This window comes from Rosa chinensis, unplaced genomic scaffold (genome assembly GCF_002994745.2).
Source record: "Rosa chinensis cultivar Old Blush unplaced genomic scaffold, RchiOBHm-V2 RchiOBHmChr0c23, whole genome shotgun sequence".
NCBI classification, from domain to species: Eukaryota; Viridiplantae; Streptophyta; class Magnoliopsida; order Rosales; family Rosaceae; genus Rosa; species Rosa chinensis.
Window position 1 is genome coordinate 129,724 of NW_020126836.1, and position 62,772 is coordinate 192,495.

At 38.1% G+C, this 62,772-nt stretch overlaps 4 long non-coding RNA genes across 14 annotated transcripts; 3 read left to right on the forward strand and 1 right to left on the reverse strand.

Moving 5' to 3' along the window:
* Nucleotides 1-1,793: 1,793 nt before the first annotated feature.
* Nucleotides 1,794-4,387, forward strand: LOC112181317. Its single transcript, XR_002928772.2, has 3 exons — nucleotides 1,794-1,852; nucleotides 2,047-2,090; nucleotides 4,310-4,387. It is a non-coding gene; the product is annotated as an uncharacterized LOC112181317 (long non-coding RNA).
* A 1,280-nt stretch (nucleotides 4,388-5,667) lies between these two features.
* LOC121050890 lies at nucleotides 5,668-6,787 on the forward strand. 2 transcript variants are annotated; one of them, XR_005804294.1, is made up of 3 exons: nucleotides 5,668-5,878; nucleotides 6,044-6,233; nucleotides 6,588-6,787. It is a non-coding gene; the product is annotated as an uncharacterized LOC121050890 (long non-coding RNA). The 2 variants fall into 2 exon arrangements; XR_005804295.1 differs by having other exon boundaries at nucleotides 6,044-6,109.
* Nucleotides 6,788-12,746: 5,959 nt separating this feature from the next.
* On the reverse strand, nucleotides 12,747-32,005 carry LOC112181318. 10 transcript variants are annotated; one of them, XR_002928784.2, is made up of 13 exons: nucleotides 31,618-32,005; nucleotides 30,794-30,859; nucleotides 30,369-30,454; nucleotides 29,640-29,716; nucleotides 29,142-29,184; nucleotides 24,524-24,644; nucleotides 24,161-24,333; nucleotides 23,576-24,073; nucleotides 21,556-21,668; nucleotides 18,800-18,920; nucleotides 18,439-18,609; nucleotides 17,854-18,351; nucleotides 12,747-13,401 (listed from the first exon to the last, which is right to left on the reverse strand). It is a non-coding gene; the product is annotated as an uncharacterized LOC112181318 (long non-coding RNA). The 10 variants fall into 10 exon arrangements; XR_005804293.1 differs by lacking the exon at nucleotides 21,556-21,668 and having other exon boundaries at nucleotides 23,576-23,846; nucleotides 23,948-24,073; nucleotides 24,223-24,333; nucleotides 31,618-32,004; XR_002928783.2 differs by lacking the exon at nucleotides 21,556-21,668 and having other exon boundaries at nucleotides 23,576-23,846; nucleotides 23,948-24,073; nucleotides 31,618-32,003.
* On the forward strand, nucleotides 15,178-15,695 carry LOC112181319. Its single transcript, XR_002928789.2, has 3 exons — nucleotides 15,178-15,294; nucleotides 15,389-15,466; nucleotides 15,568-15,695. It is a non-coding gene; the product is annotated as an uncharacterized LOC112181319 (long non-coding RNA).
* Nucleotides 32,006-62,772: the final 30,767 nt, after the last annotated feature.

Below are 62,772 nucleotides of genomic sequence, written 5' to 3' on the forward strand. Positions count from 1 at the left end.
TAGCAAAAAATTGACTTTTTGCTTCGGCAAAATCACGCCGTCGTAAAACTTGCGACTGAGTTGCTATGCCGTGGCGATGGGGTGGGGTAGCCAAACTTTAATATTTATCTTCGGCGAACGTTTGCAGTCGCAAACTTCCAATACTTGGCGACTGCGTCTAAAATGCTGTCGCACTAGTTAACAACTATGAGCCCAATTCTCTTATTAAATCTATTTTCTCATCAAAGAACCCTAGCCTATTTCTCTCAATCCCTGTTCTAAATCGCATCCCTCTCTCTCTCTCTCTCTCTCTCTCTCTCTCTCTCTCTCTCTCTATGTTCTCGATCTAACTGAACAAATTGAGCATCGCAGAACTTGGTGGCCACTGTGCTAATCTAGATCCAGGGCTTACTCGTTTTGGGTATTTCATTCATTTTGGCTTACTCTTCACTCGTTCCTCTCCTCTCTCGTTGTATCTAATTCGACTCAGATGCTTCCAATTCAATGGCGGGGTCATTCATGCGAGTTTCTTTCTGTCCGAGTGAAATTCGTACAGAATTTCGATTCAACTCAGATGGTCTCTCTTCTCTGTTCTTTGAAAGCTCGCGTCTTGGGTCAGTTCTCAACTCTCTTTTCGCTTGGTTTCTGTTTTGGGCTTCTTGTTTTTTACTGGTAGATTCAATTTTATGTTGAGATTTTCAGTTATAATCTACTAGAAATTATCTGTGATTTAATTCATTGTGGACTGAAAGCTTTAGTCATTGCTTGTGTGAATTTGCTTCTTTCCAACATTTGGAAATTGATGAAGTTTCAGTTGGGTTTTCGAAACAGAAAGAGGAAGAAGTTGATAGAAATGGGAAATTGGAGAGAGCAATTGATGGGGTTTCAAAAGAGGAAAAGATAATAATTTTGAAAAGCTTTGAACATAGAAATGGCAAATTGGAGGGACAGATTGATGGAATTTCAGTTGGTGTTTCAAAAAAGGAGGGGATGGTGATTTCAAAAGGCTTAATTGGGGCTGCTGTGGATGAAATTCTATCTGGGGAGAGTGAAAATGATGAAAATGTGGAACCTTTTGTGTCTTCTGGTCGTGATTCTCAAGCTTCTACTCGGTTGCCTTGGGAGAGAGAAGGTGAATTGGGTAATGGGGAAGGTGGTAAGACAATAAAGAAGTGGAGTAATACGCTTTCAACTGAGGCATCCCTTCCAGAGCATGAGTTGAAGAGGCTAAGGAATGTTTATTTGAGGATGTTGGAAAGGACTAAAGTCGGAGCTGCCGGTATCACACAGGGTTTGGTGGATGCCATATATGAGAGTTGGAAGGTGGATGAAGTGGTCAAGTTGAAGTTTGAGGAGCCACTCTCACTTAACATGAAAAGAACTCATGGCATTTTAGAGGTTGGTGTCTGTACATTGTTATATATCTTGCTCTCTTTCATCTATATCAATTGAATCGTTCTGATTATTTTAGTCTCAGCTGACTAGTATTGTCTGTATTCTTTTGAATTGGAGATGCAATAATGATGTTGATAATAGCTATGTTGTATATTGTTAATAAGTTGTTCAAGAATTGAGTGTCCTGGTAACTTATTTAGGGTTGTCTTCTATTCTGTGCCAGAGTAAAACTGGAGGTTTGGTTATATGGAGATCAGGCAGTTCAGTAGTGTTATACAGGGGAATATCATACAATCTTCCGTGTGTAAACTCATATACCAAACATTTGGAGACTGTTGACCTATCTTTCCACTGGTTTGATTCATTTTTTCTTTTGAAGCTATAATTTCTGTTCAAGGAGCTCCAAAGATCTCCTTAGTCCCGACTGCAATCGCACCGAGTATTTTCTCAGTGCAATTATCAATTACCATCTTTATAGGTAATATTATTTTCTCTAATTCTTCTTCTTCTTCTTCTTCTTCTTCTTCTGTGGGAACTATGGTTTTTCCTCTTTTTAGTTTTAGGGGTAAATGAACACGTTGATAGATGAGAAACTTGATGTTAACTTTATATTTTTCATTATCAGAGAAACAAAAGTAAATCTACTCACCGAACTTATGAATCCATTAACAGATATTGAGGAGCGGCACGAATTGTTGCAGGGCTAGGTTTCCCAGGTATATCTGATACGCCCAAAATAGACGCTCAACTTAACCCTGCAAGATGTAGTCGTTAGCAATATAGAGTAAGCAGGGATCGTTCAAGCCGGGGATTGAGGGTAACTTTATAATTCACACAAAAGAAAACAAAACAAAACTAACTAAAGCACAAAACAAATAACAAAACTAAGAAAAAGAAGAACGTCAAAGAGGGAAAAAGATGGCAGGACAAGATGGGGATAGAAGGGTGCGTTGCAATCCTAAGTTGAAACAGATTTGGGGTTTTTGGTTTTTTTAACGAAAATAAAAGATAAAACAAAAGGAAAACGAATTTGATTTTAGGTTTTGAGAAAATAAGATGGAGAACATGTTAGAGACTCGGAAATCCACCACCAATTACTTTCAACCAATGTTAAGTTAACTTAGATTCAATTACTGAGGTATGAATAGAAACCAACCAAGAAACAAGTCGGAGCAGATCATGTCCCTTATTAATGTTTCCCTAATTACTTAGTCTACGTGGACGCACAATAGCTAAGCCTATCAAACATGCAATCAAGGTATAGAACGCTATCCTATCAACAACACATATAGTGTCAACACATTTGAAGCATTAAGATCTCATGGAAACGATTGATTATAGAGTTGCAGTCTAGTGTGGAACGCCTACCTAGCATGCTCTTCTAGTTGTTTAAAACATCAACTTTTGTTCAAAGCCTTGCATACTTGTGGATTAGAAAACAAGACGATTAGGTGAATTACTTTCTAAACCTAACTCCAATTACATGCATAAATCCTATGTTGGCCACCATAAAACAAACACATGTAAAAGTTTTCAATCAATCAGAGATAAACAACCAATCAACACCAAAGATCATGAAACTAAATTTAAACAAACATATGTTCTACATAATTGGGGCTTCAAACCTCGCCCCTAACAAAAGGTAACTAGCCACACATCGTTTTAAATTCAACAAATAAAAGCATGAGTATTAGATTACAAGATGATAAAAACCGTAAAAGGGAGAGTATGAGAGCCACGAATTCACTTTTAGGCAGCCTTAGATGCAGGCAATCCTTCAAGATGGGGCACGGCTGGAGCTTGATGGAAGTGGATGGTGAATTGCACGGTTTTCCTTCTTGAAGACTTGGGAATTTTTGAGACTTTGTGTGCTAGGGTTTGGGGGCAGAAGATGGCGCTGTAGGATGGTTCCTTTCAACGTGTTCAGAGCCTCTATATATGTAGAACGCACAGCCTAAGTTTCCTTTTCCAATTCTGCTTTGAAAGCCTCCCCTAGTTGCTTGAGGATTACCCTACTTGGTGCATAATTAAATGATTTTCAAGCCTCAATAATCTTCCAAAAATCTTGATGAATCATTCTAGGACTCTCCTTCATATTTGCAGCAGCAATAACCTTCCAAAAATTCCCTGGAAATCCGTCCAAAGAAGAATTCTGCAAAACCGTCCTGTTTTGACTAGGATTCAATTTCTGACTCTGAAGCTTCCTTCTTGGACAAGGAACGACTTCGTCTTGACAAGTTTCTGGATGGTTCTTGACTCCCACGTGCTCTATGACATCATATCATCTAGAATGATCAATAACCTTCTGGAAAAACTCCAAGAAAATCGCCGGAAAAGATCTCCCAAAAAGCTTCGTGAAAAGCTGACAGTTTCTGCCTTATCGGGAAGCATACTTCGACTTTGATTTCCTACTGCCTTGTTGATGCTTCTGACCAGTTCTTTGGCTGTGGTTGAAGTATAAAATCATGTATTTAAGGGTCGCTGGTCCTTTCTTCAAATTTGCAGATGGAATGATGCAAGAATTGCTCCTCAAAACCGTTCCCAGAAAGCTGATTCTGAAACTGCAGTTTTCTGCTTTGCAGCAACTGTTTTGTACAATGAATTCCGTGGACTTCCCTTGTAATTTCTGGCCAAATGGTTAATCAAACTTGGTCCTCTGCATCAGTACTTCATTATCCATGGCTCCATTGCTCCCTTTCAGCTCTTATTTCTCTTGAATCACTCCACGAACTACCTAAAAAGAAAACAAAGTTAAAACTGACTTTTTAAAGGAAATAGCTAAGAAAAGTGTAAGGGATTTCACACGTTATTCGTCTCATTTATGCTCCTATCAATATCATATATATCTCGTAATAAACTAAAGGGATCACTATATTCCAGTTACAGATTCCATTTATTGTTTGGTGTCTGAAGCTTGGTAATTGTATTTTACCAGGAGAAGAGATTTGTAGATGCAAAATGAGTTCAACGTAATGGTGGTCAGAAGTTGGAGCTGCACGATTTTGTACGATGGTGGGTTGTTTCTTTTTCTGCAATCAGTATCTAGAATTGTAATAATATTGGGCATGTGCACTTGTTTGAGATATTAAAAATGCCTGATCTGTTTGTTTGTGTTTGTTTTTAATAAGTGTAAGCAAGAGTCCTGCTCTTTTCAATTACTTCAGTTCCAAGCTGTGACTTTTTATTTTGACTTTTATATTATTATCATTATTTTTTTTTTCTCTTGTCCTTGCAACATCTCACCAAAAGTAATAAGAGGTTTATTGGGATGTTAATCACCATTGGATTCAATTGTTTTAACTGCTACCAACAAAACCTTCTTTCATATTGCATAAACAAATAGCAAAGATGATACTCCAAGTGCCAAATTACTCATCTCGATGTATCATTTGTAGTCACTTTCTGTTCCTTTTGTTTGCCGAAATTTGAACAAAATGTTATTTGCCCTTCCTTTAGAATGAGTTGGTTTGGTCTTCCAATGGAGTCATCATTAGATACTTTATATCAATTGCTAGTTACAACTATATTGATTCTGTTATACCTTTTAATGTGATATGCCGTGAAGGGTTTATTGATCAAGACCCTTTGCAGATTAGCAAATGATCATGAACTGACATTACCTTATAACAGGGTTTATTGATTAAACTTATCACATGCTAACCCTTATAACATGGTTTTTGATCAGGCTCAGTTCATTGATCAAGACCCTTTGCAACAGCAAGTGTAATTTTCATTGATCAAGACCCTTTGCAGCAGCAAGTGCAATTTTCATTCATCCATCAAATTTGCAGCACCAAGTGCAATTTTCAGTTTGGGCTCAGTTCACAGAGTATAGGGCTTTTCAATTAAGAATAGGTATATTAATTTTAATTTGTTTTTTTTAATATGAAATTGTGCAGTCACCATTGCTAGAAGAGATGATTAATTTCTTTTTTTCCAGGTAAATTTCCCTCTCCATTTTCTTCTCCTTTTCCATCAATTTGTGTTTACCAATTGCACAATTATATTTTCCTTTTCATGTCATCGCAATTATGATTTCCACTGGTTTGATTCATTTTTTCTTTCAAAGCTATAATTTTTGTTCAAGGAGCTCGAAAGAAATTTAGTTTTGACACTCATCTGATCTTTGCTTGGAACATTTTACCATAATTGAAATCTATATTTTTGTTTTTGCAATTTTTTTTTCCTTCTAAGAATTGGTTGGGTTGGTTTTATTCTAAGAATGACAATTAGGATCACAATAGTGGTGTAACTTTGAATAATATCAAGTTATGAACAGATATAAAATGGAACATAAGTAGAGCAAATGAACTGTAAAGACATTTTGGTTGAGTTTTTACTTTATACTGTTTGGTACTTTGGTTTAATATGCAGCTGATTTGCTATAAATGGGAGAAAATGATGGATTAATTTCATGATTTTGTTCTTCTGCATTTGCAGGGGTCCATTCAGATGCAATTGTCATGATCGAAACAGAAAGAGGAAGACTCTGAGAAATACAAAGGTAAGGCATGCTTATGCAGATTTCCAATTAAAGTTTGAGTCCTTGAATTGAAGATTTAGTATTTTTTTTTAATTTTCAGGTCTGGAAGATTTGGAATTTATATAAGGGGTTCAAACCAAGTGAGTCTTCTCTAACCTGTATCTTTGGTTTAATTTGGTTTGTTAGATAAGTTGCCAGATTGATGCAGAGACAATGAGTTTGGGTACAAGTACAATGGCCAGCAGTGACTAAGTGAGTTCTTATCTTTGATATTTCTCTCCTTCATGATTGATATAACTTTTAGTTATCTTTTGAACTTCTCGGAGAAGAAGAAGAAGAGAGAGATGGAAGGAAACAAGAGGCAGAGAAGAGAGAGGTAGAATTTTTACATTGAAGTTGCTCAGATCCCAACATTTGTTTACATATAATTATGTGACCTTTTTTCTTTAGGTGCCACATATTGTGTGCAAGTGATTGGGGGTGTTCAGAGTTTGGTTTTTCATTTAATTAGTTGCTGTCTTCTTTTCTTCTTTGTTTTGGAAAAAATGATGTGGCTTTGCTGAATGCTCATGGTGGAATGCTTATTTACTGTTAGTATTCTTAATAATCCATGCTCATGGTGCAATCTGCGATATTAATTATTGGAATTGGGTTATGGTGTAACATTGAAAAAGGGTGATATGCAAAGCCATACAAGATATATCAAATTTTTTTTTTTTTGATGTCTTAGGTTCCGGATGCAACTAGTGACCATGAAATTCGGAGGGAGTCTGTAGGAGAAGAAGGGAATCCAGATTCAAGCAGTGATAGAGCAATAGACTGAGTTTCAATATGTTATTGCATATTTTTGTTAAGTGTTACTCTTGGTTGTCTTCATTAGGTACTTGGTTTTGGGCATAACTTAATTTGTACTTCTTCTAATTACCTATACTGATAACTTAATTACATTGCAATGAAATAGATGAGTTAATGAACAATATATGTGTTGTGTATTGATATTTTTATCCCATTTTTCGGATATTGCAAAAATACAGGTTTTGTTAAAAAAAAAAAAAAAAAAAAAACAGGTTGGCTACTAGCATCGGTGAATTGCCATAGCCAAGAATATATTTCTATATAACACCACACCAAAGCTACGGCAATGAGACCGTAGCAAAATTTACTATTGAAAAATTGGCGGGAAGCAAATTAGTTTGGCAGCAAAAGAAAATTGGCGGGAAGCAAATTAGTTTGGCAGCAAAAGAAAATTGGCGGGAAACAAATTTGATAGGAAACAAATTTTGGCGGGAAGTAATATAATTATCTTAATATTAATTATGCTGCGACGGAAATTTAATATTAATTATGTTGCGAAGGAAATTTGCCGTAGTATATTTTGTAATGGCGACGACATTAGGTAGCATGAAACCGTCGCAGAGTAAGTGTCGCAAAGCTATTTGCCGTCGCAAAAGTGATCTGTGACGGCATTTTGCCATGGCTAAAGATATTGGCGACGCCACCAATGGCGTCAGAAGCTTTGTCGTCGCAGAGCCGTCGCAAATGCTTTTTTGCGACGGCAAAATAGCTTTTAGCTACGATAGGGCGCCGTGGCGATTGCAATTTTTTTTTGTAGTGAGCTACAAGTCTCAAACCACAACCGCACTTACAATTGAATTAAGTAAAATCAGTAATCCCTGCATAGAAACTTAGTTCAGGAGATCACATTAAAAACAAATGATAGAAATCATATAAATCCCTGCATAGAGTTTAGTTCAGGAATTTACATTAAAACAAACAATTCAAAAAGCGGTGATCCCTGCATATAACTTAGTTCAGGAGATTACATTAAAACAAACAATTCAAAAGACAGTAATCCCTGCATATGACTTAGTTTAGGAGATTACATTTAAAATCAAACAATTAGAATGACACGGAAAATAGATAAAGAAGTCAAACAACTCACACTAGAGTCGATGATCACCCATCAACTCCAAATAAATCATCTCACAACATGACTCGTTTTCAAAACTCGACATCCTTACCCCTTAAGGTAACATACATCACAAAAGTGATAAAAAATCAGAACATTCATTCTTCTCTTTTTGTTCTTTCTTCTTTTCTTCTCTTTTCATATTTAGACAAGGATCCCACTGTTAAGAACTTCTATCCTCCAGCTCTGTTGTTGTTGTTGTTGTTTTTTGTTTGTTAATTTTTTTTTTTTTTTGGTTGGGTACTACAAATGCTTAGATAGCAGCACATTTAATTGGATCTCCTCTTTCAATTTGCAATGATACCACTGATTCATTCTTTTTTGTTTAATTCACAAAATACTTTCAATTTATTTCTGTTCGTAAAAGGCAGTATACCCCAATTGTATTACGATGTACCAAAGGTTGTAGCTGACCGGCCTCTTTTCTGCAGGTTTAAAACGGAATAGCAGCTAAACTGTCAAAACTCTAGAGTTTAAAATCAAGAGTGAGGCATTTTGTTTTATATTTCTTGCTTACGCCTTTTGTTTTGTTTGTGTTGGCTAAACAGAGAAATAGAGGTTGGTTGTGATTGTTTGCTTTCCTTTGCACAAAGACATAGAGAGAGAGAGATAGTTGATATTCAGAAAAGGAGATTCTGAACTCATCATCTCAGTACAAGGTTAGTTGTCTCTGAGCCAATTTGCTTTTTAATTTGTGAGTTGTGAGTTCTTTCTTTTTTTAATTTCTATATCTGAATTTGTGATTAATTTATGTTTCTGTTTTTAACTCATCTTATTTCTGTTTTGGTTGGTCAATTAATGTGGGGAATTAATTTATGTTTCTCTTTTTAATTGCATTGAAACAAAGAGTATAGTTGTTTCAAATATTATAGAGTATAGTTATTTCTTTTGTTTTGTTTGTGTTGGTGCTTTAGAAAGAGAAACTGGAGATTGGGACAAGCTTTAGCTATATGATTTTGGGGCTACCAGTATATGGTTGTCCATTTTCCTATTGTCTTTCCAGTGGATGTAATTGTTTGACGTTTAATTTGAAGTGAAGGCAATAATGATATTGAGAGCTTAGATACTGACTGAATTCTTATGCATTTAGCTTAATTGTACATCGATCGTACGTCTTACATCATAAAAAATAAAAATTCTGTTATCTAGCTTCATGTTTCAACTTCCACTAAGCTGTGCTGTCTTTGGTTATATTTTCAGGTATTTTGATCCATTTAAATTCGATCACTTATCAAGAACCATCCACACAGAAATAGAGAGATTGGCTGTGATTGTTTGCCTTGCTTTGCACAAAGACATAGAGAGAGAGATAGCTGATATTCACAAAAGGAGATTGTCACCTCATCATCTGAGTACGAGGTTAGTTGTCTCTGAGCCAATTTGCTTTTTTAATTTGTGAGTTGTGAGTTCTTTCTTACTTAAATTTCTATTTCTGAATTTGTGATTAATTTATGTTTATGTTTTTAATTGCATTGAAACACAGAGTATAGTTGTTTCAAATATTATAAAAAAATATGGATTTGATAGATTTTATGTTTAGCTGTTTCAAAATCTTTTGGGTTTGGCACTTTCGGATTAGTTTGTATAGATTTGATCTATTTACTTACGAAACAGAAAAATAGATACAAGATCCAACATTTTGTCTGTACATGTCAGAAATGGAAACATAAGAAAATATGGTTATCATTCAATGAGGTTGTCGTCCCAGGTCCAAATAGAATAAAAATAAAGATTTTGATTCTAAGACTAACCCTTGCATCTTTGAACGAATGATGCTTCAAATATGGGAAGACCAAGTCTTTATTCTTCTAATCTCCTATCTTTCTTTGATTTTCTTTTGTCATTTTTTATGGTTTTTTATTCTTCTAAACAAACCTACCCCTAAATTTACAAGTGATAGCGGTAGACAATATACCACTATCTAAGGTTTCTATAATAGGCATTCTGCATTTATCATTATTCGAAAAGAATCTGTCAGTATATTTTGTATTCAATACATCATCTGAATGCCAACAGTTTCGGGAATATTGTAGGGCAGGAAATGGAGAGTGGTACGTAATCACATAGATACGTATCTTCCAGTATAAAGAATCACAGCTGTGGCTTCATATATATTTCAAAGGAAACGTTAGCTAAATGCTTTCAGATTCATTATCAGCTTCTCCTCTATTTTTTATTTATTTTTATGTTAGGAGGTTATTGTATGGAACAGCACACCAGAGGATCACAGGATGATTGTTACTAATATTCGAATTAGAACAAATCTCCTGAACATAAAATGAACCAAGTATGATGGTAGAGTTCGTATATGTTCAAATTCTTTTTTTTTTTTTGGTCAATAAGAAGATTCATTGAAAGAGAAACAAAGTACAAACAGAGTCAAATGACAGAGGAAGAGAAAACTGAGAACAGAAAGACTTAAAGCAATAAGAGACTAAAAACAAGTAAACTAAGAAAACAAGCTGCAGCTGTCGGACTAGAAATCAGTCTGGAGGTCGTGGTTGAGCATCATGCCGAAGAGCCGACAACAAAGAGGCTGGGGGATAGTTCATCCACTCTTGGGATAAAAGCCTCTGCTTTGCTGGCTTGGCCGCAGCATCCGCTGAACGGTTAGCTTCACGGGGAGTCCAAATGCAAGTGAAGTGACTGAAGTGGGACTTGAACCTGAGAAGGTCTTCCACAAAGGGATTCAGTTTCCAACTCTCTCCACAGGCTTGGTTGTTTACAAACTCCACCAAATCCTTACAGTCACACTCACAAATGACCTTTTGCTTGTTCAGTCTTGCTGCCAAGAAACCACCTTGGATTAAAGCCATAGCCTCGGACTCAATGGCTGAGTTGTAGGTACTGAAATAGCTTCCTCCAACAAGAAAGCGTCCACGATGATCTCTCAAGATAGTACTTGTACCTCCATTTTTTGTCATGGAATCCCAAGCTCCATCAAAGTTTATCTTGATAAGTCCTCAGGAGGGGGTTTCCAAGAAGTGATACTGTTACTCGATTCTGGAGAAGATATTGCAGACACATTTACCAACCTGGCATTTGTCCATTCAAGGGAACTGAAGTTGGCGTTTGAGATAACTATATCTGGGTTTACCAAACCATTTTTGTAGATAGCTGCACATCTCATTTTCCAGATTTCAAAGAGAATGAAACCCACCATCTCCAGAAATTTTGAGGGATCATCTACCAGTTTTGTACTCTCTTCCACAATACTTAGAAGCCAACAATCTAGCGAGGAGATTTTCTCAAACCTTGGACGATATCCGAGAGGGCAGCCAAACCAAACCCGTTTAGTCCAAGGGCATAGAAGGAGGCAATGCTCAATTGTTTCCGGGAATTGACCACAGAGACTACAAAGGGGAGAAGGAATGATTTTCTTTTTGAACAGGTTCCAGAAACATGGGAGAGCATTTGAAATAGCTCTCCAAAGGAAATTGGATATCTTTGGGATGAGTCCAGAGTTCCAAATCACTTTCCAGACTTTAGCATTAATAAGATGGGACGAAGAGGCCTTACTGACCTCAGGAGCAGCAATCGTAGAGTATAAACAGTGGTAACCAGACTTGACCTTATAATTGCCAGCTTTCTCTCTTGGCCAGATAAGAGTGTCTTCTTTGTTGGGGTTGCCCAAAGGGATTGACTTGATTGCTTTTGTGTCCCCAACCGAAAGGAAGGGTACAATATGGTCAATCCTCCAACAATGATTAATTGGGTCAATGAGCTCCTGAACCGCAAGGGGGTGAATCGATTCCGAGTATCAGTTGGTTTGATCAAACCCCCATTGGAGTTGGGAACCCATCGATCAGTCCAGACATCAACTGACCTTCCATTGTTGATTTGCCTTACAATATGATTAGAGATAGTGTCCCTCCCAGCAATTAGGCTATTCCAACCCCATGAAGGACGCCGACCATTTTTGGCAGTCAAGAAAGACGAGTTTGGAAAATACCTCCCTTTTAACACCTTAACCCACAACGCGTTGGGGTTCTTCAGGATACGCCAGCGTTGTTTGGCAAGAAGGGCCTTATCACTACTAAAAATTTTCTCATATACATCGGCTAGAAACCGATGTAAAAAAAAATTGTACACATGTGTTAGTGGGTGATGTAAAAGATCGCCAAAAAATAGACATCGGTTAAAAACCGATGTCCCATACAACAATAAACATCGGATTAGATTCCAGACTCGATGTTAAATTACTATTATGATCACAAATTGGTGTTTTTAGATATTATTAAACCTTCATATTTATGCATTTAATGCTTAACGAAATATAATTCCAATAGCACTAGTATTCATTTTAACATCGTTACTCATTCTAGAAATGATGTGTAATATATTTTTAGACATCAGAGTTTTTGAAATTTGCCGGCTGTTTATAAACTTTACTGGTACTTGCTATATATCACACTATTTAAGATTGAATCTACATTCTTTTGTATTACTTTACCGATGTTCATTATTCTGTTAAACATCGTTTCCTTTTACAAAGTGATGTCCATTTTTCTATTAAACAACAGTTTTTGAAGTTGACACCGATGTTCATACTTATACTAGACATCGTTTTTCATTTAATAAATCGATGTCCATTGATTTGTTTTACATCGTTTCTTACTTAAAAAGTAAATGTCCATTGCGTTGTTTTACATCTTTTCTTACTTCATAAGTCGATGTCCATTGAATTGTGTTATATCGTTTCTTACTTAATAAGTCGATGTGCACTGAATAAAGAGAAATCAATTTTTGTTTCCAATCTGATGTATCATCTCTTTAATGACATCGTTTTTGTAGTTTAATACTGATTTGAAATAAACGTATATACATCATGTCCTTTACATGAGCATGATGTCCACTAACTTTGTAATTGCTGCTACAATGCATCTATCTAATCCACATTTGACAACATGAAATCTCAAATAATTTGAATATGGGGCATTGCATTAATTTGTATCCAACATGAAAAATGTTAATAGTTCAAAAAATAGGCAAAAAGAACCTAACCTACTTCAAGGGTAGCCTAAAACATATCATTGTAATAAGTGTACATGTAGTTTTGTTCACAGTTGCTGCAACAGTACAACTACTTCCAAATGGTTCACAAAAAATCTAGCTAGCCTTACTCAAAATCACTTTGCTAGTCAGCATCTATAGCAAAGTCTGAAAAGAGTCGGTCACCTCAATGCGCACCTCGTCAAGTTGGAATGTCCAATTCTAAAGAAAACAAAGCTCAGCTGGAATGTCAAGTTGGAGAAAGTCTTGGGATGTCCAATTCTAAAGAAAACAAAGCTCAGCTGAAATCAATATTGAAGGATGAATCAAAATAGTAACAAAAATTATGCTAAGATATAATTAAGAGATTTGAAAAGCCAATATGGTGTCTCTATGCAACACTTTAACATTCTGAACAGATGATAGGCAATGATATAAATTAACTCAGTCAAACTGAAATCATGAATTTAGTAACAAAAAGAAGTATTGCCTGGAAGTTGAGTTGAGAAACTAGATTGGCACCCCTGTCCTAATGCCACATGATCCCCGCGCATATACATTTTTGCATCTTTAGGAGAGCAAGCTGCAAGAAATGATTGTAGAAAACATGATTAAGCAGAGCAAAGAAAACACGAGTACTCGATGGTCCTCCCACATCACAAATGTTTTCTTCTGATTCACAAAATAACACCACCATCAAAGTATTTGAAAAAATCAGAAACCCCCAAAAAGTTTCCACAACAAGGATGTCCCTTTCATCATAACAAATTTATAGTTATAAGACCAACTGATATGCAATAGCTAGTGGTTCTACCGCCAAGACGAGATAAACCTAAGCGCTAGTTAGTCAAGAACGTTATAAACATTATAGAAACTCAGCTTTGAGAGTGAGTGAGTAAATGGCATGCCACCTTCCACGTGTTCTTTCTCACAAAGATACTACACAACATTTGGTACACAATGATAAACAATATGAAGTGAGAGAGAGAGAGAGAGAGAGAGAGGAAAGCTACAGAATCATTAATCTTCTTCTTCATCCTATGCATTGCCTATATACTTCATTCATATTCAGCATAAAGTATTCAGGATTCATCGGGGCACTGACTTGCTCCAGCTTGAAAAAAAAAAAAAAAAAAAGCCAATTCAACCTACCATTAAGTAAAACCAAGATACATCAGACCAGCCCCTTTCTTCAATTTTGTTATAGTCCCCCCAATCTTTTCGAGTATACAAGTTCTTTCATATAGACCACACCAAACCAGTGAAAGAAACCTCCATTTCTAATTGTTCCTCCTCTATTGGTGGACGATGTTCCTAGCTTTGCACGGTTATCCACCCATTTAAAAATACTTTAATCTAAGATTTTTACAAAAGCTATTCAAATATCAACACACATTACTACAAAAACTGCATCACACAACACCCATCAGACAAGAGATTAAAAGTTTACTGTCGTCTGATAACGTGAACTTAATTGTACAACGGTGTTAATCAAGTTCTGTTGTAGGAATGGTACCAAATTGATGACTTTTTCTTCAGAGTTCTATCACACAACACAATTATGCATGTTCTGTTGTCTAAATGACACAAAATTTAGCGGCAGATATCTCGCCATCACTGAACTCAAAATCCCCTCCCAAGACAAGTTCACCAATTTAATCACACAACATAATTTTGTTTCATCTGTTGTAAGAATTCTGCATGCTACAACGGTGTAGTTGTTTCTGTTGTAGGACTAGAACGGGGTGCCAAATTCTGCGCCAAATTTTGAGTGGGCGGCAATGTTGTAAAAATTTGACACCTTCTACTAGGTATATGAAGTGTGTGATATAAAAAATGGCACAACAGATTGTGGGCATTCTGTTGTGTGAAGGCTCAAATCTATTTGAATTGCTTCCCCCAAACCTAGCAAGGCAGCCAAATTTCCCTCCCTACTTTGACATTGTATACTCTCCTACGACAGTTGTTTAATTATCTGTTGTATGACGAACTTAACTCTTCTTTGACAATTTATTGAAGTACTCAAGTCTTACCAAACCTAGACAAATATTCTCGCCAAACCTAGCTATCTGTCGAGAGAAAGAAAAGAAAAGAACCCAGAAACCTTCTTTCCCTCTCGATCACTATCAGAACTCTAAATCATTATCAAAACTTTCTAGCCTGAGTCAAAACACTCTCAATCACTCTCAATCTCTCTCAAAACCTAGATATCGGGTTCTTGCCTTTTTTTTCTAGACTGAAGCCAATTTATCCCAATTCCCAAATAGAAGAATCGAAGACAGAACCCTATCATGAACGAAGTCGCCGTTTTCATGTTTTGAACCAAAATTGGAGTCGCCCTCTCTCAATCTCTTTCTCTCAAAGACTCAGAGTCTCAGTCTCTCCCTCTCTCTGCGGTCCGGCTGCATGATTCTCAGGCTCTCAGCGGCTCAACCTCTCTCCGACTGTCGGAGTCCCCGGTGACAACGAATTTCTGGTAAGTTGAATTTCTGGGTTTTGAATGATTCAATCGAATTCGGAATCATGATTCTCACAATCTCATGAACTCATTCTGGGTTTTCACTTTCCAGTCATCACTCATTCACTCTTGGTTTGCTTCTTCGACTCCTCCTCAAGCTGTCAAGCCACTCCTCAAGCAGCAAACTTTGGTTCGATTTATGGGTTTTTGTCTTTCAATTTTTCAAACTTTCAATCGAATTTCTGGGTCTCATTGTTTCAATTTCACAATTTCTGGGTTCACACTTTTCAGGGCTTTCTGGGTTCGATTTCTGGGTTCAAGGCTTCAAGGAGTTCAAGCTCGGTGATTCTGCAATACATTGTGAGTCTTGTTAAGTTGCTGGAATGCTGGGCATTGAGTCATTGTCTCAAAGTATCAAACTGTGAATGTTTTGTACTTGTGTATCTCGTTCTCAAGTTTTGGATTTTGGTGTTTCTGATTCATGATTGTTGGAGGCTTGGAGCTGTGTTGGACTTTGCTTACTAAGTTACTGTATTGTTTTGAGATAATGATATTTGGCCTCTGTTTTGGGAATTGAATGTTTTGATTAATTGAATTGCAGCTGGTTTTGGCCTCTGTGAATGACTAAATGGGAATTGAATGCTTTGATTAATTGAATTGCAGCTTGTTTTAGCCTCTGTGAATGACTGAATGGGAATTGAATGTTTTGATTAATTGAATTGCAGCTTGACTGGCTTACTGCCTATGCTATGTTTTGTTTACTGGGTTTGTTGATTATAGGGAAATCTCAAAGCTTTACATACAGAAGAGAGATTGTTGAAGAAAAAGCTTTACATACTTCAATTGGCTTTTGTGGAGCAGAAAAAGGCGGATGAGAGTGTCTTGAGGCTGGTTGAAGAGCAAAAGGTATCGACTGCAGGCTGACCAGAAATTGTAGAAATTACTTAAGAATTATGGTATGCTTGGTTTTCACTGACTAGGACTCTTTTATTTTCAGAGGGGAAAAGAGGATGCCTTGCATAAAATACTTCAGTTAGAAAAGAAATTGAATGACAAACAGAAGGTAGAAATGGAAATTGAAGAATTAAATGGTAAATTAGAGGTGATGAAGCATCTTGGGGATGAAGATGATGAAGGCGTTAAAAAGAAGATTGAAGACATGAATCAAGAATTGGGGGAAAAAGTTAAAGAGCTTGAGCATTTGGAAATACTGAATCAAACTCTGATCACCAAAGAGCGCCAGAGCAATGATGAGTTACAAGAAGCTAGTAAAGTGTTAATAGCAGTATGCATTTCTTTTTCCTGTGAACTTGGACTTTGTTAATTTAGAGACACACACACACTCATATAGTTGTATATATAATATGTACATATTGTAGATGCAGAAGTACACAAGAAAAGATTTATATGCAGGAATTCCCATCTGGGTTCTTTGGCCATCAAACTTTAATTCCTTGTTTTTTCTTCTTAAGTTTGGTCCCGGTTTAGTACTTGAAGCTTTATCCCTAATTAGAGGGCAGAGCTGTGAACCTCAAGTCTTGCATTAGAAATTACTGAAGTTAAACAAGAGCCACTAGTTAATGCTCAGCGTTTATTATGGTAGAAATAATGAGGTGTTTTAATTATCATTGGGGGAGTTGAGTGAGAGGTTGGTCAAGTTGAGGATGATGAAAGAGAATGAGTCTGAGTCTCGGGTTGGGGGAGTGTATGAGGACTTCAGGCACAGCTTGGAGATCATCAAGATATCTCAAGAAGAGGAGAAGCATAGGAAAACTTTGAGTGAGTAAGCCATTTTTTGCTGTTTTGATTGGGGTTGATGTTAAGTTTAATAGTTTGTTTTTACACAAGTAGACTGGTTTATTTTGTAAGGCTTAGAAAGAATTGTTTATCAGCAGAAACATAATCGTTCCCATACCCAATTCAGTTAATATTGACAATATATTCTAGGTGTCTAAAGAAACTTGCCCCAGTTCTAAGTTCTAGATCATGGCCGTTGAGACCGAAAATTTCACAAACCCAAAATAAAAATTTTTGGTTCGATGCAAAAGTGAGAGTCCAGTATTTTTAGCTTAATTATCTCCAAAGCAGATAATTGTACAAGTTTGCTATGGCCAAAGAAGGTAGAGTCCTAGTTGTCTTCAAAGTTCAAATAAAACAAGAAAAGGAAGATCATGCATGCATCACGTGGATTGTATTCAAGACCAAGTCAAGAATATTCAAATCATCCATCCAATGAGGATAACAAAAGTCACGACTTGATATCATTTGAAGTGGTAGCAATCAGATGACTCATTTTGTATCAAGTTTTCAAATTCAAATCCCATACTGGAAGTTGTGGATAATTCCCACGGTTGCAAGTTTGAATGTGGGAGTGGTTATCATCATCTGAAGATCATTTCGAATTTAAAATTAGGGTTAACCTGCATGATCTCTTATTCTTCTACGTGCCTATTTAAAGAGCTCTTTACATGCAACAAAGGGGGAGACGGAGAGAAATAGAGAAAAGAGTGAGTCAAGTTTTGTGCATCAAAGGAAGGCAGCGTTCAAGAGGAAGAGAGAGTAAAGAGTTCTAGTTACCTGGAGACGACAACCCGACGACAGGAGAGCTTCATATTCAGGTATCCTGCTGGTCGTTTCTTCAAGGTCTTCCTTGCTCGTTGCTAATATCTCCATGAGTGCAGAAAGACTTGCCTCTGCCTATTTCCATGTGGGCTCTGTAATCCTTCTTAAACAGCTCCGAAAACAAACCACTCCGGCCAAATATGCCAACAACACCATCACAACTCACAAAGCCTCAAATCCCTCATTGTTGCCCACCAAAATCAGAAAACAAAACACCTCCATTTGCCTTTGTGTTAACAAACAGTGCAGGTTTAAAGAGACCAAGAAAAAAAGCACGTTCACAGAGATGGAGGAGGAAAAGATATTTCGGCAAGGGAAGAGGCTCACCCGTGTATTCTCGACCTTCTTTCGATGCCTATATTGCGGTGCGACCTGCGTATAGGTGGCGAAAGCAAGGTCCAACTCAAGGGGGTTTCACTGCACTTGTTTTTGATGCCTGTATCGCGGTGCGTCCTGCATATGGGTGGCAAAGATGAGTGTCAAGTGAAACCTGGGGCTGCCGGTTCACGCCAAGTACAAATTAATCATGCTTCGACTCACAAAGCAAAGAAACTGCTCCGGAGGGATCTTTGTGCAGCGCCAGATGTAAGAAGTTACTTCACCTGCAGCGAAGTCGTCACCAGAATGGTGCCCCTGAAAGTAAAGTGGTCGTCTCTCCACAGAAGGGTGCCTACCTGGCCGCAAGACTGCAGAGTGTTCGGTTTAGCTCACCTTCAATCAAAAGTCAGCAGCATGTTCACATGAGATAGCTAAACTGCAGAAACACAAAGTGGAGGAGTGCAAACTATCTGATGCTTACGGCAAGCACATAATTGCAGGAGCATCACAAATGTAAAGTTGTTCGATCAAGTTCAAGTGATGAAAACGGTCATAGATAGCATTGGAAAATTCATTGTGCTACCTTCTTGTGGGTTACCCCAGCATGCATCGAGGATTGTTCTCGTACAATCAATCTTGAGACCACCTGAAAGCTACGTGGTGGACAAGAGCGAAGCGGGTCAAAGTCTTTTAAAGAACGGTTCCTGCATACAAATGACAGAAGGTCTTGAAACCAATTAAAGAGAACTTTCTTTCTTGAACCGGTGACTTGATAAAAAAAAGGACAAAATATGACAAACTTAATTGTGTAATTGAAGCGGTGGTGCATCTAAACTAGAACTTGCTGTATGACAAAAGATGGCAAGTTTTAATTAAAAGATCTTTTGAGGCGGTGATGTGATCAGTAAGAAGACAAAGAAGCATATATGTCAAAGTCACCGTCCTAAGTCTACTCACCCACAGCCTTCACAAACGCATGGCAATGATCATAAAGCAGCCTTGACTAGCAACGTGACACACCTCCAGTTCTACTTGTATTGATTGAAAAGGCAATTAAATAGGTGGCTAATTAAAGCTTGATTAAACATGTGGTTCACATAGTGGAACCAACGAAATGATCAGTAGCATGTGGTTCATAGTTTATATTTCAAGCCTCTTTCAAAGGATAATTGTCAAAAACAAAAATGAAAAGCAAGACAAGGGATAATTGGCTTTAAAAACGAGTTGGTTCTCCCCTGAAAATTGGTGCGGTCTCAGCCAGGCCTCCTACAAAAAAAATGGGAAGCAAGCCCATTTTAGAGCTAGTTAAAGACGGGTGTCTAAATCAATTATTCTGGTTTCATTGTATGATTCGGCGACAAGTGAAATACGGCAAAAGTCCATTGCACATCTCGACATGATGGGTGTCCAAAAACAATTACTCACTTGAAGCAAATAACTATGGTTCCGGCGAAGAGTCATAAGCCCATTGCCCAGCTCGGCAAGATGAGTGTCCAAATCAAAATTGGCGGACACTCTACCAAATTGGGTGCTCACTCAAAAAACTCTATTTGATGGGTTCAGAATATACACATCCGTCAAACCCAAAGTCGGTACAAAACCGAAAATTCATTCTGATGAACTACAGTGGTTTGATCCCTTCACAGGGTATGTAGGCAGTCTAGCGACCCACTAGATGCAACCACAACTCCAAACAGAATCCCTGACTCCACCAGTCAAATTCAACCAGTCCCAAATGAATCACTGACTCCAGTCAAATTCTCCCAATAGCACAAAAAATCAAATCCATTCCAAATCACACAAATAAAGTCCGAACCAAATTCAAGGGCTTTAAATCCTCTCCCAAACACAAATTCAAAATAAATAGGTCATCTACCCATTTAAATCTCAAATGCCGGAACTACATGTGGTTTGATCCCGCAAAGGGTATGTAGGCAATCTAGAACCAAATTTATCTAGATGCATCCACGTCCTAAACACAAAATCGAATCTCTGGTCCATTTAAACCAAATTCGTCCCAAACACTACTCTCATTCCAAAATCAAAGCCCTCCAATGAGTCATTCACTCATTGGAACTCTTGAACTACGAGTGGCTTGATCCCTCTCCAAGGGTACGTAGGCAACCCATTCAAATGTCCGGGTGCAGCCGCAAAAACAAACAAACACACATCTCATCAATTGGTTTCTTCATAAATGGAATCAAAGGGTGTTTCCCTGTAACAAGGGATTGTAATTAAGAGACACATTCTGTCTTGAATGGGTCGAACCCGAAATAATAAAAACTCTATTCACTAAATGAATACGAGTGAAATTATGTTGGGTGACATTTACGCTTACTGTGTGCAATTTTCTCTCAACATAAATTTTGGCACGCCCAGTGGAACTCATTCTCCTTTTCATCTCCATTTATAACTAATCATATTTGTTACTTGTTTGCCACAGGATACAATATGGCACCACAAGTGAAAATGAACATCTAAGAGCTCAAAGCTACTGAGTCAAAGGCTAGAGATGTAGGACGAGCTGATCATCGTGTTTCATGCATCATCGATCAAGCTCTAATCACAAGTGACATCCTAAAGCTCAATCATGTCCCCACCACAACTCAGATAATGATTGGTTCTATTCCAATCACTTTGGTCGTTACACCACATGAGGTTCCAACAAGGCCCGAAGCCCGATCCCTCAAGTCCCCACAACAAGTATATCTGCAATCACCGACAGCTAACATAGCTTCCGAACCTCAGATAGTCAAGTTCACCTCAACCTCTGACAGCTCATCTGGCCGGAAGGACAAAGTTGTTAAAGTGCACCACCAATGGAGTCTATCTGGGGTCAACAAAATAGCCTCTACAACTGGAAAGTCCAAGAAAGCACGTATACCAGTGGGGACATTTCAAGCAAATAGATCACAGGGGGCATTTCAAGATAATGTACCACAGGGGGCCTTCCGGGACTCTTCAGCAGAATCAAGACCATATATGGTCCCTGTTGTTAGTCCAAATACTCAAGAAATGTTTAAGACAAATAACGGCACAAAGCCTGAGACCATGTCAGTTATGGTCACAAACGCATCGACGATAGAAGAGCAGCTAGAAGAAATGAAGATGATGCTAGCAGAAAAAGATGCTCAAATAGCAGCACTGACTTCTCAGTTAGCCGCTATGGCTAACATTGACAATCACAAAAATGATGAAAAAGGTGATCGTGAAAAGAAAATAGGAGGGCATGGTTCTGCAATCGCAAGTCTTGAAGACATAAAGACACTAATTGCAGAAGGAATCCGTGAAGTATACACGACCTCAAATCCATAGTTCTCTGGGTACTTGAAACCCTACCTTGCTCATTATGATGCATTACCGTTCCCTAAGGGCTATCAGAGGCCAACTTTTGACAAGTTCGATGGAGTAGATGGCTCTCCGCATGAACATTTGGCTCATTTCTTCTCAGCCTGCGGGGAAACATCGCAGTTAGATGCACTGTTGGTAAGGCAATTTGTTCAATCTCTAAAAGGAGCAGCTTTTACTTGGTACAGTCAATTACAACCAGGTTCTATCCTCACATGGGACGATATGCAAAGAGCATTTTTGGCACAATTTGTCAGCTCCAAAAAGAAAGTCTCGATTATCGACTTGGCTGACACTAAACAGGAGTCTGATGAAAGCATCAATGAATTCATATCCAGATGGAGGAGTTTAAACCTCCAATGCTCGGAAAAATTAACGGAGCTTTCGGCGGTACAAATGTGCTCAAACAATCTCTTGCCACATATAGCAACTTTTGTCAGCACCGCAGAACCTCAAACATTCGAAGCGCTAGTCTCAAAAGCTAGCAATGTCGAAAGACAAGTTGCCCGTAAGAAGATTATGACACAGAGGGCATCCTTTAAAGATCATAGAGTCGACAATACAGATGAGTCACTGGCAACCTTTGTCGAAACTGACACCAAGTCGAACAAATGCAAAGGAAAAGAAGGGTCTAGAAAGTTCACTCTCAAAGAAAGGAAAGAAGTCAAATACTCTCTCAATGATGATAATGTCGAACAAATTTTCAGTGAGCTCAACAAAGCACAAGCTATCGAGCTTCCTGAACCAAAACGACAGAGTGTCAACAAGACCAACGACCCCAGATATTGCCAGTACCATCGAATTGTTAGTCATCCAACGAAGGATTGCTTCGTTTTGAAGAACATAATCCAAGAAATGGTCAACAACAAGGAAATTGAGGTGGAGACATCGTCAGCAAAGTAAAATCGAAATTTGTCTGCGATTTTATTTGTCTCTCGAAAGGTGCTTCAAAAAAAAAAAAAAACTGAAGGAAGCTCACTGGATTGAAAACCCGAAAGGGCAGTCCAGGCAAAAATTTGAGCGGGAAAAAAAAAAATTATATGTGCCTGTTGAGCAAAAACCCCATAGAGGGTAGTTCAAGCATAAAAAATTAAGGCTAAAAAAAAAAAAATCCTTCATGGGAACTACGTACGGCTTGATCCCTTAATGGGTACGTAGGCAGTCTAGTCTCAAATTCTAGATCCAGCCACAAAATCTTCAAAACCACATTGTCTCTACCAACGGGATGTGATCATGGCACAAAGCCTTGCACCTCTGAGACTCCTTGTACGAGTATAAACTACAGTTGGCGGAAAAATTACAAATATGGGACAGGTAACTTACAGTGAAGATATCATATGTCTAGGCTCCGGCTTTCCTTCACTGAAAAAAGTTGTCAAGCCTCGTACGCGCAAAGCTTTTCACGCACGACGCTTGAGGGGGCAACTGTTGAGACCGAAAATTTCACAAACCCAAAATAAAAATTTTTGGTTCGATGCAAAAGTGAGTCCAGTATTTTTAGCTTAATTATCTCCAAAGCAGATAATTGTACAAGTTTGCTATGGCCAAAGAAGGTAGAGTCCTAGTTGTCTTCAAAGTTCAAATAAAACAAGAAAAGGAAGATCATGCATGCATCACGTGGATTGTATTCAAGACCAAGTCAAGAATATTCAAATCATCCATCCAATGAGGATAACAAAAGTCACGACTTGATATCATTTGAACTGGTAGCAATCAGATGACTCATTTTGTATCAAGTTTTCAAATTCAAATCCCATACTGGAAGTTGCGGATAATTCCCACGGTTGCAAGTTTGAATGCGGGAGTGGTTATCATCATCTGAAGATCATTTCGAATTTAAAATCAGGGTTAACCTGCATGATCTCTTATTCTTCTACGTGCCTATTTAAAGAGCTCTTTACATGCAACAAAGGGGGGAGACGGAGAGAAATAGAGAAAAGAGTGAGTCAAGTTTTGTGCATCAAAGGAAGGCAGCGTTCAAGAGGAAGAGAGAGTAAAGAGTTCTAGTTACCTGGAGACGACAACCCGACGACAGGAGAGCTTCATATTCAGGTATCCTGCTGGTCGTTTCTTCAAGGTCTTCCTTGCTCGTTGCTAATATCTCCATGAGTGCAGAAAGACTTGCCTCTGCCTATTTCCATGTGGGCTCTGTAATCCTTCTTAAACAGCTCCGAAAACAAACCACTCCGGCCAAATATGCCAACAACACCATCACAACTCACAAAGCCTCAAATCCCTCATTGTTGCCCACCAAAATCAGAAAACAAAACACCTCCATTTGCCTTTGTGTTAACAAACAGTGCAGGTTTAAAGAGACCAAGAAAAAAAGCACGTTCACAGAGATGGAGGAGGAAAAGATATTTCGGCAAGGGAAGAGGCTCACCCGTGTATTCTCGACCTTCTTTCGATGCCTATATTGCGGTGCGTCCTGCGTATAGGTGGCGAAAGCAAGGTCCAACTCAAGGGGGTTTCACTGCACTCGTTTTTGATGCCTGTATCGCGGTGCGTCCTGCATATGGGTGGCAAAGATGAGTGTCAAGTGAAACCTGGGGCTGCCGGTTCACGCCAAGTACAAATTAATCATGCTTCGACTCACAAAGCAAAGAAACTGCTCCGGAGGGATCTTTGTGCAACGCCAGATGTAAGAAGTTACTTCACCTGCAGCGAAGTCGTCACCAGAATGGTGCCCCTGAAAGTAAAGTGGTCGTCTCTCCACAGAAGGGTGCCTACCTCCAGCCGCAAGACTGCAGAGTGTTCGGTTTAGCTCACCTTCAATCAAAAGTCAGCAGCATGTTCACATGAGATAGCTAAACTGCAGAAACACAAAGTGGAGGAGTGCAAACTATCTGATGCTTACGGCAAGCACATAATTGCAGGAGCATCACAAATATAAAGTTGTTCGATCAAGTTCAAGTGGTGAAAACGGTCATAGATAGCATTGGAAAATTCATTGTGCTACCTTCTTGTGGGTTACCCCAGCATGCATCGAGGATTGTTCTCGTACAATCAATCTTGAGACCACCTGAAAGCTACGTGGTGGACAAGAGCGAAGCGGGTCAAAGTCTTTTAAAGAACGGTTCCTGCATACAAATGACAGAAGGTCTTGAAACCAATTAAAGAGAACTTTCTTTCTTGAACCGGTGACTTGATAAAAAAAAGGACAAAATATGACAAACTTAATTGTGTAATTGAAGCGGTGGTGCATCTAAACTAGAACTTGCTGTATGACAAAAGATGGCAAGTTTTAATTGAAAGATCTTTTGAGGCGGTGATGTGATCAGTAAGAAGACAAAGAAGCATATATGTCAAAGTCACCGTCCTAAGTCTACTCACCCACAGCCTTCACAAACGCATGGCAATGATCATAAAGCAGCCTTGACTAGCAACGTGACACACCTCCAGTTCTACTTGTATTGATTGAAAAGGCAATTAAATAGGTGGCTAATTAAAGCTTGATTAAACATGTGGTTCACATAGTGGAACCAACGAAATGATCAGTAGCATGTGGTTCATAGTTTATATTTCAAGCCTCTTTCAAAGGATAATTGTCAAAAACAAAAATGAAAAGCAAGACAAGGGATAATTGGCTTTAAAAACGAGTTGGTTCTCCCCCGAAAATTGGTGCGGTCTCAGCCAGGCCTCCTACAAAAAAAATGGGAAGCAAGCCCATTTTAGAGCTAGTTAAAGACGGGTGTCTAAATCAATTATTCTGGTTTCATTGTATGATTCGGCGACAAGTGAAATACGGCAAAAGTCCATTGCACATCTCGACATGATGGGTGTCCAAAAACAATTACTCACTTGAAGCAAATAACTATGGTTCCGGCGAAGAGTCATAAGCCCATTGCCCAGCTCGGCAAGATGAGTGTCCAAATCAAAATTGGCGGACACTCTACCAAATTGGGTGCTCACTCAAAAAACTATTTGATGGGTTCAGAATATACACATCCGTCAAACCCAAAGTCGGTACAAAACCGAAAATTCATTCTGATGAACTACAGTGGTTTGATCCCTTCACAGGGTATGTAGGCAGTCTAGCGACCCACTAGATGCAACCACAACTCCAAACAGAATCCCTGACTCCACCAATCAAATTCAACCAGTCCCAAATGAATCACTGACTCCAGTCAAATTCTCCCAATAGCACAAAAAATCAAATCCATTCCAAATCACACAAATAAAGTCCGAACCAAATTCAAGGGCTTTAAATCCTCTCCCAAACACAAATTCAAAATAAATAGGTCATCTACCCATTTAAATCTCAAATGCCGGAACTACATGTGGTTTGATCCCGCAAAGGGTATGTAGGCAATCTAGAACCAAATTTATCTAGATGCAACCACGTCCTAAACACAAAATCGAATCTCTGGTCCATTTAAACCAAATTCGTCCCAAACACTACTCTCATTCCAAAATCAAAGCCCTCCAATGAGTCATTCACTCATTGGAACTCTTGAACTACGAGTGGCTTGATCCCTCTCCAAGGGTACGTAGGCAACCCATTCAAATGTCCGGGTGCAGCCGCAAAAACAAACAAACACACATCTCATCAATTGGTTTCTTCATAAATGGAATCAAAGGGTGTTTCCCTGTAACAAGGGATTGTAATTAAGAGACACATTCTGTCTTGAATGAGTCGAACCCGAAATAATAAAAACTCTATTCACTAAATGAATACGAGTGAAATTATGTTGGGTGACATTTACGCTTACTGTGTGCAATTTTCTCTCAACAATGGCTAGATTTTTTTTTTTTATTTCTTTATTTTGCTTTTCTAAATTAAAGAAAAGTCATGGCTTATCAGTATGTGGATCAAGATTAGTTAACAACTTGGAGCTTGCTCTGTGGAGTAATTTACAACTATAGTTCGAACAAATATTTCAATGTTGTGCTCTATTGAATTTATTTTGGGGTCCTCTGCAACTCATTGATTAATGTTGTTGTTTCAGGGCAGAGGCTTCGTATCATAGATATAGGTCAAACTCCTGAGTATATGATGAAGCCCCCGAAGGAAGGCTTGGTTGAGAAGGCAAGTAGAGTTCCTTTATCTTTTGCATTACCTATGACTTTTAACAATATTCATAAATTGAATTTATCTTGGGGGAATTGCTCGCAATTACAACTTCAATGTAGAAAACTCATGAACATTAACAAGTGAAAGGAAGACATTTATTGATTTTTATAATATATTTGTTTTCTATTTTTGACGATGTCGAATTGTTATAAATGCATATGGAATGAATTTTCAGAATAGCTCTTTCTTAAGGTCCTGAGTACTATCCTGATAGAAATGGAGAGAGTCATTGATCATTATGTGTGTGTGTGTGTAAGTGGCACACAGTTATGTTACTCTAGGTCTTCTTATGTTCATAATGTATCCTATCTATTGGAAAGTGTCTGTTTGTAGAGAGTTTAACGTGCACTTGTTGTTATAGTTCTCATATGAGGGAATATTGTCAATGATGATCTATATTCAGCAGTTTGGTGCCTAATATCTGTTAAATACTATGTTGAATGCAGTATTTCCATCTAGATAACATGTCTTCTGCAGAAAAGCTGAAAATTGAGCTTGGCAAAGTTAGAGATGAATTTAAAATGTCAGAGTCAGATTGTGGTTCTGCACGAGTTCAAGGTATGGGTTTTGATATTGTATTTTACTACATCTTTTTTTTAGTCATAGAAGAAAGCATTTTTTGTATTCTCATTCTTACTATACAAGTGTAACTTTAATATTTATCGATGGCACGCAATTCCTAATGTTTAAGAAGGCTTGCTTCCTCGTATCTTAATATTTTTAACATTTATCTATATGTACATCACTGCTAGTTCATACACTATCATACTACTACAGGAGGACAGAAAAAGTAATAGGTAAGTCTATGCAAAAAGATGTCTCAAACCTAATATGTGGTTGGCCACTGATTTTCATTTTTAAGTGCAGATTTGTATCTAGCTAGTTTCTTTATGTGTTTGAATGAGCTGTATGGTAATGTTGGGTTGTTAACTTAAAATTGTTTCAGTGGGAGAGGAGAAGCAACTACATGTATAGCCAAGAGGACATTGATGTAATCCGGAATGAGTGGGCAAAATTTGTCGTCAAGTCATATATGTAGGAGCCATCAAGTAATTGGTTGAAGGAGAGGGCAGTTTGTTCAGTTATATATGCTGATACATATATTCACATGCAGCATATGTATAGCCAAGAGGACATTGATGTAATCCGGAATGAGTGGGCAAAATTTGTCGTCAAGTCATATATGTAGGAGCCATCAAGTAATTGGTTGAAGGAGAGGGCAGTTTGTTCAGTTATATATGCTGATACATATATTCACATGCAGCATATGTGTATGTTTTTGGAACTTACATGTTGTATCAGCTTTTGCTTTCTTTCATGCAGCATATGTGCATGTTTTTGGAACTTGCATGTTGTATTAGCTTTTGCTTTCTTTTGATGTAATTAGCTAGAATGCCTTCTTCTTTGGTTTTATGGAATGGATGGATATATGAAAGCTACCTCTTTTGGTACATTAGATTGTTGAATTAGTGTATTTGAATGCCTAAATCTTATATATTGTGCATTATTTTTGTGGAAATATTTCAGGTAAAGAATTGAAAATAATCAAACAACAGTCGATTACATTACGTTGTAAGAATATGTATATATCGTTAATCACACGACAAAATCAATTTTAATCACACAACGGTACCAATCAAATTTTGTTGTCTCATTAAAAATCACACAACAGAACGAATACATATCAGTTGTCCAATGTTAAATCACATAACGGTATATAAATAAAATGTTGTATGACTTGTGAAGAATTCAACACTGAGCCTCACACATACAACAGTTACTTATGATACCTGTTGTGTGAAGGAACAACCAACAACAGTCGCTATATTTTTCTGTTGTATGATAAGTTAACCAACAACAGAGTGCACATACTTCTGTTGTCTGAGTGTTATTTTTCTGTTGTGTGAGAAGTTAACCAACAACAGCGTGTACTTACTTCTGTTGTCTGATCACCATCGAAAATGCGCCGCATCCAATTTCTGGCATTGGCATGCGCAGAATTGGTGCAACGGTTTTAAGCAGTGCGTTGTGTCTATGATGTTCAGATAACGGTGTTTCACCGTTGTGTGAGTGTGCTTATCACACAACATCGAGATAGACGACAGACATGGTGAACATCACACAACAGATTTCCACCGTTGTGTGATGCAGTTTTTGTAGTAGTGACATACGCAAACAATACATAATTAATCACATAACATTCTAGAATCAAATGATCAATTGGAATACTCACAAATTGCAGCCATACTAGTAACATCAGAATTTAGAAACCAAAGTTCCCACACTTCATGCATGCTTTAATTATTACCCAATTCAGCCTTCACTCAATTGTTCATTTCAAGTTTAACCATTTATGTGCAACTTACGTATAATTAAATACTCTCTTTCATTCACCAGAACAAAGATAACAGAAACATTTCCTAGCTAGTTGCTAATTCAAAAAGTACATTTCTAATTTCACAAAACAAACTAATATAAAGCAACAAAATTGCAGAAACCATACCTAGATGTTCACAACCCTTGCCTTTGAAATTCTCAGATGGTTCCTGCAAAAGCAAGATAAAAAAAAAAAATTACAAACCAAATCAAACTAATACATTTCATAAAGTTGTTCAATTTTTTTTTTATCTAGCTTCCAACTCACATATACACAAGTGAAAAAGAAAATTCCATGAACTACTGATATTTCATGACTACCTTTTATCAATAGATAAATTGGAAAAAGCTCTGATACTCAAGATCAAATAAAATCCAACCCTCTTACCTATTCTTAGAGCAGATAATCAACAGAAAAATACAAAGAAAATAAATCCCAATAAAAAAAAATTCCAAGTTTACGAACTATAACTCAGAAGAATAAACTCAACAACACCAAGCTTCCTTCTGTTTTCTGCAAACACCAATCCGATTTCAAAGAGATTGACAAGAAAGAATCACAAAAACATTAACTTAGAACAAAAACAAAGGCAAAAAATCGAAAACCCATTCCTAGATCACACACCTTCTTCTTACTGCATACTAATTCCAGATTTTCAAAGACGACCGAAGAAGTTCCGAGTCTTGTCCCAACTGCAATGCCTGGAGATACAAAGACAAAGAACAAAGACGATAGGTTGAAGCTTCTTTTACATCAAAGCACCTTGACATTGAAAATTTGAAACCAAATCCACCTCAAATTTCAGATAACACCCCAATATAAACCCCCAAAGCAACAAAAATCAAGGAGGTACTAAACTTACTTGAGCTGCAAAACAAAGGCACAAAAGCATGACTTAACATGAAGGAGATATAGGTCTAAATACCTATTGCTCTTCCTCTATAACTTGATTCAACTTCCTACAGTAGAAGACCAGACTCATGACAATGAAATGTGTGGATATATACCCTCTCTATTGGGACTAGCCAGCCTACTTCATAATTCATTGCATATGGAATAGGTACATCCAGCTCAAAATATTTTAGCTAGGTCCGAATAGAACTCCACTAAACATGACTGATTTGCATTATTTCCAATAAGAATAGACCATACTGCACTATATCAGGACACATAGCTAACCTTGAACTAATAGGTTTAAAGCTGCACTAACCTTGAACCTCCATCTGTAGTATACCTAAATTTCATATAATTATAGTGAAATGTCTCTTAAAAGTGAAATTTCTACATGCTATAATACTTGACTCTGTGCATACATATGCAAATTAAGAAAAACAAAAGTGAGGCAGAACCTACCCCATAATAAGCTTTCTTTATTTCTGATGCACTTGCATTCCTGCTAACCCCAACTGTCTCATAGTAATCTCTTGCAGCCATAGATGCTGGCACAAAGAAGAAAAACAAGCCACATCAATAAATTCAGTCTCGCTTACATATATCGAAGTAATAACAAATAATGGTGTGGCAATATAAGAAACTGTGTAATACATATAAACAAAACCTTAAGCTCCAATTCTCTCCTTAAAAATAGTATTTATACCCAAGTTTTCTCAACCCCAAAAAAAAAAAAATGATGAGACAAAGACACCCAGAGTTTCATATATAAAAACCAGTGAGGATTTCACATGAGTAGAATGTTGCCGATAAACAGAAATTACTAGAACAGTTATACACATGAACAAATAAATCAAAATGAAAAGTTATGGGGATGTGAGGGATACCAGTTCCATGAATTGATCTCATTGTAGTCCAATTGGTAGTTAAAGCTCCCGGAAACCTTCTGTAAACTGCCAAAGAAAGAAAAGGGTCCATTCATATAGGAATAAGAAAACTTGATGATTCTGTTTATCACTAGATTGAGACCACCAAAAAGATGACAAATTATCTGACTCTAATTTCCTTTCCATTCCCAAAATCTCTACTGCAAAGCGTGATATGTTATCCTCTTTCAAAAATATATTCATCCCCCAATTAATGAACACCATTGAAGGGGTGTATTATGCACCATGAGACGCACTAACAAAGAATTCTAGCAAAAGGATATGCAGGCAATACTCAATCACCGACTGTTAACGGGAAATTATCCAGGCACCAGTATTCTTTAGATTCAAGGCATCAATGATTGATGCAATACTAACAGTACCCGACAGGAAAAAGACTTACAAAGTATAATACTAATTCCTCCAGTCTACAATCATTAAATTACACAAAATCTAGCCTCACAGAGATAGAACACACTCAAAATTCAATATTTGATGCTGTATAAATCATGGTAAATAACTAATCCCTAATAAAAACAAACCACCATTTACAAATAACAACCGAAGAATATCATGGATCAAATTTCAGGATATACAAAGCAACACAAGGAAAATAGTCAGTCTTTCCAATATAGCAATCACCAATTTGACCCATAACACACAATACCTTCTTGTTTTCCGCAATAACTCCAAACAAAAAAATTCAAAATTGAAAATCTAAAACTGAAACCACACAAAATGGAACAGAATTCATCTCCATATACCAAAAATCAAACAAACACTACCTAGGGAAATTGAATCGGGATAAAAAGGGATTGTGGTGAATCGATTCTTGATAGAAAGAGGGAGGGTTTGGGAATCTCCGTCTGTGAGAATCAAAAGGATGACGAGTTAGATCTGAAGGTAGAGGCGCATTCTCCTTGGAGGCTTGCCGGAGCTACAGTTTGGCGAGTGGCGACTGGGGAGGCTTGGCTTCATTGTCTCCCGTAAGAAATTGTAGCGCGGCTGCATAGACTTCATCTTCGTCAATTCCACAGAGAGACAGACGGTTTTAGAGAGAGAGAGAGAGCGGCGAGAAGGAGGAGGCCATTAATGAGAAAGAGAAAGTAGAGGGAGGCAGTGGTGGCCGTGGAAAGATAGCGGGAGAGGAGTAGGATGGGATTGTAAGATAATAAAGTGAGTGAAGATAAAAGTGGAAAAACTGACCATGTGTGGGGGGAATGAAAATTTTGTTCCCCGCGTGTACGAAATGTTTTAACTTAGTCTTTCCGCGTTTTTGAAAATTTTGAAATCAAAATATAGACATCAGTCAACAGTAACAAACGATATTAATTGTATAAATAGAAATCAGATTTTCAGAAACCGATGTTAGAATATTTTTTTACATCACATGAAATCTGAACTGATGTAAATGACGTGATGTCTATGAGCATAATTCTAGTAGTGTATTGAAGGCATTGAGCTCTCGAAAGCCTAATCCACTGTTTGACTTTGCTTCACACAATTTAGACCAGGCCTTCCAATGAATTTTTGGCTTTGTGTCCTTGAATCCCCACCAAAAATTTGCTAGATCAGAGTTTATAGCCTTACAGAGAGTCTTCAGAAGCAGGAAAATCAACATGGGATATGTGGGAACTGCCAAAGCAACTGCTTTTAAAAGAACTTCTCGTCCCGCTTAAGAGAGAAAATTCGCCTTCCAGCCATTGATCTTGGTAGCAATTCTGTCTCGGATGTAAGAAATCATTTCTCTTTTGGTTTTTCCCCAATGACAAGGAAGACCAAGGTAGACACCCGGTTTCTCAGCAACGAGGATTTAAAGAATACTTGCTAACTCAAGTTTGGTGGTTCTGGGGGTACCAGCAGAGAAGAGGACTGAAGACTTGTTTAGATTAATGGATTGACCAGAAGCCAGACAATACTGAGATAAAACAGAGTTGAGCGCTACACAATTGCGCTCATTGGCTTTGGTAAAGAACAAAGCATCATCAGCAAACAAAAGGTGAGTCAAGCAGGGCCCGTCATTCCTAAGCCTAATTCCTTGAAGAGAGTTCGCTGAAGCTGTACTAGCAATATTGGTAGAGAGGACCTCACACACAATTAAGAAAAGGTAAGGGGAGAGAGGATCCCCTTGCCTAAGTCCCCTTGAGGGTTTGAAAGAATCACCTGCAACTCCATTGACCAAAACAGAGAAAGAGACCGAGGAAACACAACCCATAACCAATTTTATCCACAGATTATCAAAGCCCATCTTCCTCAAGGTAGCTTCAAGGAAGTCCCATTCCACTCTGTCATAGGCCTTATTCATGTCGAGATTTAGAGCTAGCTCATGATCAGTGGCAGAATTCAAGCACTTTAAGTGATGGAAGACTTCGTGGGCAATGATCAGGTTATCCTGTATTTGTCTTCCAGGGATAAAAGCATTATGTTCTTTAGAAATGATCTTGGGAATAATGGCCTTAAGCCTATTTGTAAGAAGCTTAAAAATTATCTTGAAAGAATTGTTGCAGAGGCTGATAGGCCGAAATTGATCAACAGACTTAGGAGCTGGGATTTTTGGAATTAAGGCAATGTTTGTTGTGTTGATAGCCTCAATCGAGAACTCATCATTAAAGAAGCTATGCACCATAGAATCGATAGTGTCACAAACCACATCCCATTAATTGTTGTGGAAAGATCCCGGAAAGCCGTCAGGGCCAAGAGCCTAGTTGTTTGGTGGCTCTCATGACTTCCTCCACTGTAAAAGGTTTAGAGAGGTCATGATTCTGAGAGGCTGAAATTCTTGAAGACACATTACATAAAACAGTGTTGAAATCTCGAGGAGAAGAGGCTTGGAAGAGATCGCTGAAATAGTCCTTAAAAGCTGCATGGATACTGACCTCATCGTAAACTAGGGGTCGTCAACGGGCCGGGCCGGGCCCGGCCCGGCCCATTCATAGCGGGCTCGGGCCGGGCCGGGCCGGGCCTTGCCATATTTTTAAATAATTGCGGGCCGGGCCAGGCCGGGCTTTATTAAAAATCAAAGGATCCAAGCCCGTCCATATAAAGCGGGCCTTGCGGGCTTTTTCGGGCCGGGCCGGGCTTGGCCTTGCGGGCTTTTTTGGGCCGGGCCTTGCGGGCTTTATTTATAAATAAATATTTAAAGACACAAGTTTTTTTTTTTTAATCAAGCTTTGGAAATTTAATGGATAATGATCAAATACAACCAAAGATAATAGATCTATATAACTATATTGTACCAAAAAAAATCTATATTTATATATAGATACTAATTTATTGATAAATGAATTTTTAAAGACACTAATTTTTTATAAACCTATATTTATATATGGATTAAATTCTGCTTACTACCCTGTACTTTTAAGGGTTCATCAGTTCAGTCCCTATACTTATAATTTAATCAGAAAAGTCTTTCCACTATCAAATTTCATCAAATCGATCCAATCCGTCACCACTTGGTCAATTTTCAGAGAAAATTTCCAAACTACCCATCTGCATTCACAATGCTAATGCATCGACGGACTGCCTAGCGATGGGTAGTTTGGGAATTTTCTCTGTGAGAAGGTCCCACGTTAGCATTTTAACAGCTAAAATTGACGGAATAGTGATGGATTGGATTAATTTGATGAAATTGGAGAGTGCAAGGACTTTTCTGATTAAATTAGAAATGCAGGGACTGAACTGATGAACCCTTAAAAGTACAAGGTAGTAAGCAGAATTTAATCCTTTATATATCATACACTCCAAAGAGCAACCCCTATCAATTCAAAGAAAATGGAAAAACCGACCGTTGGATGAGTTTATTACAATAAATTATGAGTATGGTAAAAAATTTAGCCAATTTCACCATACTTTAGAATCCGATCGGATTGGTCAACCGTAGTCACTTATATGTTTTATTGTTTGACCGATGGCGTGGCAACCGCGAAACGTGCTTATTTTTTCACATCACGTTTGTATATATTCCATCGATGGATGTGCGTGGACATAAGATAAAAAAATTAATTTTAATTACAAACACATTGGTGTATACCAATTTTATTCCTTTAGTTATATGACTTATACATTGCATTTAAATTGTTTAGGTTCATTCTAAAGCAACCATGAAGTAGAAAATGAATTCGGAGAAATCAACCGCTCGATGGAGAGATTGTAATGTTTTATGGTGATTGTAGAAAATCTAGCCAATTTCGTTATTGTTTCGAATTCGATCAACTAGGTCAAACGTAGTTACTCTTATAAACCTATATTTATATATCATACACTCCAAAGAGCAACCCCTATCAATTCAAAGAAAATGAAAAAACCGACCGTTGGATGAGTTTATTACAATAAATTATGAGTGTGGTAAAAAATTTAGCCAATTTCACCATATTTTCTAATCCGATCGGATTGGTCAACCGTAGTCACTTATATGTTTTATTGGTTGACCGATGGCGTGGCAACCGCGAAACGTGCTTATTTTTTCACATCACGTTTGTATATATTCCATCGATGGATGTGCGTGGACATAAGATAAAAAAATTAATTTTAATTACAAACACATTGGTGTATACCAATTTTATTCCTTTAGTTGTATGACTTATACATTGCATTTAAATTGTTTAGGTTCATTCTAAAGCAACCATGAAGTAGAAAATGAATTCGGAGAAACCAACCGCTCGATGGAGAGATTGTAATGTTTTATGGTGATTGTAGAAAATCTAGCCAATTTCGTTATTGTTTCGAATTTGATCAACTAGGTCAAACGTAGTTACTCTTATAAACCTATATTTATATATCATACACTCCAAAGAGCAACCCCTATCAATTCAAAGAAAATGAAAAAACCGACCGTTGGATGAGTTTATTACAATAAATTATGCGTGTGGTTAAAAATTTAGTCAATTTCACCATAGTTTTGAACCCGATCTAATTGGTCAACCGATTACCGATATGTAGAATATATATATATGCACATATTCTATATAGAATAATAGAAGTATAAGAACTTCCACACACACACACACACACACACACACACATATATATATATATATATATATATCTCTATATATATTATTATATTATATATATAAACACACACATATATAAATATATATACATATATATAAACACACACACACACACATATATATCTCTATATATATTATATATATAAACAAACACACACACACACACACACATATATATATATATATATATATATATCTCTATATATATATCCTCTATATAAACACACACACACACACACATATATATATATATCTCTATATATATATATTATATATATAAACACTCACACATATATAAATATATATATACATATATATAAACACACACACATATATAAATATATATATACATATATATAAACACACACACACACACACATATATATATATATCTCTATATATATATTATATATATAAACACACACACATATATAAATATATATATACATATATATAAACACACACACACATATATAAATATATATACATATATATATAAACACACACACACACACACACACACATATATATATATATAAACACACACAAATATATATATCTATGTGTGTGTGTGTATGTATATTTATAAACACACACACACATAACTACAAATATATATATATATATATATATAATATTTTACGGGCTTTTACGGGCCGGGCCTAGCGGGCTTTTACGGGCCGGGCCTAGCGGGCCTTTGGCGGGCCGGGCCTACGGGCCGGGCCGGGTTTTTGCGGGCTTTAGGCGGGCCGGCCCTCGGCCCACCAAGGCGGGCTTTTGCGGGTTTTTTGACGGGCCGGGCCGGGCTAAAAGCCCTCCGGGCCGGCGGGCCTCCATCGGCCCACTTGATCCGCGGGCTTTTTGATGAGGCCTATCGTAAACCCAAGATCCATCATTCAAGTGAAGGGGTGAGATTCGATTAACCTGTCGTCTATGGAGAGCAGTCATGTGGAAAAACTTGGAATTTCTATCACCCTTCAGCTGCCAGTTTACTCTTGACCTTTGGTGCCAGAAGCTTTCCTTAAGGGTCCAAACTCTTTCTAATTCCATAATAATGTCACTTTCCTTGTTTCTATCAATAGGTGAGGCTGCTTGAATCAAAGCCAGCATCCTGTTAAGGGACTCGATTAACTTCCTGTTATTTGGAAATTTCCTCTTGCTGCACTCCTTGAGTCTACCTTGACAAGTCGAAAGCTTTGAATTAAGAAGCTTGTAAGCATTGACATCATTACCAATCGCCCAAGCATTCCGAACTATCTCTTCACACTCAGGATTTTCAACCCAGGCAGCTTCAAATTTGAAGAGCTTTACGATTCAGGGAGCAGGAGGTTTGAGGGAAACAAGAAGGGGACAGTGATCCGATCCGGTGTGAGCTAAATGGGTAATTTTTGAGTCAGGCAGGGCTTGAAGCCAGTCGGAATTTCCCAGAGCCCTGTCTAAACACTCTAAGATCAGGCCATCATCTCTCTTGTTCTCCTAGGTAAACTTGGGGCCACAAAAACCAAGATCAAAGAGAGAATTCGAGTTCATGAAATCTTGCAGGAACCGAGGCCTATTCCAAGGAAGAGGGATACCACCTTCCTTCTCGTCATTCGAAAACAACTCATTTAGGTCACCAATACAAATCCAAGACTGAGGAGGGACAGCCTGAAGGTTAGAAACAGAGCTCCAAAAGGAAGGTTTATCACTGGCATAAGGAGGACCATAAAACCAGGAAGCTTGAAAACAGGAAGTTATCATGTACCTAAGTAATTAGAGTATCAAGGACAGATAGACTTTTTGAAATAAATTCCACCTTAACATCCGGCCGCCACCTAGAGGGAAAGGCCACCAGCAGTCCCGACCGCAGGGACCAAGTTTCCCTTGTGATAGCCAAATCGGCGTCTCAGAATGTTTAAACGGTAATCAGATTGCTTTGTTTCAGATAAGAAAATAACCGATGGAGAATGGGACTTTTGAGGTGTACTCATTGGGGACTTTTGAACTGTCAAGGCCTTCCCTAAACCCTGACAGTTCCAAGCGAGTAGTGTACTCATTGGGGACTTGTGACTGTTTGTAACGTCCCGAACCTAAATTTACCAGTTTACAAGTCTTTCGATGGGTAAACGACATTTACATTTACTTTTTGGCTCCGTTTCGACATTTTAGGGGGCCCTAAAAGTTGACTTTTTGTTCGGGTCAAAATTTGAGAAAATGTTCTTCATGAAAGTTGTAGAGGACGTTAAACCGAGCGCGTGCATATGTGGTACGTAAAAATCGGAGTTCGTATGCGAAAGTTATACGCGAAAAATGAAAATTACTGTTCATAGTAAGAAGTATATATTTGAATTTTTTACTGTTGAGCCGGGTAAGTTTTCTTTTTCCTTCTCTCTTCTCCCTCCCGTGGTTTTCTATCTTTCTCTCCTCTGCAACTCTCTTCCCTCTGCAACTCTCTTTCCCTCCAGCATATCTCCTCCTCCAGACCACCAAATGGCGAGCTGCTGGCCTAGATAGACTCGTCTCCTCCTCCTTAACCTGCATGTGGGAGTTGTTTACCGCGATTTGGCCGGAAATGTGGAGATCGAAGCCAACATTTTTACTTTAGCAAATTGGTCAACGCCGATTTCCGGCCACCTCCGGTCATAAAGTCAGGTCCATTAGAAGCGCCTTGAGCCACTCTTCATGCTTACCAAGTTTCAGAACCCAGATCGAAGCATGGAGGAAGAAAGCATAATTAGAAAATTTCACTATACTTCGGAGTGCTTAATTGTTCGGCCACTTCAAGGTATTTTCTGACTTTGTCACAGTTGAGAAAGTTATTGGAAATGTTGAGATGATGCTGTGGATGAAATTTGGTGGCCGGAGGAGGAGTTGGCCGCCGCATGAACAGTGTCACCGCATGAATAGTGCGGTGTATGAACAGTGATTTATATTATGTTTTTACTTTATTTTTTTTAGCTAGTTAAATCCTATAATTTTTGTAGAGGTTGAATATGTGAATTTGGTTGGAATTGGAGAAGTTTTTAATTGATTATGAATTTATGGGAATTTAAGATTTCGATTATCGATTTACGAGAATCCGACCGTCGGATATCTCTTGGTTCTGACTTGGAACCTTTAAGATAACGAATTGGTATTAGATGTAAAATTTGGGTTGAATTAGAGAAGAAGTGGAGGGATGATTTATGAGGATTTGATTTTGAGAATCGTATTTGATTGTTGAATAGTTATTCACGGAAAATAATTGTGTACAGGGCGACGTACCGAGCTATTGCTCGACGAAGGAACTCGTATGCATGGTCGCCTAAATAGTACTGTGAGTGGACATTTGTTTTTAAATTAATTCCGCATGCAGTATTATTATTATTATTTTCTTCCAATTGAGATTTAATTATGTTTTGAATATTTGAGATTTAGTTTATCGAGATTTATTTATGGATTACGAGATTAGTATTGAAATTCCTTCCCGAGGGCTTTTAGTAGATTTTTGAGATAGTCATTCATGAGTTATTGAGTTGGGAAATGATTTTCGGGAAGTGACTGATTCGGAAAAATATTATGAGAATTATTGTTTTTGAATATCAGTTTTTATGAAGATATACGAGTGCGAGGGATTTAGCAAATATTTGAGCATGATTGATTTATCAAGATTTATTGGGTTTTGAATTCCGCACTTATCAGACTTGGGTTAGATGGAGCTTTCTTTCCGAAAGCAATTATTGAATTATAGAGTATGTGATTATGCTTTCGAGGATTTATTGAGATATCGAGGATTGAGTTAGCGAGTTATTACTGAGTTATGCTTTCGGTGAATTATTATTGATTTATTGAGGTAATATCGAGTTTCTTTCCGAAAGCAAGTGATTGAAAGAGGTTATTTTCAGTTCTTGAGGAGGCTATTCAGTTTATTAAGGAGGCCAGTTTTGGCGCATGCGTATCTTACCTAGTTGGCAGTCCCTTCTAGGTAATAGTCTGGTTGGCAGTCCCTTCCAGACTACAGCTCGGTTGGCAGTCTCATCCGATGCGTCACCTGGTTGGCAGTCCCTTCCAGATGACATGAGGTAGTTAGTCGGCAGTCCCGTCTACTACCTGTGGTTAGTCGGCAGTCCTGTCTACTACATGTGGCTAGTTGGCAGTCCCATCTATCCACCGCCTCCTATTCCGGTTGGCAATCCCTTCCGATGCGTCATCTGGGTGGCAGTCCCTCCTAGATGGCATGAGATGACTAGACAGCAGTCCTTTCTAGTCATCAAACGAGCCTCATGAAAAGGATGTTTTTATAAGGATTGAGGATGAGATTTTAAGAGATTTCAAGATGTTCTTGTTACGTGATTGAGATTTCAGTAAAGAGGATGATTAAAAGTATTTCCAAGATTGTTACTGCATGCGAGGTTTTAGAGAATAACTTGGGAAAGCATTAAGTTTTACTTATTCATTTGAAATTACTTATTTTTCGTCCACTCACTCTAACGGATTTTAAATGTTTTCCCCTGGGCCCTTCGGTTTTAAATGCCCAGTTTGCAGGCCAGTTTAGCTTGAGGTCGAGCGTACTTGGGGTTGAGGCATAGCTGTCATATCTTCCGCATTATAAAAGCATCGGTCATTTATCTTGCTTTCTATTCTCTTGTTCGCCTGTATATTAGATTGCTCTGATAACCTATGAGATTAATATTCTTAAATTCAGAATTGTTTATGAAATGAGATATGTGAGATGTTGTGATATAAGGAGCAGGGTGGCTCCAGGAGAATAAGGATGGATGATTTAGAAGTGTGGATGTTTTTCTACAGGTTTTGGGTTGTCCATTTTTAGGGGAAATTCTGTCAATTTTTTGGTAGAATTTCTTCTAAAGTGGGCCCCGCAGGGCCTCTTCGGATTTCAGGGTGAAAACCGGGGCGGGTCCTGTCAGTTGGTATCAGAGCACTAGGTTGTAAGATTCTGTAGACTTGTTTTGATCTGGTTACCTTATATGCTTGATGTTACTCAGTACCTCCTGAGTGATGGCCCGACTGCAGCGGTTCCCCATCGTTTACTCTTCGGTGCTGAAGTATTCATCAATTATGTAAGGTACGCGGTTAGTTGATTTTCCTTCAGGTGCTATGCCTCTTATACGCCGACCTCATAGGGATCTGTCTGCATATCAGATTGTTTAAGTGTCTTGCACCTTTTCATGGTGATGGTGATGTTAGATTACTCTACAGGTTTGAGTTATGCTACGAAATGTGATCCGAGGGAATGTGGTGGTTATCTCTCCCTCGATGCCAACAAGTTTGTTGGGGTAAGGTTTAAGGTGCAAGACTGGAGTTCGATTTTGTGTTTGATTGTTAGAGTTGAGTGGACATAGCTTTGGGTTGTCTCTGTTTGCTATAAATTGCTTTAGAATCAGAATTGTTGATGGAAATGGAACTAGTAATATTAGTGGTTCTGACGTTGAACCAAGTTTCAGGAGATGTGTTACGTGATGTGATATGGCATGTATGTGACATTTGTGATATCATTGATAGTTGTTGGAGATTACTTGGAAATCATGACTGGTTATCTTGGCTCTTTGACCTAACCATGATATTTGGATTTTGTTTTGTTCGGATTGGAAGAAATTGATTTTTGATACATTGACTTATAATTGATCCTTTTGAAGTTGTGGATCGTATTGAGTAAGGAGATAGACAGAATTTAAGTTTGATATAGTTTTATGTTTGAAACTTGAATATTTAGTTGGACGCATAGAGCTTTACAGTCGAGTTACGATCTTTGTCAGTATTTAATTGAGAAGATTAGAAACAACTTTTGTATATGAGATTGTGCCTATGTGTGTACTTAATTGGTTATCCGTTTTGGCTGAAATGGTTGTACCTAAAGTTTGGAGAATAGCGGTAGTGATTTCGTTGGGTATTCATAATGGTGCAAGTGGAATTACTTGTGATACAAAGTATGATTCGAGTTATAAATTGAGGAGCCTTGAAGATTAATTGTGATAGATTCTTGGTGAAGTTTTTGCTAGACAGTTGGATTGTGATATTGTAAGAGTGGTTAGTGGAATAACTTTGAGGAAATAAGTTTCCTAGTTGGCTCCGGAAATACTTCTAATTAAGGTTTGACCAGAATTCTTGTTATATGTGGGTCAAACGTAATGCGGTTTGTCTTTGCAGTGACATATTTTCAACGGTGATTAAATTGTGGAATTGGATCGGGTTGGATTAATTTCATATTCTAGTACCGCTTTGTATGATAAGAGAGGTTAGACGGGTATCTGTTTTGCATCAAGGTTGATGTTAAAGGAAAGACTCTGTGAACGGTGTTTGTCATCTAGGAAAATTGGTGGTTGCTTGAGTTGCATACATATACTAACAGATTGCTTTGAAGGAATTAAGTGAATTTTACTACCTTGGTACCGTTACTGGTGGTAATGGGTTAAACAGTTTGAAATTTAGTTTCACTTTGATCGATCTTTCTACCGTATGGTGACCCTTGATTGGAGAAGTATAGAAAGCTGTTGGTACGATTGATATTCGGTCACCATCACGGGTTTATAGGTACAATGACTTGGCAAAATGTTGGAGTTGAGTTTGGAAATTGTTTGTTTGGACTTGAGTTTTATCAAGGGTTTCAACTGACACTTGAAGTACTAGATTGTTGAGCGACTATGATTGAGTTGTGTTGTTGGATTTATGCTTAGCGAGATGAGGTTTGGGAAATTTTGGTGCAATCTTAGTTAGCACAGATTAGTTTTTGGAATTGTTGTTGTAGCTGGAATATTATTGAATAAGTGCTGTTAGAGGGCGGATCTTCAGCTACTTTATCCTCAGTTTAGCGATGATTGTGTCACTTGGGGATATTGGCTTTGAGCCATGCAAGGAGAATTGGCTATACCCAAGTACTTGCAAGTTTGACATTGATTATTGGAATATTATGGTTAGAAACGCGGAGAAGAAAGAATGGACTACTTGCTAGCAGTCTGGTACAGAAATTTTGAACATGAACAGGTGTGCGAAATGTGTCGCCTTATGGCCAGCAAGGTATATATCAAAGAAGTTTCTCTAGTTAACTTAGATGTCATCTCAAGGCTTTGATCAATGTTTTAGTTGGGTATCAAAGTAGCGCAAAGTAGCGCAAAGGAAGTGTAGTGACCCGATAACGTACTTGATTAAGAACTTATAGGTTGGTTCGAGTCTATTCTTTGATATGCTTGACAACTATGGGACCTCTACGTGCACGACATTCGATCAGAAATTTAAGCACAAACAGACAAAAAGCAAGTGCGGTTTTGTGGTCGCTAAGGAAATTGGTTATTTCAGACATGTGGGTAAATGTATTATCATCATGTTGTTGGTGAACAAAGTGGATCTTCACTGTACGAGTTATATGAAAAAGAGTATGAATGTTACTATTCAAACTGAATAGTTTGTGATATTGATACCATGAGTTATTTGGACTAGTATTTGACCTAAATTTCTTGACATCGAAGTTGTGTACTTGTGAGTATGTACTACTATATAGTTAGGTAAGACAAGGGTATCCAACTTGGAACATTGATACATTTGGGGTTCTAAGTATATGTTTTTGGTTGCTTGTGTAATCGAGATTGTCGAGATTATTAGCTACTCCAGTCGTTGACTTAAGATTGCAAAGGGAAAACTTAATCCAAAGAAGATTTGATTTTCGTTATGCAGTTTCAAGGTGTAGTTCGTTCAAGTAACATCGACCTTGATTTAGCCTTGAGTTTTATTCTGAAAATTTTAGTAGGTGTTTCTGCTCATATAGTCGAACCATTTACAGGTTGCTTCAAACATAATGTTTTGACGATGTTCTCCCTCAGTTATTAAGGATTGTCAGTAATGAGTAGAAGTAAATCTACCTCCTAATACACTGAATTTAGTAAGAACGCTGTGGGAATTATTCAGATCACAATAATTGACTAGATTTCAGCTAGAAGATTGTTTCTTCTAAGGGTTGATCTCCATGTTCTAATTGGTCAAGTTTTGGATCAGTTTTGAAGGTAATTTCTACATGATTTGAGCAGACTTGCACATCTTTTCTGTGCCTTATCATCGCCATTGTTGTAGGATTGATGTGTTATTCATCTTCGTGACTGTTTACTATGGATTGACGTGTGCACCCATCTCTACTTCAACAGTATGGAATTTCGAGGACGAAATTTTTATAAGAAGGGGAGATTGTAACGTCTCGAACCTAAATTTACCAGTTTACAAGTCTTTCGATGGGTAAACGACATTTACATTTACTTTTTGGCTCCGTTTCGACATTTTAGGGGGCCCTAAAAGTTGACTTTTTGTTCGGGTCAAAATTTGAGAAAATGTTCTTCATGAAAGTTGTAGAGGACGTTAAACCGAGCGCGTGCATATGTGGTACGTAAAAATCGGAGTTCGTATGAGAAAGTTATACGCGAAAAATGAAAATTACTGTTCATAGTAAGAAGTATATATTGAATTTTTTACTGTTGAGCCGGGTAAGTTTTCTTTTTCCTTCTCTCTTCTCCCTCCCGTGGTTTTCTATCTTTCTCTCCTCTGCAACTCTCTTCCCTCTGCAACTCTCTTTCCCTCCAGCATATCTCCTCCTCCAGACCACCAAATGGCGAGCTGCTGGCCTAGATAGACTCGTCTCCTCCTCCTTAACCTGCATGTGGGAGTTGTTTACCGCGATTTGGCCGGAAATGTGGAGATCGAAGCCATCATTTTTACTGTAGCAAATTGGTCAACGCCGATTTCCGGCCACCTCCGGTCATAAAGTCAGGTCCATTAGAAGCGTCTTGAGCCACTCTTCATGCTCACCAAGTTTCAGAACCCAGATCGAAGCATGGAGGAAGAAAGCATAATTAGAAAATTTCACTGTACTTCGGAGTGCTTAATTGTTCGGCCACTTCAAGGTATTTTCTGACTTTGTCGCAGTTGAGAAAGTTATTGGAAATGTTGAGATGATGCTGTGGATGAAATTTGGTGGCCGGAGGAGGAGTTGGCCGCCGCATGAACAGTGTCACCGCATGAATAGTGCGATGGTGAATAGTGCGGTGTATGAACAGTGATTTATATTATGTTTTTACTTTATTTTTTTTAGCTAGTTAAATCCTATAATTTTTGTAGAGGTTGAATATGTGAATTTGGTTGGAATTGGAGAAGTTTTTAATTGATTATGAATTTATGGGAATTTAAGATTTCGATTATCGATTTACGAGAATCCGACCGTCGGATATCTCTTGGTTCTGACTTGGAACCTTTAAGATAACGAATTGGTATTAGATGTAAAATTTGGGTTGAATTAGAGAAGAAGTGGAGGGATGATTTATGAGGATTTGATTTTGAGAATCGTATTTGATTGTTGAATAGTTATTCACGGAAAATAATTGTGTACAGGGCGACGTACCGAGCTATTGCTCGACGAAGGAACTCGTATGCATGGTCGCCTAAATAGTACTGTGAGTGGACATTTGTTTTTAAATTAATTCCGCATGCAGTATTATTATTATTATTTTCTTCCAATTGAGATTTAATTATATTTTGAATATTTGGGATTTAGTTTATCGAGATTTATTTATGGATTACGAGATTAGTATTGAAATTCCTTCCCGAGGGCTTTTAGTAGATTTTTGAGATAGTCATTCATGAGTTATTGAGTTGGGAAATGATTTTCGGGAAGTGACTGATTCGGAAAAATATTATGAGAATTATTGTTTTTGAATATCAGTTTTTATGAAGATATACGAGTGCGAGGGATTTAGCAAATATTTGAGCATGATTGATTTATCAAGATTTATTGGGTTTTGAATTCCGCACTTATCAGACTTGGGTTAGATGGAGCTTTCTTTCTGAAAGCAATTATTGAATTATAGAGTATGTGATTATGCTTTCGAGGATTTATTGAGATATCGAGGATTGAGTTAGCGAGTTATTACTGAGTTATGCTTTCGGTGAATTATTATTGATTTATTGAGGTAATATCGAGTTTCTTTCCGAAAGCAAGTGATTGAAAGAGGTTATTTTCAGTTCTTGAGGAGGCTATTCAGTTTATTAAGGAGACCAGTTTTGGCGCATGCGTATCTTACCTAGTTGGCAGTCCCTTCTAGGTAATAGTCTGGTTGGCAGTCCCTTTCATACTACAGCTCGGTTGGCAGTCCCATCCGATGCGTCACCTGGTTGGCAGTCCCTTCCAGATGACATGAGGTAGTTAGTCGGCAGTCCCGTCTACTACCTGTGGTTAGTCGGCAGTCCCGTCTACTACATGTGGCTAGTTGGCAGTCCCATCTATCCACCGCCTCCTATTCCGGTTGGCAGTCCCTTCCGATGCGTCATCTGGGTGGCAGTCCCTCCTAGATGGCATGAGATGACTAGACAGCAGTCCTTTCTAGTCATCAAACGAGCCTCATGAAAAGGATGTTTTTATAAGGATTGAGGATGAGATTTTAAGAGATTTCAAGATGTTCTTGTTACGTGATTGAGATTTCAGTAAAGAGGATGATTAAAAGTATTTCCAAGATTGTTACTGCATGCGAGGTTTTAGAGAATAACTTGGGAAAGCATTAAGTTTTACTTATTCATTTGAAATTACTTATTTTTCGTCCACTCACTCTAACGGATTTTAAATGTTTTCCCCTGGGCCCTTCGGTTTTAAATGCCCAGTTTGCAGGCCAGTTTAGCTTGAGGTCGAGCGTACTTGGGGTTGAGGCATAGCTGTCATATCTTCCGCATTATAAAAGCATCGGTCATTTATCTTGCTTTCTATTCTCTTGTTCGCCTGTATATTAGATTGCTCTGATAACCTATGAGATTAATATTCTTAAATTCAGAATTGTTTATGAAATGAGATATGTGAGATGTTGTGATATAGGGAGCAGGGTGGCTCCAGGAGAATAAGGATGGATGATTTAGAAGTGTGGATGTTTTTCTACAGGTTTTGGGTTGTCCATTTTTAGGGGAAATTCTGTCAAATTTTTGGTAGAATTTCTTCTAAAGTGGGCCCTGCAGGGCCTCTTCGGATTTCAGGGTGAAAACCGGGGCGGGTCCTGTCACTGTTGGCCAGTCACCACCGTCCTGGGGAGGGGATTGCCCTTCCATAAATCCATCATGTGTTGAGGTTTCCACACTGTACTCAGAAGAATCTTCTAAAATTTCGATAGTAATCTCCTTGAACTCACCCAAATTGAGACTGGGGTCAGGAAACTTACCCACCCTTCTCTTCCTAGAAGCATGATAGGAGCATAAAATGCAACGTTTATAATGTTTAAACCCTATATTAATTTGCTAAGTTATTTCCTTTAACTTGATAAATTTAACTTAGTTAGTGTTTTTCATGTGAAAATGGAGTTTCAAGGTCTGAAAATGACTAAGGAATGCACAAAGGGCTCAGAAATGGAAAGAAATGAAGAAATGGAAGTTCTCCCAGTTTGACTAGGAAAAGGAATCCTAGTTGGAGTAGGAATCAAAAGCTGACTTGGATTCAAACTCTTAAGTCGCGGAAATTAGAAGTTCTACTTGCAAAAGGAAACCCAATTCTACTCAGATATGGAATCCTAGTGTGACAAGGAGTCTCTGTTGAATAAGGATTACTCAAGAAGGTTCTGGAAGAGTGTAGAAGAATCGCAGAAAAGAAGTTTGTATTCAACTAGGAAACCTACTTGCATATGGAGTTCTACTCATACTAGGAGACCTGTGGAAGCTAGGAGAAGTCTATGGAACGTACAAGAAGAATCTAGAAGTCTCAAGAAGGTCATATGCCGTGCACATGGAAGAGGAAGTCTTGAAGAACTCGAATTACAAAGCAATGTGGAGTTTGGACTTCTTGTTGAGTAAGGATTGGACTTGTCGTGAGATTCTTGAAAGTTCTGGGGAGTTCTTGAAGTTTCTACTTCAGAATAGGCGTGGAAGACATGTGAAAGGCATTTGATGCAAGGGAAAACGGAATTGGACTCAACTTGTGCCCCAAAAGTCAAATTCATTACAGATTCGGAAATCTGCCTGTGCAGATCAGTCAACTTCAACGGAGTGTCAAAAATAGCTCAGACCTCATAAAATTATGATCTTTATATGGTTGGAAATCTACAGATGTCTAGTTTTCAGATCTTTTTACGGTTCATCAATATCTATTTTCTAGAGAAAGTTATGGCCGTTTTAGTGGACTGAGGTCAATCCTGCTGGAAATCTGTTTTGTGACAAAGAAGTCCTAAATCAACACGAACTAAGAGAAGTCAAGTAGAAACGGATTGGGAGAGCCTTGGGACGTCCTCCTATGTATACCTTGTGTATTAGACATTTCAAGGTTAACAATTTTCTCCACAATTTCGTATTCTCACTTGTTCTCTCTAGTTTTCAGGTTTTCGCAATCTTCAAGGAGCAAGGCCGTGACCATCCATCTTCCTAGCCGTGATCAACACTTGTGCGACACCTTGGAGCTGCTTTGGACCTTGGGACGTGATCAAGTGTTGTTCACACCATCATCTTCTCATGTATTTTCACGGTTTTGGGTTTCTTGTAGTTAGAATTTCTGCTTTGGAATTTCTGTTGTGTAAACCGAAACTATGATGTGACAAACTGATTTTTGGATGCAATTTTGATAGTTCTTTTCATGTTTGATGTGTTCATGTGTTCTTGATGTTGATTGATTGCCGAAATTAAAGAATAATAATCTGGTTTTATGCTTCATTACATGTTAACGATTTTCTAAGTCTGACAAACAATTAGGATGACTTGCATGTAATTTGCTAGTAATTAGGGTTGATGCATTGTGAACCTTAATTCAAATAAGTAGTAAAGGCTTGCTTTGAGTCGAAATCAGATTATGCATGTGATGAATTGGCTTGCTTTGAGTGCTTGGATTTGCATGTTCGTCAATTCTTTCTTGAACTTAATGATTTGAAAACGGATTTTCAACGCAGTTGCTTTGATTGTGTGATGTCTACTTTTCAAAATAAATTGATGTAGTGCTTTGCTATTTCGATTAACATAAGAAAGAAAGTTAAAAGGGACATTGGTTGCTTTGATCTTTGTGACTTAATTGATGGTGTTCTTGGCAATTAATAAAAATTAAGGGATGCATGAATATCCTGTTCTTGAATGGTTCTTGATGAATTGTTTTCCAAAAATTCTTCTTTTCCCACCTTTCTAAATATAAACAATTTTAATGTTTGTTTATTTTCTGGAAATTTTCTATTTCAATCTTCAAAAACCCCCCATCTTTACTTTTTCTTGTTTGTGTAAGTAAATAAAATTAATTTAGATTTTTAGGTAGCATGTTAACTTAGTTAAATAAATAAAATAATAAAATAAAATAAAAATGTTTTCAATTCTTGAATAGTGTCTCCATGAATAGTAAATATGTGCTTGTATTAGTTTTAGTGTTTTTTTGGAGTTTGTTATGAGTTTGTTAGGGTTTCCTTAATTTTAGGGATAGGTTCCTTATTTTTAGGGAAAGTAGTTAGAGTTAGTTTTGACTTAGGAGTCCTAGTTTGACTTTACTTCTAATTTGTTTCCTACTTGTATTTGACTTCCTAATCCTTATAGAAGTAGTAATCCTTGTTGTATGTGGATTTCTAATACAATTATGACTTGTAAATTGTGTATAAATAGGAGTAGAATTTCCATAACCTATTCTAACTTGTTTTCTCTCTTCTTTACGAATTGGTAGGCATATATATATACTTGTTGTTATGTTTTCTTCCTATAATTGTTGTTTTCTAATTTCGTGTGAATTGTATGTGTATGTTTCTCTCTCCAATTCTTTTCTTTGTTGTTCTTCTCGAATTAAATGCATGTTCGTATACTTGTAAACTTGTAATTTCTAATTTTCGTGTACTTGTATATTCTTCTCTTTAATTTGTTTCTCACATGTTAGCACCCTCAATCCCCGGTTTTGAACGATACCCTATTTGCTCTATACTAATGATGATTCTTTTCAGGGTTTAAATTGGCAATTGCTTTTGCATGTATCAAAGCACGATGGTACCCATATGCTCTGTCACTTCGATTGCAAGATCGGCCACTCGCCACTCCATTTGTCCTGTGCCTAGGACCAGTTCTCCTATATCTTTCGAGGCCACCCTCACCCAGGACCGGCTGAGGGAGAAAAGATTGACTTGAACTACCATCACCAGGAGTATAGACAAGTCTGGCTTTTTGATGGTGGGGAGAGAATTCAAAATTGGTTTTCGAGATGGGTCTTTTTGTGTTAAGCAAGGAAGTGTTTTTTTGTTATGCTGAGAAGGAATGATGGAAGTGGGGACTTGAGGTTTGCAAAGAGGAAGGGGGAAAAAGAGTTTGGGTTTGGGGGTTGACTGGGACGAAAACGGAACCAAGCAAGGATAGAGAGGTTCTTTCCCTTTTGATGGTGGTTTGACATGTTGAAAAGCTTTGGGGATAGGCAAGGCTGGAGCAGTGGCAAGGGCCAGATTTGGGCAAAGAGTGTAGTTTGTTGTTTGGGTCAAGGATGGGCTTAAGTTGGGAGAAAACAAGGCATCATCAATCTGGGTTAACAAGTTTTTGGGCCTGTAGTTGTTCGGGTTTGGTGTAGGGATTTTCCTTTTAAGGCTCTTTGGAGGATTGTGCCTAGAGTTTTTCTCAGCCCAGCTAACATGGGTTCTAGTGGTAGTGACAGCTACCGTTAACCAGCTAGGGCTTGGGAAAGCTGTCACCTTTGGGTTCTCCATGTGGTCACTGGGAGAGAAGAGGGGTGAGGCCTTGGTTACGGTGGTAGGGCACAGGATGGTAGGAGTGTCAGCGGACTGATTCAAATTTGAACTTATACCTGGATGGTCACCATCAGGGTCTAGCACGTCGGCCAAGGGAAGATGCTTTGACATAGACGACGTTGTAGACCGGTCACAATCAGTGGGGGATCTCGAAGAGAGATTTGCCTTACCCGTGAATTTCCTGGAACTAGGGCGATGCCGTTGCCTTTTGGTGGGCATTCCAAAGTCGAACGGAGGAGGAGTTTGCCGGATTTTCCTTTTTGTCCAAGAGTCATACCAAACATTCTCCGGTCTTTCTTCACCTGGCTGGAGTATTCAAAAGTTCTTGCAGACGTCAAGTAGGTGGTGGCCCAATCTTCCACACTTGTAATAGAAGTCACAAAGACCTTCATAAGCATATTCAACTCTAATACTTTCATACTTTGAGATGGGGAGCCAGAAGTCAGTTGGTAGGGAGTTCCGGGAATCAAAATGAACTTTAAGTCTGAGATAACCCCGAAGGGTGGCATCTGCATCACAAATATCCTCAACTTGTAACACATCCCCGATCTCAGAGCCTATGAGTCGAGCATTCTCAGCGTTCATTTTTTCATATGTGAGGCCAGAAATCTGGACCCAGAATGAAATGAGATGTAGAGGAGCATCATTGATGGACCATGTAGGAAGCCATCTGATGACATTGAAACGAAGGTTTTCAATATTCCAGGGACCTCCCTCCATAATCTTCATTGAGGCCTCAGCTGAAATCCTAATGGAGAAGAGATTCCCCCTGAGGTGAACAATATAGAGAGGACCAAAGTCCTTCCATGCTGACCTTATCGCCCCCTTTATGCCACCAATGTTGGGCATGACATCAACAATGCGAGCTCCCAGAAGAGACACCGTGTCTTGAACCTCGTCAATGTGACAAGTGTTTTCCAGCCTTGCTACAAGATGGTCATGTGAAGCCATTGTTCACAGGAGGGGACCAAAGACAAACTAAGAAGAAAAGAGAACTGGGACACTTGTAGGGGAAAGGGAGACCAAAAAGAGGCACCAGGTTCCCCAAGAACAGTCCAGCAAGAACTACCACCACGTGGGTAGAGTGACAAAAGAAACAAATTCCAACCAAGAAGTGGAACGGCTACCACAGCAGGGTAGAGGGGACGTACTGAAGTACCAAATTAATTCATTAGGAGTGAGGCAGCTGAAATTATCAGAACAAAGTAGCAAAAGTGGTCAGAGAGGTATTTGTCTAGGGGGTAAAAACTCGTTTGGAAATAGACAGAGAAAAAACCAGAGAAGAAAAGGTTCAAAAAGATGAGGAAATTGTCAAGGTGTAAAAGAAAGTTGAAAAGGTGAGGGTTGGAAATGCGGAATGGAAGGATTGAGATGTTGGGGAAGGGGGAGCAGGATGAGGAAGTAATTGTCTAAAGGATGATGGGTAGGTGTGTCAACAGGGAGGTAGAAAATTCTAGTGAGAAGGAAGATACTCTCTCTCTAGAAAAATAGTTCTATCTTTTTCGGGTCGGCCCACATGTATATATGAATGAACACTTTGTATTTCGATCCCTTGCATCCTGTTAGTGAAGCACCAGATTTAGGTCACCCTACATCACCTTTCTCCTCTCAAAAAAAAAATTGAAGTTTTTGTTAAATGATGTGCTTGAGGGGAAGATGAATGTTACTGCTCCAATAAAGAAAGTGAAGTCCCAGCAAATTGTTTCACAGCCAAATCTCTAGGGTTAGTGCAAACACCAGGCAGGATGCTAGTGCATGTAGAGGGTATGATGCCTAAAGAGGGAGTCTATAAGACCTCAGAAATTTGTTATTAATTCCTAAATGTTTCCTGGGATTAATAAAATGTTCGTTTGTACGATTTCGTGGTTCGAGGGTGGAGTGGAATTATTTTCGGACGAATTATTATTCGAAGTGCTCGTTTTAGGGGGTTACGAAGTTTGACTTTTCATACGTTTAGATTCTGTGAGAACTTCCTTCACGAAAGTTGTAGAGCGCGTCGTTACGAATTCGTGGATATGCGGAACGCAAAAATCGGAGTTCGTATGAAAGTTGTGAGCAATTGAAAATTAGGAAAATTCTATAAATATAAGAAAATTTGGGAAATTTTCAAAGAAGGACAGAATTTCCAGAACTCCAGAAATCCCTCCCCATTTCACTCCCTAGCCCAGTTTCGCCCCCTCACCTTCGCCGGCAGATTTCTTCCTCCTTCGGCCACCTTTTGCTTCTATTCCAAAGGGAATCCTGCTCTCCTCAGTCCCCTCTACACGTCTGTGGTGGTGATTCGTCGTAGGAAGCACCGTAGACGACACTACAAGGCCGAGAAGTTGCACGGTGGAGCTGCAAATCGCCGGCCTTGGTTCTCCCAGCTCCGGCCACTTTAGCTCGAGTTCTTTGAGGGCTTTTCTAGCCCAGAGGAAGTAGAAGCTATCCCCAAGAAGCCTTGCAGCGATTTGATCGGTGGTGATCAAATTTTGGAGTTTTTGAAACTAGGGTTTTTCGAATCCTTCGGCTTGCGAGGTAAAATTCTACTTTTTGGCTGATAATCTGATTATGGTGTAGTTATGAAAGTTTCAATTGGAGTAAAGATGAAGAACTTTCATGTTGGAAGTTTTGTCAAATTTTGACTTTGGTTTGGTGGTGGTTATTGGCTGCTTCCGGCCACCTCTAGGGCAGTTTCTGCCCTCAGTTCGACCTACTCGTCGATACGAGCATTTCGATATATAGTTTGTAAGTTTTGGAAATCGTATGAGCATGTTATGAATTTTCCAAGTTTTAGGGTTTTCGGTTCGATCGGTTTTCTATCTGTGAGGATTCGGCTGTCCGATCGACTTGTAGTTTTGATATAGTGATCGTATAAGTGTTCCGAAGACGTTGGATGGTCTCGGATGAGGATCTGACTGTTGGATCGTCGTATAATTGTGTTAAATTGTGTGCTTTGTGTTGTATTGAGTGTGACCTTGATGTGATTAGGTGATTGACGAAATTGTGTGAGTGGAGTTTGGACGATTTGGTGCTTATCTTGGTTTTGTGTGAAGACGCAGCAGGATATGGAGGTGAGTAAATCTCACGGTGTTTCGATCGATAAATTAGTTATGTTTAATTTAGTAGATTTAGATTTAATTGTTAGTATGCAAAATCATATTTATCAAAATAAATTATTTGTTTTAAAATATATGAACTTGATCAACAACGGTTCATGGGTAAGTTAAAACATGGTTTTGATATAAAATGATTTTCGAGTAGTTAATTTGTAAAACTATAGTTGGTATTAGTGGACATTCCTGCGTGAATGACTACATATATATATATATATATATATAATTACGTGGAATATATATATTGGTTGGTGTGACATTGGTGAGGAAATGATTGAGAGTTAATTGGATTGTCATTTCAAGTATTTACTCTTCGTGGCAATACATTATATCATGGAATGGTTGATTATATTGTGTTGAAAAGAGTAACCGAGTGTTGGTGTAACATTTTGAGTTGTGTGGGACTTTTAAATGTTTTCGGATCTATGGATCTGGTGTCACAGTGGTGACTGTTTTTGGATCTATTGATCTGGTGTCACAGTGGTGACTGTTTTCCGATCTACGGATCTGGTGTCACAGTGGTGACTGAGGAATTATATCGGGAACCACGCCTTTGGCCGGGTGAGTTGTTACGATCAGTTAGAGATCTAGTCTGTCTGCCATTGTATATTCAGGGGAGTAACACGAGGGTTACATGAAGACTTTGAATACATGTTTTTAATTGAGAGTGTCGTGTGGGTTCTTTCTTTTATTGTCCAAGAGGGACTTGATTTTCATATTATGGTGAGTTGGGATAATATGATTTTTTATCACTTTTGTGATGTATGTTACCTTAAGGGGTAAGGATGTCGAGTTTTGAAAACGAGTCATGTTGTGAGATGATTTATTTGGAGTTGATGGGTGATCATCGACTCGTTGTTTGACTTCTTTATCTATTTTCCGTATCATTCTAATTGTTTGATTTTAAATGTAATCTCCTGAACTAAGTCATATGCAGGGATTACTGTCTTTTGAATTGTTTGTTTTAATGTAATCTCCTGATCTAAGTTATATGCAGGGATCACCGCTTTTTGAATTGTTTGTTTTAATGTAAATTCCTAAACTAAACTCTATGCAGGGATTTATATGATTTCTATTGTTTGTTTTTAATGTGATCTCCTGAACTAAGTTTCCTTGCAGGGATTATTGATTTTACTTAATTCAATTGTAAGTGTGGTTGTGGTTTGAGACTTGTAGTGAGTTGTGAATGAGTTGTGAGCTCATCGTCTTGACAAATGCTTTATGTTGAGGGGAAGTGAATGTGATTTGGCGTTGAGATGATATGTTATGATATGAACTTGATGTTTGATTGTGTTTTGTGAAATTAAATATTGTTGCTTTAATTCATCTCACTAGTTGAGAAATTATAAGCATGTGTGACGTGAGTTACTTAATTGAGTCTACTCATACGGGCTGAAAGGCCTACCAGGTTTGTTTTGTTCAATCCCGGTGCACTATTCTATGGTGTAGGGTTTATTGAGCAGGTTTGAATATCGAGTGATCATTATCAAAGCTAAAGTGTATGTTTGATGGCGTGGACGTGGAGGAGTGCTCTTAGTTTTAAGTCTTCCGCTGGATAGTGAGTTGTTGTGGGTGTGTTTACTTATTGAATTGTCATTCAGTTTGATTTGTAAACTATCTGTAATGTAATATGTGACTGTAAAGAACGAGTCGGTATTGACATTGTGAGCTCAGTTTGTTTGTTGCTTAGTTTAAATGAAAAATTTTCTATGTGTGTTTTCTTGTGTTTGTTCGTGCGTTTCGGATTTGAATTTTCTTTATTCAAAATTCGGGGCGTGACAGTTTGGCATCAGAGCATAAGGTACATATTTGGTGACAGTCAGTACTACTCGAGTGATGGCCCGTCTACAGCGGATCCCCATCATATACTCTTCAGTATTGACATAGTCATTAGGTATGTGGAGTGTTAGGTGTCGCCTAGAGCGTTAAGTCGTCAGAGCATAGGTCTGCTCTGTAAGTGAAGTGTAGGAGCTTTGTGTAGCTTCTTTGAGTTGTAGTCTTTTGAGGAATGGGAACCTCTGGATTTAACTCTGATTGAGTCGGCGAGGATTGTTTTAGGGAAGTGATGTTCTTTTGTACAATTGAAGTTGGTTGTTGGGGTCATGGTGTTTGACCAATGCTTGTATCTGAGTTGGTACGAGTATTTGACCAGTAGTTGTTGTACTTTTCCTGAGTTGGATCGGCAGATGTTTTGGGGGCAGGTACTAATCAGGGGATAGATATCTTGTTTTATAGTGTGGCGTCTTAGTGGAGCATTTATTTCAACATACGATTATCTGATTAAAGTAGCTCCAAGGTGTCTGTGCAGACCTTGTGTGCGGTTTGAGTTCTTAGTGTAGTTTTGAGAATGCTTGGGGGGGACGCTATGTCCACTAGGTGATGAATGCTGTGAGAGGTTGAGCCAAGGATAAGGCATGGTTCCCTTTCAGGAGGAGTTTTATTCGGTGGAGGAGGTAGTACAACTTGTTTCGTTGTTGTGGAGGCAGTTGATGCTACTCACCTATCTAGGCTGACTAGGGAGGTCACTGCGGAGAGCAGTGGCAATTCATGTTGGTTCAGATTTCCTGTTGGCCGATCAATGGATCGAAAACATGGAAACCTACTTTGATATGGTTGACTGTACCGACATGAAGAAGAAAGAGATAGCTACGTTCCTATTCAAATGTGAAGTAGGAAGGTGGTGGGATTTTGTGCTGGGGATTAGGATTATATCAACCATGACTTGGGAGATTTTCTGGAACTCTTTCGGAACATGTACCTTCCTACTCCAGTGAGGGAGAGGTTAGAGGGTGACTTCAATTACATTAGTTCAAGGGATTAGGAGTGTCAGGGACTACGAGGCTCGGTTCTCGTGGTTGTTTCAATTTGTTTGGTCAATGGATCTAGTGTTCTTGACTCGGAAGTTCCAGGGGGAAACTGAGTCTGGTGATTAAAGTAGGATTGGTTCTTTTTCAGTTGCAACATGTAGCACTCATCGTTGCTAGTGCTTTAACATTATACAGGAACTCTAGACGTCTTGGAAGGAGATGACAATTCTGGAGAATTCCCGAGAAAAGGGGGGAAAGGTAGTTACAGACAGCAGTAGTGCGACAAGTACTCAGGGTGGGTCCTGGAAAGGGCAGAGGACCCATAAGTAGACTTCAATTGGTGTAGCTGCTGAACTTTGTTTGACTACACTAGTTGGGCAGGTAGAGCCTAGAGATGTTTCAGAGTGGGAGGTGTTTAACATTTATAAATTCTTGATTTTAGTGAAGCATTGTATTTCTGCACATCTGTTTTGTGTTCTGAATGGCTTCGGTGTATCTAGCTAGATGTTTGGGTGTGGTCTGACTTCTTGGTGTGGTATTGAGATTGATTGTGTGGTGATGGATTTTTGCATGATGTCTATAGTTAGACTTGTGCGTGTAACTACATTTTGCGGAGTGATACATCTCTATTGTTGTACAATGGTAATTTTCTATAATTTAGATTTGTGTTGTGGATTGCCTTGTAGTGATGGTGTGTAGTGATGTAGCATGCAGAATTGTTGCTATGGAGATACACCATAATGTTGTTTAGGTAGTGAAGTGCCTTTTGTGGCAGTGCCTTTTTTAGCAGCTTTTGTAGCAGTGCTTGTGTGACAGGCAGCTTGTGTAGCAGTGCTTGTGTAGCAGCCTTTGTGGCAGTGCTAGTAGTGCTTTTGTAGCATCTTTTATGACAGTACTTGTAGTGATTGTGTGACAGTACTGGGTGGTGGTCTGTGTGACAATGATTATGTGTGTAATGTTATGTGTTGATTTATGTGTGAGTATGGTCATTGTTGTGGTAATAGAGGATCTATACCACTTTGATTGTAATTACAAGGACAGGTGATAATTCGTGTGTAGGTTAGCTGAGGCTAGACTTTACTGTGATTTTGGTTATGAGATGGTAGGAATTGATGAGTGATTATGCATGCCTTATTTTGATGGTGATTGAGACCTTGGTGTAGTTTTGTTTAGTGAAACAAATTCCTTATGATTTGGAATGGTTTCACTGTGGCAAATTTATGTGTTGATTTAGTGATTGAAATGTTGTTATTTTCAATTCTTATGTAATGTTGGGGTTGTATGATTGGTGAAGTGATGCAGATACTGTTGTGAGGACAAGATTCTGGACTGTTGTTTTGTCTGTGTGATGTGCTGCAATTGCAGAGTTTTGATTCATGAAATGATTGTTTTACCATCAAGTGGGGTGGTAAAGTGTCGTAGTGTGGTGATGCTCGGTATTGTACCTGTATCAGTTGTTTGATTATGGTACTGTTGGAAAGGGTATTGATGCAGCCATTGTGGATGATCGGCTTGTTTTTCCAGACAGGACTACATAGCAACTTGGATCGAGGGATATTCACTTGTTCAATATCTTGTGGAGGCTTAACGACGAGTACATTACTTGCAGGAGGGCGTGGAATAGATTGAGAACGAGTTAGCCTTACCTGATTGTTGGGTAGTGTGCTTAAATTTCGGGACGAAATTTCTTTAAGGAGGGTAGAATGTAAGACCTCGGAAATTTGTTATTAATTCCTAAATGTTTCCTGGGATTAATAAGGTGTTCGTTTGTACAATTTCGTGGTTCGAGGGTGGAGTGGAATTATTTTTGGACGAATAATTATTCAAAGTGCACGTTTTAGGGGGTTCACAAAGGTTGACTTTTTATACGTTGGGATTCTCCCAAATCTTCCTCCACGAAAGTTGTAGAGCGCGTCGATATGAGTTCGTAGACATGCGGAATGCGAAAATCGGAGTTCGTATGAAGAAGTTATGGCCATTAGAAAAAGTTTCCATTTTGGTTAAATAGGAAAAAAATCCGAAAATATCAGAAAATGGCAACTTTCCATTTTCGGAAAGTTTTTCTCTCTCCTCTCTCCCGAGCCCAGTTTCGCCCTCTCCCTTCACAGGCCTATTTCTTCTCCGTCTGGCCACCAATCGGCGCAATTCCAAAGGGAATCCTGCTCTCCTCAGGCCCCTCTACATGTCTGTGGTGGTGATTCATCGTGGGAAGCACCGTAGACGACGCTACAAGGCCGAGAAGTTGTACGGTGGAGCTGCAAATCGCCTTAAATCGCCGGCCTTGGTTCTCCTAGCTCCAGCCACTATAGCTCAAGTTATTTGAGGGCTTTTCTTGCCCAGAGGACATAGATGCTTCCCTCCAAGCATCTTGCAATGATTCAACCTGTGGAGCTTGAATTTGGAAGATTGGGACTCTAGGGTTCTTCGAATTTCTGAACTTGCGAGGTAAATTCCGACCAATTGGCTTTGATTCTAACTTTGTGCTAGTTATGAATGTATCAAGTGGAGTTGAGATGAAGAACTTTCATGTTGGAAGTTTTGTCAAATTTTGACTTTGGTTTGGTGGCGGTGCCGCCACTGTGGTGGTGGTTTCCGGCTGCTTCCGGCCACCTCTGGGGCAGTTTCTACTCCTCAGTGCGATCTACTCGTCGATACGAGCATTTCGATAAATAGTTTGTAATTTTTGGAAATCGTATGAGCATATTATGAATTTTCAAAGTTTAGGATTTTCGGTTCGAGCGATGTTCGATCCGTGAGGATTTGGCCATCCAATCGACTTGTAGTTTTGATTTGTTGATTGTAAAAGTGTTCTGAAGACATTGGATGGTCTCGGATGAGGATCTGACTGTTGGATCGTCGTATAATTGTGTTTTGTGAATTGTGTGCTGTGTACGTGTTGTATTGAGTGTGGCCTTGATGTGATTAGGTGATTGACGGAATTGTGTGAGCGGAGTATGGATGATTTCGTGCTTGTCTGGTTTGTGTGAAGACGCAGCAGGATTTGGAGGTGAGTAAATCTCACGGTGTTTCGGTCGATAAATTAGTTATATTTAATTTAGTAGATTTAATTGTTAGCATGCAAAATCATATTTATCAAATAAATTATTTGTTTTAAAATATATGAACTTGATCGACAACGGTTCATGGGTAAGTTAAAACAATGTTTGATATAAAATGATATTTCGAGTAGTTACTTTGTAAAACTATAGTTGGTAAAGCAAATTACCACAAACTACAAAATCAGGTAACTTTTTCCCTTGCGCGAGCCAAGAATTGTATTTCCCATGCGGTTAACCCAGGGAGCCCATGCGGCAATTTCTTTCTATTTTAATTTGTTTTATTAGATGGTTATTGACGGAAATATCCCTTCCTATATAAAAGTAGACTATGATGGCAGAGAGAGATTTAACAGTGGGGGAGAGAGAGAGATTCAAATCGAGATCTAGATTGAGATCCATATTTAGATCGAGACATTTTAGGCCAAGTCCTCAGTTGGTTGACAAAATCATTTGATGTATGTGTTTATGTATTTTGAATATCTCAATTTCATTTTGACGAAGTTCCTCACGGTTGTTCTGCATGTAGACTTTTGCATTTTTTCTTATCTAAATTGGCTTGTGATTTGTCCATGGTATTATCAAAACCCATTGTATCAATTTTATATATGGGGATGATGAGAAAGTTGTGAAATTTGGAAGTTGAAAAGATCTAGAGCCTTATGTTTTGGTGAGAGAAGGCTATCCTTATTGCCTTTCTTATGCTCGACAACTTGGATGCTTATACTAAAAACCAACGCAATACATGTAGTCTATTTGATGTTACTGTACTGTGAGCAAGACATTTGTTATTTTGTATGATGTATTCTCTATTCTTAAGGGATTGATTCTTATTATTACTGAACATAGTATATCGAGTTTTGTAATGCTCTTTGTTCTCAACTTTTGGGTTTGTAAAATTACATTCTCTTATTATCTTTGTCAGCAAGAATATAGTATCTGTTGTTGACCATCAACAGTCACATCATATATGCTCTTATAACAATATTTGAATTTGCTATTGATCCTCAGTAACAATGTTTTATTTGCTATTTAATTAGTCTCATAAACAATATCATATTTGTTATTGACATTCAGTAGCACTATCCAATTTGAGATTCATAATCAGTAACATTATCCACTTTGGTATTGACCATTAGTGACAAACTTTCTAGTTTCTACGTACTTACTATTGGTAGTAAAGTGACAATACCTTTATTGTTGCTGACCGATATGTCTCTAACCATTCGGTTAGCTTCTTTCACTTAATGAATCACGCGTTTTTCTTGTTATTGCCATAGCATTATATATTTGCCATTGACTTTCAATAGCATCATATGTTATTTCTCTAACTGTAACCCTATCATACTTGTTCTGACCTCATCGGAGCAATTGTGTGATTCTTATGGTCTGTGGAAAACAAAACAAAAGTAAATTGTTTTGAGAAAATACTTGAGTTCTTGTGTTTTGAGAAAGTAAATTGCTTATTGATTCTTATATCATTGTTTGTTATTGAAGCTCAGTAGCATTATTTGTATTGAATATCAGTAGCATTATTTGCTAATTACTATCAGAGCATTGTTTGCATTATTTGCTAATTACTATCAAGAGCATTGTTTGGAGTATTTGTTATCACAAATGCGTGATTTTGTTGTTGTGGACATGTGCAATGCAAAAACACTCATGCAAAAGAAACAAGAGTGTCAATTTCACTCTCCAAATAAAAAAAGACACAACTATGAATTTGCTTTCAATTATTGGGTCTTTGAATAAATTTCTATTGATTTTCATACATTATTGCTATTAAATCTCATTAGTATTATTTCTATTGAGCCTCAGTAGTATTATTTGTTATTGAGCCTCAGTAGCAATATTAGTTTGCTATTAAGCCTCAATAGCATTAGTTTGCTATTAATCCAAGTAGCATTATTTGCTAATCAATGTCAAGAGCATTAGTTTGCTATCACTAACAATTCCCTTATTATGTTTTTTGCAGGCCTTTCCGCTTTAGATTGATTTGAAGAAGTTATGTGACTATTTATTAATGAGGATCAGTAACATGTAGAAACTTACTAGAAAAGAAGTTTAGAGTGATGAAGCATAGCTGCTGAGATGCTCAAAGTTCTCAGTTTTGGATCATTTTGAGTTAGATTTATGAGTGATTTGTAATAATTGCTTCGCTAAAAAGCATCAAAGGTCGTTAGACCAAGCTACCATAATACAGAAGAGGTACTTGTGGTTGTAGACTGTGTGTTGGTCCGAATGTAGTTGAGAAGTAATTGTAGAATAATAAATTTCAAATGAAATGCTTTTGGCCAATTGCTATTGGTGGACAAAATACTGGGATATAGTATTGTTATCGATTAAATGGTTTGAATGGTTAATTTGAATAAGATCTTATTTCTATGTCTGCTGTTATAGAGAATTGTGTGTAGATGCATTATGAATTCGGGAATTCCCAGTGTTTAAAACCATTTGAAGAAGTAATGGCAATCTTGTAATTATTTAGAATTTTAATGTTTATTTGACGCGTCATATTGATTACCAGTCCGCATGGTCAGACTAGAATGACTCTGCTCATGGTATTTTGACCGATAGTTTTTACCTTATTGGTAATGACTCTTGTTGGTATTAGTAGTATTCCTGCATGAAGACTACGTGTGTGTGTGTGTGTGTGTATTTAGTGGAATATATATCTGGATGGTGTGGCATTGTGATTTATAGACTTTTGATGATTTATATTGTTGAAAAGGTGATTTGGAGTTGTGATGTGACAATTGTGAGTCAGAAGGTTACAGGGGTACTTGGGTTTTGTTCTGAGGGCCAAAGGTCTGAAGTCCGAAGGTTAAGTGGTAAACCTGGGTTAATATATCGGATGCTTGCACCTTGGCCAAGGTGGCAGGTTACGATACAGTTAGAGCTCTAGTCTGTCTGCAATTATACTTCTTGGGCGGGGATAACTTTGTGTATGGCACTCAAGAGTAATATTTTTAAAAGAGTGTTTTTACTGTCTGTCTGCAGTTGTACTTCTTGGGGATAACTTTGTGTTATGGCACTCAAGAGTACATGTTTTAAAAGAGAGTTTTGACTGTATGCTTTCTTTTGTTGTCTGAAGGGATTTGTATTTTTAAGTAATCTCCTGAACTAAGTTATATGCAGGGATTACTATGATTTCTTTGTTTGATTTTTAAGTAATCTCCTAACTAAGTTATATGCAGGGATTACTATGAATTCTTTTGTTTGTTTTCATGTAATCTCCTGAACTAAGTTTCTATGCAGGGATTATAGATTTTGCTTAATTCTTATTGGGGTACAGTTATGG